General features: G+C 49.3%; 1 protein-coding gene across 1 annotated transcript; it reads left to right on the top strand.

Moving 5' to 3' along the window:
- The first annotated feature begins 12,672 nt into the window (after positions 1-12,672).
- LOC144481607 (claudin-15-like) lies at positions 12,673-59,471 on the top strand. Its single transcript, XM_078200745.1, has 5 exons — positions 12,673-13,207; positions 45,171-45,335; positions 46,672-46,753; positions 50,637-50,744; positions 59,079-59,471. Exons 1-5 carry the CDS (start codon positions 12,994-12,996, stop codon positions 59,188-59,190), a joined length of 681 nt encoding a protein of 226 aa, XP_078056871.1. The 5' UTR covers positions 12,673-12,993; the 3' UTR covers positions 59,191-59,471.
- Positions 59,472-72,089: the final 12,618 nt, after the last annotated feature.

The following is a 72,089-nucleotide window of genomic DNA, read 5'->3' as shown; positions in this document are numbered from 1 at the left end:
AATGCGGATTCGATGGGCTGAATGGTCTCCTTCTGCACTGTAGGGATTCTATAATTCGATATGTAATGTGTCCCATAATAGACAAATGAATAAGGTGAGAGAATGTGGAGTTGGGGACTGAAAGACGTGCTGGTTAGGGTGCATTGGCCATGCTAAATTCTCCCTCCGTGTACCCGAACAGGCGCCGGAGTGTGGCGACTAGGGGATTTTCACAGTAACATCATTGCAGTGTTAATGTAAGCCGACTTGTGACAATAATAAATAAATAAATAAACTGGACTTACGTCCAGAGGAGTTGAGATCTGGTGGTGAGGCAGGGCTGGTAATTGTGAGTGCATTTTCCCTCCATCGTAAGGTCAGAAACGGAGATGTTCTCTGACAACTGCACAATGTTCATGGCCACTCGTGACTCCTCAGAGTTCAGGTCCAAATGCAGCACGACCCAGACACTATCCAGTCTTGGACTGACCACACATGTGCCAGGCAATGACCATCTCCAACAAGAGAGAATCTCACCATTACTCCTTGACAATCAGGGTAGCACAGTGGTTAGCACTGCTGCCTCACAGCTCCAGGGACCCGGGTTCGATTCCCGGCTTGGGTCACTGTCTGTGCGGAGTCTGCACGCTCTCCCCGTGTCTGCGTGGGTTTCCTCCGGGTGCTCCGGTTTCCTCCCACAGTCCGAAAGACGTGCTGGTTAGGGTGCATTGGCCGTGCTAAATTCTCCCTCAGTGTACCTGAACAGGTGCCAGAGTGTGGCAACTAGGGGATTTTCACAGTAACTTCATTGCAGTGTTAATGTAAGCCTACATGTGACACTAATACTTAAACTTAAAAACTTAAACATTCAATGGCATTACTATCGCTGAATCCTCAAAAAATCAACATCCTGTGGGGTTATCATTGACCAGAAACTGTACTGGACCAGCCGCTATAAACACAGCGGCTCCCAGAGCAGGTCACAGGCTGGGAATTCTGTGGCAAGTAACTCACCTCCTGACTCCCCAAAGCCTATCCACCATCTACAAGGCACAAGTCAGGAGTGTGTTGGAATACTCCCCACTTGCCTGGATGGGTGCAGCTCCAACAACACTTACTACCCCTTCCACAAACACTCACTCCCTCCACAACCAATGCACAGTGGCAGTCTTGTGTTCTGCAGTGTAATTACTCATCGTAGCCCTCCAGTGTCTATTCAACAGGGCAAAAGGTAACAAAGGACAGCAAAGAAAAAAGGACAACAAAGACCAAAGAAAAGTACAGCGCAGGGATAATCCCTTCGGCCCTCCAAGCCTGTGCCGATCATGATGCCCTAACTAAACTACAGAAAAAACCTTCTGCCCTTACACGGTCCGTATCCCTCTATTCCCTCCCCATTCATGGACCCATCCAGATGCCTCTTAAATGTTGCAAATGTTCCTGCTCCCACCGCCTCCTCTGGCAGCGCGTTCCAGGCACCCACCACTCTCTGCGTGAAAAACTTTCCCCGCACATCTCCCTTAAACTTTCCCCCTCTCACCTTGAACCTGTGCCCCCCCTTGTAATTGACACTTCCACCCTGGGGAAAAAGCCTCTGACTATCCACCCTGTCTGTGCCTCTCGTCATTTTGTAGACCCCTATCGGGTCTCCCCTCAGCCTCCGTCTTTCCAGTGAAAACAATCCTAGTTAATCCAACCTCTCCTCATAGCCGACACCCTCGAGACCAGGCAACATCCTGGTGAACCTTCCTTGCACTCTCTCCAAAGCTTCCACGTCCTTCTGGTAGTGTGACGACCAGAACTGCACGAAGTATTCCAAATACTACCTAATCAAGGTTTTATATAGCTGCAACATGATTTCCCAACTCTTGTACTCAACGCCCCGGCTGATGAAGGCAATCATGCCATGTGCTGCCTTAATCACCTTGGCCACCCGTGTTGCCACTTTTAGGGAACTATGGACCTGCACGTCCAGATCCCACTGTATGTTAATGTTCCTAAGGGTTTTACAATTTACAGTATAATTCACACCTAAATTTGATCCTCCAAAATGCAACACCTCTCATTTGTCCAGATTAAAATCCATCCGTCATTTCTGTGCCCAAGTCTCCAACCATCTATATCCTGTTTTATCCTCTGACAATCCTGGGCACTATCAGCAACTCCACCAATCTTCGTGTTATCCGCAAACTTACTAATCAGACTCCCCACATTTTCCTCCAGATCACTTATATATACTACAAACAACAGAGGTCCCAGCGCTGATCCCCGCGGAACACCACTAGCTACAGATCTCCATTCTGAAAAACACCTTTCCACCGCTACTCTCTGTCTTCTATAACTCAGATGTGGAGATGCCGGCGTTGGACTGGGGTGAACACAGTAAGAAGTCTCACAACACCAGGTTAAAGTCCAACAGGTTTATTTGGTAGCAAATACCATAAGCTTTCGGAGCGCTGCTCCTTTGTCAGATGGAGTGGAAATTCCACTCCATCTGACGAAGGAGCAGCGCTCCGAAAGCTTATGGTATTTGCTACCAAATAAACCTGTTGGACTTTACCCTGGTGTTGTGAGACTTCTTATTCTATAACCAAGCCAGTTCTGTACCCATCGAGCCAGCTCATACCAGATCCCATGTGAATTTAGGTTTTGTACCAGTCTGCCATGTGGAACCTTGTCAAACGCCTCACTAAACTTCATATCAACTACATCCACAGCCCTTCCCTCATCAATTCTTTGTCACCTCTTCAAAAAACTGAGTCAAGTTGGCGAGACATGACCTTCCCCGTACAAAACCATGCTGCCTGTCACTAACTAGTCCATTTTCCTCCAAATGTGCATCTATCCTGTCCCTCAGTATCCTCTCCAAAAGCTTCCCAACACTGACGTCAGACTCACTGGCCTGTAATTTGTTGGATTATCCCTGCTTCGTTTCATAGAATCCTAGAATCCTACAGTGCAGAAAGAGGCCATTCGGCTCATCGAGTCTGCACCGACCACAATCCCACCCAGGACCCAACCCCATAACCCCATGCATTTACCCTAGCTAGTCCCCCTGACACTAAGGGGTAATTTAGCATGGCCAATCCACCTAACCTGCACATCTTTGGACTGTGGGAGGAAACTGGAGCACCCGGAGGAAACCCACGCAGACACGGGGAGAACGTGCAAACTCCGCACAGACAGTGACCCGAGCCGGGAATCGAACCCGGGTCCCTGGCGCTGTGAGGCAGCAGTGATTTGGTTTGATTTGATTTATTATTGTCACATGTATTAACATACAGTGAAAAGTATTGTTTCTTGCGCGCTATACAGACAAAGCATACCGTTCATAGAGAAGGAAACGAGAGAGTGCAGAATGTAGTGTTACAGTCATAGCTAGGGTGTAGAGAAAGATCAACTTAATGCAAGGTAAGTCTATTCAAAAGTCTAACAGCAGCAGGGAAGAAGCTGTTCTTGAGTCGGTTGGAACGTGACATCAGACTTTTGTATCTTTTTCCCGAAGGAAGAAGGTGGAAGAGAGAATGTCCGGGCTGCGTGGGGTCCTTGATTATGCTGGCTGCTTTGCTGAGGCAGCGGGAAGTGTAGACAGAGTCAACGGATGGGAGGCTGCTAACCGCTGTGCCACCGTGCCACCCTTTCTCAAATGAGGGAACAACATTGGCTGTTCTCCAGTCCCCTGGGACCTCGCCTGTGGTCAAAGAGGATGTGAAGATATCTGTTAAGGCCCCAGCTATTTCTTCTCTTGCCTCCGCAGTAACCTGCGAAGGATCCCATCCGGCCCAATCTTAACCAAAGAGCTACCAAAGGCCTGATGGACTGAATGGCCTCTTTTCACATGGGCTGTATTATTTAAATGATTCCATGAAAACACTTCAGAACTGCGAACCTCACACTGCAATTTTTTTAAGCCCTTTTCTCTCAGTACCTGTGGAACACTGATTGGTAAGTATGCGGACGACACAAAGGTTGGTGGATTTGCGGATAGCGATGAGGACCATCAGAGGATACAGCAGGATATAGATCGGTTGGAGACTTGGGCGGAGAGATGGCAGATGGAGTTTAATCTGGATAAATGTGAGGTAATGCATTTTGGAAGGTCTAATACAGATAGGAAATATACAGTAAATGGCAGAACCCTTAAGAGTATTGATAGGCAGAGGGATCTGGGTGTACAGGTACACAGGTCACTGAAAGTAGCAATGAAGGTGCAGAAGGTAGTCAAGAAGGCATACGGCATTCTTGCCTTCATCGGCCGGGGCATTGGGTTCAAAAATTGGCAAGTCATGTTGCAGCTTTATAGAACCTTAGTTAGGCCGCACTTGGAATATAGTGTTCAATTCTGGTCGTCACACTACCAGGGCGGCACGGTAGCACAGTGGTTAGCACTGCTGCTTCACAGCTCCAGGGACCTGGGTTCGATTCCCGGCTCGGGTCACTGTCTGTGTGGAGTTTGCACATTCTCCTCGTGTCTGCGTGGGTTTCCTCCGGGTGCTCCGGTTTCCTCCCACAGTCCAAAGATGTGCGGGTTAGGCTGATTGGCCATGCTAAAAATTGTCCCTTAGTGTCCTGGGATGCGTAGATTAGAGGGATTAGCGGGTAAATATGTAGGGATATGGGGGTAGGGCCTGGGTGGGATTGTGGTCGGTGCAGACTCGATGGGCCGAATGGCCTCTTTCTGTACTGTAGGGTTTCTATGATTCCAGAAGGATGTGGAGGCTTTGGAGAGGGGACAGAAAAGATTTACCAGGATGCTGCCTGGTATGGAGGGCATTAGCTATGAGGAGAGGTTGGAGAAACTTGGTTTGTTCTCACTGGAGCGACGGAGGTTGAGGGGGCGACCTGATAGAAGTCTACAAGATTATGAGAGGCATGGACAGAGCGGATAGTCAGAAGCTTTTTCCCAGGGTGGAAGAATCAATTACTCGGGGACACAGGTTTAAGGTGCGAGGGGCAAGGTTTAAAGGAGATGTACGAGGCAGATTTTTTACACAGAGGGTGGTGGGTGCCTGGAACTTGTTGCCGGGGGAGGGAGTGGAAGCGGATACAGTAGTGAGTTTTAAGGGGCATCTTGACAAATACATGAATAGGATGGGAATAGAGGGATATGGTCCCCGGAAGGGTAGGGGGTTTTAGTTCAGTCGGGCAGCATGGTCGGTGCAGGCTTGTGGGGCCGAAGGGCCTGTTCCTGTGCTGTAATTTTCTTTGTTCTTTGTTCTATCATGGGCTTTATAATTTCCACAATCTCCTATCACGAGGAATGAAGCAATGCAAATGAGAGAACATCAACTCTGATTCGAGAATCCATCCGATCACACTGACCCAAACTGAAAGGAAATTGGAACCAGCTGTTTCACCCCTCTGGGGGTGGGGGGGGGGCGGTTGCTGGTGGGGGTGGTTAGGGGAGGATTCTGCCCCTCTTCCCTCTGGCAGCCCATTTACCAACTTTATGCTGCATTTCTGCCACTCTCATCGCCCACCCCCACATCCCCCGGATCCAGGGACAGGTTGGTGATTTCCCAGTGATGGAACATCGAGAGCAACAGAAAGCTGCAGAATCAGAGATACAGGAGCAATGGAGGGAAATAGAGGGTTAGGCAGAGAGAGAGACACACAGACAGCGACAGACAGAGATAGAGAGTGAGGCAGAGAGAGAGAGAGACGGAGAGACACACACACACATACAGCGACAGACAAGATAGAGAGTGAGGCAGAGAGAGAGAGGGAGGGAGAGACACACACAGACAGCGACAGACAAGATAGAGAGTGAGGCAGAGAGAGAGAGACGGAGAGACACACACACAGACAGCGACAGACAGAGATAGAGAGTTAGGCAGAGAGAGAGAGAGACGGAGAGACACACACACAGAGACAGTGACAGACAGAGATAGAGAGTTAGGCAGAGAGAGAGAGACGGAGAGACACACACACAGAGACAGCGACAGACAGAGATAGAGAGTTAGGCAGTGAGAGAGAGATGGAGAGACACACACAGACAGCGACAGACAGAGATAGAGAGTTAGGCAGTGAGAGAGAGATGGAGAGACACACACAGACAGCGACAGACAGAGATAGAGAGTTAGGCAGAGAGAGAGAGAGACACACACAGACAGAGACAGCGACAGACAGGGATAGAGAGTTAGGCAGTGAGAGAGAGAGACACACACACAGAGACAGCGACAGCAACAGACAGACGACCAGAGAGAGAGAGTGATACAGATGCCGAGAGGGAGAGACGGAAAGGGAGAGAAAGACAAGAGAGAGGCAGAGAAAGAGAGAGACTAAGAGAAAGAGAGAGAGAGAGAGAGAGAGAGGGACAGATAGAGACAGAGAGAGAAAGACAGAGGGGGTGAATCACAGAATCAGAATCGCAGAATACTACAGTGCAGAAGAGGCCCTTCAGCCCATCGAGTCTGTACCGATGCATGAAATGCCCTGACCTTCCCACCCAATCCCACTTGCCAGCACTTGGCCCATAGCCCTGAATGTTATGATGTGCCAAGTGCTCATCCAGGTCCTTTTTAAAGGATGTGAGGCAACTCGCCTCCACCACCCTCCCAGACAGCGCATTCCAAACCCTCACCACCCTCTGGGTAAAAACGATTTTCCTCAAATCCCCCCTAAACCTCCCACCCTTCACTTTTAACTTGTGTCCCCTCGTAACTGACCCTTCAACTAAGGGGAACAGCTGCTCCCTGTCCATGCCTCTCATAACCTTGAACACCTCAATCAGGTCGCCCCTCAGTCTTCTCTGCTCCAGAGAAAACACAGTAAGAAGTCTCACAACACCAGGTTAAAATCCAACAGGTTTATTTGGTAGCAAAAGCCACTAGCTTTCGGAGCGCTGCCCCTTCGTCAGGTGGAGTGGGAGTTCTGATCACAAACAGGGCACAGAGACACAAACTCAATTTACAGAATGACGATTGGAATGCGAGTTTTTACAGCTAATCAAGTCTTAAAGGTACAGACAATGTGAGTGGAGAGAGGGTTAAGCACAGATTAAAGAGATGTGCATTGTCTCTGCTCCAGAGAAAACAGCCCAAGCCTATCCAACCTCTCTTCATAACTGAAATGTTCCATCCCAGGCAGCATCCTGGTGAATCTCCTCTGGACCTCCTCCAGTGCGTTCAAGTCCTTCCTGTAATGTGGCGACCAGAACTGCACACAGTGCTCCAGCTGTGGCCTCACTAAAGTTCTATACAACTCCATCATGACCTCCCTGCTTTGGTAATCTACACCCCGATTGATAAAGGCGAGTGTGCCATATGCCTTTTTCACCACCCTATTAGCCTGTCTTTCCGCCTTCAGAGATCAATGGACAAACACGCCAAGGTCCCTTTATTCTTCGGAACTTCCCAGTGTCAGACCTTTCAGAGTATACTTCCCTGTCAAATTACTCCTTCCAAAGTGCATCACCTCACACTTTTCAGGGTTAAATTCCATCTGCCACTTATCCCATTTAACCATCTCGTCTCAATCCTCGTCTAACCCAAGACACTCAACCTCAACCGGCCAATCTTTGTGTCATCAGCAAACTTATTGATCCTACCCACCCATTGTCATCGATGTCATTTATATAAATGACGAACAATAGGGGGCCCAGCACGGATCCATGTGGTCTGCCACTGGTCACTGGTCACTGGCCTCCAGTCACTAAAGCACCCATCTGGCTCCAGCCTCTGTCTCCTACTGCAAGGCCATTTATGAATCCACCTTGTCAGATCACTCTGTATCCCACCTGCATTAACCTTCTTAATAAGTCTCCCATGTGGGACTTTGTCAAAGGCTTTGCTGAAATCCATGTAAACTGCATCCACCGCACTTCCCTCATCCACACACCTGGTTACATGCTCAAAACATTCAATCAAATTTGTTAGGGGGTGGGAGTGAGGGGGTGAGGCATTGGGAGTGAGCGGGGTGGGAGTGAGGGGAGTGAGGCAGTGAGGGGGGTCAGGGGGGGTGAGGGGGTGAAGGGGGTGAGAGGTGTGAGGGGGGTGAGGAAGTGAGGGGAGTGAGGGAGCGTGGGAGTGAGGAGGAGGGAGTGAGGAGTTGAGGGAGTGAGAGAGTGAGGGGGGAGGGGGAAGTGAGGTGGGTGAGTGGGAGGAGTGAGGGAGTGAGGGAGTGAGGGGGTGAGGGGGTAAGGGGGGTGAGGGGGAGGGAGTAAGGTGGGGGTGAGGAGGTGAAGGAGTGAAGGAGTGAGGGGGTGAGGGAGTGAGGGGGTAAGTGGGTAAAGTGAGGGGGTGAGGGGGGTGAGGAGGGTGATGGGGGTGATGGGGTGATGGGAGTGAGGGGGTTGAGGGGATTGAGGATGTGAGGGGAGTGAGGGGGTGAGGGGGTGAGGGGAGTGAGGGGTGTGTGGGGGGGGGTGAGGGGGTGAGGGGAGTCAGGGGGTGAGGAGTGAGGAGGGTGAGGGAGTGAAGTGGTTGAGGGTGTGAGGGGGGTGAGGGGGGCGAGGGGAGTGGGGAAAGTGAGGGGGGTGAGGGGAGTGAGGGGGGTGAGGGGAGTGAGGGGAGTGAGGGGAGTGAGGGGGTGAGGGGGGTGAGGGGAATGAAGGGGGTGAGCGAGTGGGAGGGGTGAGGGGGTGAGGGGAGCGAGGGGGTGAGAGTGATTGAGGTGAGGGTGGTGAGGGGGAGGGAGTGAGGGGTGTGTGGGGGTTGAAGTGGTGAGGGTGCGAGGTGGGGTGAGGAGGGTGAGGGAGTGAAGCAGGTGAAGGGCGGTAAGGGTGATGAAGGTGAGGGGGGTGAGGGGAGTGAGGGAGCGAGCGGGGTGAGGGGAAGGGACTGAGGGGAGGGTGTAGGGGAGTGTGGGAGGTGAGGGGGGGTGAGGGCAGTGAGGGGGTGAAGGGGAGTGAGGGGGTTGAGGGGGTGAGAGAGCTGAGGGGGTTGAGGTTGTGAGGGGAGTGAGGGGTGAGGGAGTGAGGCGGGTGAGGGGAGTGAGGGGAGTGAGGGGTGAGGGGAGTTAGGGGAGTGAGGGGTGAGGGGAGTGAGGGGGTTGACGGGGTGAGGGAGTTGAGGGGGGTTGAGGTTGTGAGGGGAGTGAGGGGAGAGGGAGTAAGGGGGGTGAGGGGAGTGAGGGGAGTGAGGGGTGAGGGGAGTTAGGGGAGTGAGGGGTGAGGGGAGTGAGGGGGCTGACGGGGTGAGGGAGTTGAGGGGGGTTGAGGTTGTGAGGGGAGTGAGGGGAGAGGGAGTGAGGGGGTGAAGGGAGTGAGGGGAGTGAGGGGTGAGGGGAGTGAGGGGAGTGAGGGGTGAGGGGAGTGAGGGGGTTGAGGGGGTGAGAGGGTTGAGGGGAGCGAGGAGAGTGAGGGGAGTGAGGGGGTGAGGTGGTGAGGGGGTGAGGGGGTGAGAGAATGAGGGGGGTGAGGGGGTGAGGAAGTGAGGGGTAAGGGGGTGAGGGAGGTGAGGGGAGCGAGGGGGTGAGGGAGTGAGGGGGGGTGGGGGAGTGATGGGGTGAGGGGAGTGAGGGGGTTGAGGGGTGTGGGGGAGTGAGCGGGTGACAGGGTGAGGGGGTGAGGGGAGTGAGGGGGTTCAGGAGGGTGAGGGAATGAGGGGAGTGTGGGGAGTGAGGTGGGTGAGGGGGTGAGAGGATTGAAGGGGGTCAGGGGGGTGAGGGGAATGTGGGGGATTGAAGGGATTGAGGGAGTGAGGGGAGTGAGGGATTGAGTGGGTGAGGGGGGTGAGGGGGGTGAGGGGAGTGAGGAAAGTGAGGGAAGTGAGGGAAGTGAGGGCATGAGGGTGTGAGGGGGTGATGGGGTGAAGGGAGTGAGGGGGTTGAGAGGGTTGAGGATGTGAGGGGAGTGAAGGGGTGTGTGGGGGGGTGAGGGGGTGAGGGGAGTCAGGGGGTGAGGAGTGAGGAGGGTGAGGGAGTGAGGGGGGTGAGTGAGGTGAGGGGAGTAAGGGGGGTGGGGGTGAGGCGGGTGAGGGAGTGAGGGGAGTGAGGGGAGTGAGGGGGTGAGGGGGGTGAGGGGAGTGAAGGGGGTGAGCGAGTGGGAGGGGTGAGGGGGTGAGGGGAGCGAGGGGGTGAGAGTGATTGAGGTGAGGGTGGTGAGGGGGGAGTGAGGTGTGTGTGGGGGTTGAAGTGGTGAGGGTGTGAGGTGGGGTGAGGAGGGTGAGGGAGTGAACCGGGTGAAGGGGGGTGAGGGTGATGAAGGTGAGGGGGGTGAGGGGAGTGAGGGAGCGAGCGGGGTGAGGGGAAGGGACTAAGGGGAGGGTATAGTGGAGTGTGGGTGGGTGAGGGGGGTGAGGGCAATGAGGGGATGAAGGGGAGTGAGGGGGTTGAGGGGGTGAGGGAGTTGAGGGGGGTTGAGGGTGTGAGGGGAGTGAAGGGTGACGGAGTGAGGGGGGTGAGAGGAGTGAGGGGAGTGAGGGGGTTGAGGGGGTGAGAGGGTTGAGGAGAGTTGGGAGAGTGAGGGGAGTGGGGGGGTGAGGGAGGTGAAGTGAGTGAGGGGGTTGAGAGGGTGAGGGGAATGAGGGGAGTGGGGGGAGTGAGGGGGGTGAGGGAGGTGAGAGTTTAAGGGGGTTAAGGAGGGTGAGGGGAGTGAGGGGGTTGAGGGGAGTGAGGGGGTGAGGGGGTGAGGGAGGTGAGGGCAGTGAGGGGGTTGAGAGGGTGAGGGGAGTGAGGGGAGGTGGGGGCAATGAGGGGAGTGAGGGGGGTGAGGGCTTGAGGGGAGTGAAGGGGGTGAGGGGGTGAGGGGTGTGAGAGGTTTGAGGGAGTGAGAGAGAGAGAGAGGGGTGAGGAGTGTGTGGGGAGTGAGGGGAGTGGGGGGGGCTGAGGGGAGTGAGGGGTGTGAGGGGGTGAGGGGGGTGAGGGGGTGAGGGGAATGGGGGGGTGAGGGGGTGTGGGGGGTGAGGGAGTGAGGGGGGTGAGGGTTGTGAGTGGGGTGGGGGGGCTGAGGCAGTGAGGGGGATGAGGGGGGTGTAGGGGGTGAGCGAGTGGGAGGGGTGCGGGGTTGAGGGGAGCGAGGGGTTGAGAGTGATTGAGGTGAGGGCGGTGAGGGGGAGGGAGTGAGGGGTGTGTGGGGGGTAAGGGGGATGAGGAGGGTGAGGGGAGTGAGTGGGGTGAGAGAGTGAGGGGGTTGAGGGGAGTGAGGGGGGTGAGGGTGGTGAAGGGGGTGTGGGGTGAGGGGTGTGAGGGGCGTGAGGGGGTGAGGTCATGAGGGTGTGAGGGGTGAATAAGGTGAGGGGAGTGAGGGGGTTGAGGGGAGTGAGGGGGGTGAGGGGATGAGGGTGTTGAGGGGAGTGAGGGAGTGAGGGTGGTGAGGGGAGTGAGGGGGTTGAAGGGTGAGGGCGGTGAGGGAGTGAAGGGGTTGAGGGGAGTGAGGGGGGTGAGGGGAGTGTGGGGAATGAGGGTGGTGAGGGGGGTGAGGGGAGTGAGGGGAGTGAGGGGGGTGAGGGGGGTGAGGGGGTGAGGGGAGTGTGGGGAATGAGGGTGGTGAGGGGAGTGAGGGGAGTGAGGGGAGTGAGGGGGGTGAGAGGGGTGAGGGGGGTGAGGGGGTGAGGGGAGTGTGGGGAATGAGGGTGGTGAGGGGGGTGAGGGGGGTGAGGGGAGTGAGGGGAGTGAGGGGGGTGAGGGGGGTGAGGGGGTGAGGGGAGTTAGGGGAGTGAGGAGGTTGAGGGGGGTGAGGGAGTGAGGGGAGTTAGGGGGTGCGGTGGGTGAGGGTGGTAAGGGAGTGAGAGGTGTGAGGGGGCTGAGGGAGTGAGGGGGTGATGGAGGGAGGGGGGTGGAGGGAGTGAGGGCATGGGGGGAAGTGAGGGAGTGAGAGAGTGAGTGGGTGAGGGGGGTGAGGGGGTTGAGGGGGTGAGGGGAGTGTGGGGAGTGAGGCGGGAGTGAGGAGGGTGAGGGAGTAAGGGGAGTGAGGGGGTGAGTGACTGAGGTGAGGGGGTGCGGGCTGTGGGGGAAGTGAGGGAGTGGGGTGAGGGAGTGAGTGGAGGGTGTAGGGGAGTGAGGGGGGTGAGGGGGCTGAGGGTGATGGAGATGAGGGGGTGAGGGGAGTGTGGGGAGTGAGGGATGAGGGTGTGAGGGGGGTAAGGGTGTGAGAGACTGAGGGAGTGAGGGGGGTGAGGGAGTGAGTGTGTGAGGGTGTGAGGGAGTGAGGGGGGAGGGTGTGAGGGTGTGAGGGAGTGAGGGGGGAGGGTGTGAGGGAGTGAGGGGGTGAGGGTTGTGAGGGAGTGAGGGGGGTGAGGGTGTGAGAGACTGAGGGAGTGAGGGGGGTGAGCGGGCTGAGGGTGATGGAGATGAGGGGGGTGAGGGGAGTGTGGGGGGTGAGGGAGTGAGGGTGTGAGGGTGTGAGGGAGTGAGGGGGGGTGAGGGGGTGAGGGAGTGAGGGATGAGGGTGTGAGGGGGTGAGGGGGTGAGGGATGAGGGTGTGAGGGACTGAGGGTGTGACGGAGTTAGGGGGGTGAGGGGTGAGGGTGTGAGGGGGTGAGGGGGTGAGGGATGAGGGTGTGAGGGTGTGAGGGGGTGAGGGGGTGAGGGATGAGGGTGTGAGGGGGTGAGGGGGTGAGGGATGACGGTGTGAGGGACTGAGGGTGTGAGGGGAGTGAGAGGTTTCCTGTCTCGGGGATTTTTGCTGGATTTTGGGGGCTGGAACATTTGAATTCTGACGTCAGTGTTTATCAGCTTTCCCCGCAGAGCCGACAGAGAGACAGTTAACCCGAGATAGCAAACCCAGGATAATTAATCCAGGATAGCTAATCCAGTTCATCTGAGTCAGCAAACCCAGGACAGCAAAACCAAGACAGCTCAACCGAATTAACAAACTCAGGACTGGAAACCGAGGACAGCAAACCCAGGACAGCAAACCCAGGACAGCAAACCCAGGACAACAAACCCAGGATAACGAACCCAGGATAACGAACCCAGGATAACTCAATCGAATTAACAAACCCAGGACAACGAACCCAGGACAACAAACCCAGGATAACAAACCCGGGACAGTCAGTAGCCCGGGGCAGTCAGTAGCCCGGGGCAGTTACTAAGGCAAGTGTGTCCTGCGCTGTTGCAGTGTGAGTGGCTCCAATGTCTGCCGTGGATTCTCTGGGCTTCCTGCTGGGACTGGCAGGGTGGATTCTGATCGGGATCTGTCTGGGGGTTGATCAATGGAGAGTGTCCACCCTGGATGGCAGTGTCATCACCACTTCCACTATCTACGAGAACCTGTGGAAAACCTGCGCTAGCGACTCAACTGGAGTGTACAACTGCAGGAACTTTCAGAGTCTATTCGGCCTCTCAGGTACTGTCCCAGGGCGGGGAGTGGGAGAATGAGACAGACTGACAGGGAGAGAGAGACAGAGAGAAAGAGAGGCAGGGAGACAGAGGGAGACAGAAAAAGGCAGCGGGGAGAGAGAGAGAGAGACAGAGAGACAGAGAGGGAGAAAGAGAGAAAGATGCAGAGAGAGAGAGAGAGACAGAGAAATAGAGAGACAGAGAGAGAGACAGAGAGAGACAGAGAAATAGAGAGACAGAGAGAGAGGCAGAGAGACAGAGAAATAGAGACAGAAACAGAGAGACAGAGACAGAGAAATAGAGAGACAGAGAGAGAGAGAAAGAGAGAGAGAGAAAGAGAGACAGAGAGAGAGACAGAGAGAGAGAGCGACAGAGAGAGACAAAGAGACAGAGACAGACAGAGAGAGCCAGAGAGAGAGAGATAGAGAGAGAGACAGAGAAAGAGAGAGACAGAGAGAGACAGAGAGATAGAGATAGAGAGAGAGAGACAGACAGAGAGACAGAAGAGAGACAGACGGAGAGAGAGAGAGAGAGAGAGAGAGAGAGAGAGACAGAGAGAGAGAGACACGAGAGAGAGACAGAGAGAGAGAGACAAGAGAGAGAGAGAGAAATGCAGAGAGACAGAGAAAGAGAGAGACAGAGAGAGAGCGAGACAGAGAGAGAGACAGACAGAGAGAGAGAGAGAGAGAGGTAGGGAGAGAGAGAGGAAGAGAGAGACAGACAGAGAGAGAGAGGCAGGGAGAGAAAGAGAGAAAGAGCGACAGAGAGAGAGAGACAGAGAAAGAGAGACAGAAAGAGAGAGACAGAGAAAGAGAGAGAAAACAGAGATGGAGAGAGAGAGAGAGGCAGACAGATTGGAAAGGGGGACAGAGTGAGGTAGGTGAAAGAGCTGTCAAGATTGTGATCGCTGGCAGTTTGCAGAGAGGGAGAGCCAATCCTAATGCCATAGAACCATAGAACCATAGAAAATTACAGCACAGAAACAGGCCTTTTGGCCCTTCTTGTCTGTGCCGAACCATTTTTTGCCTAGTCCTACTGACCTGCACTTGGACCATATCCCTCCACAACCCTCTCATCCATGAACCCGTCCAAGTTTTTCTTAAATGTTAAAAGTGACCCCGCATTTACCACTTTATCCGGCAGCTCATTCCACACTCCCACCACTCTCTGCGTGAAGAAGCCCCCCCTAATATTCCCTTTAAACTTTTCTCCTTTCACCCTTAACCCATGCCCTCTGGTTTTTTTCTCCCCTAGCCTCAGCGGAAAAAGCCTGCTTGCATTCACTCTACCTATACCCATCAAAATCTTATACACCTCTATCAAATCTCCCCTCAATCTTCTACGCTGCAGGGAATAAAGTCCCAACCTATTCAGTCTCTCTGTAACTCAGCTTCTCAAGTCCTGGCAACATCCTTGTGAACCTTCTCTCCACTCTTTCAACCTTATTTACATCCTTCCTGTAACTAGGTGACCAAAACTGTACACAATACTCCAAATTCGGCCTCACCAATGCCTTATATAACCTTACCATAACACTCCAACTTTTATACTCGATACTCCGATTTATAAAGGCCAATGTACCAAAGGCACTCATTACAACCCTATCCACCTGTGACGTCACTTTTAGGGAATTCTGTACCTGTATTCCCAGATCCCTCTGTTCAACTGCACTCTTCAGAGTCCTACCATTTACCCTGTACGTTCTACTTTGGTTTGTCCTTCCAATGTGCAATATCTTACACTTGTCTGCGTTAAATTCCATTTGCCAGTTTTCAGCCCATTTTTCTAGTTGGTCCAAATCCCTCTGCAAACTTTGAAAACGTTCCTCACTGTCCACTACACCTCCAATCTTTGTATCATCAGCAAACTTGCTGATCCAATTTACCACATTATCATCCAGATCATTGATATAGATGACAAAAAACAATGGACCCAACACCGATCCCTGCGGCACACCACTAGTCACAGGCCTCCACTCAGAGAAGCAATCCTCCACAACCACTCTCTGGCTTCTTCCATTGAGCCAGTGTCTAATCCAATTTACTACCTCCCCATGTATACCTAGCGACTGAACCTTCCTAACTAACCTCCCATGAGGGACCTTGTCAAAGGCCTTGCTGAAATCCAGGTAGACAACATCCACCGCCTTCCCTTCATCCACTTTCCTGGTAACTTCCTCGAAAAACTCTAATAGATTGGTCAAACATGACCTACCACGCACAAAGCCATGTTGACTCTCTCTAATAAGTCCCTGTCTATCCAAATATTTGTAGATCCTATCCCTTATCACACCTTCCAATAACTTGCCCACCACCGACATCAAACTTACTGGCCTATAATTTCCCGGATTTCTTTTGGAACCTTTTTTAAACAACGGAACAACATGAGCCACCCTCCAATCATCCGGCACCTCCCCCATGAATACTGACATTTTAAATATGCCTGCCAGGGCCCCTGCAAGTTCAACACTAGCTTACCTCAAGGTCTGTGGGAATACCCTGTCCGGTCCTGGGGATTTATCCACTCTGATTTGCCTCAAGACAGCGAGCACCTCCTCCCCTTTAACCTGCAAACGTTCCATGACCTCCCTACCTGTTTGCCCTATTTCCGTAGACTCCATGGCCGTTTCCTCAGTAAATACGGATGCAAAAAAACCATTTAGTATCTCCCCCATCTCTTTTGGTTCCATACACAGTCTACCACTCTGGTCTTCAAGAGGACCAATTTTATCCCTCACTATCCTTTTGCTCCTAACATACCTATAGAAGCTCTTTGTATTTTCCTTCACTCTGTCTGCCAAAGCAACCTCATGCCTTCTTTTAGCCCTCCTGATTTCCCTCTTAAATAGCTTCTTGCACTTTTTATACTCCTCGAGCATCTGATGTGTTCCTTGCTGCCTGTACATTTCATACAACTCTCTCTTCCTCTTAATCAGTGTTACAATCTCCTTCGAGAACCAAGGTTCCTTATTCCTATTTACTTTGCCTTTAATCCTGACAGGAACATACAAACTCTGCACTCTCAAAATTTCTCCTTTGAAGGCCTCCCACTTTCCATTTACATCCTTACCAGAGAACAGCCTGTGCCAATCCACACTTCCCAGATCCCTTCTCATTTCATCAAATTTGGCCTTTTTCCAGTTCAGAACTTCAACCCGAGGACCAGATCTATCCTTATCCATGATCAGGTTGAAACTAATGGCATTATGATCACTGGATCCAAAGTGTTCCCTCACACTCACATCCATCACCTGCCCTAACTCATTTCCCAATAGGAGATCCAATATCGCATCCTCTCTAGTTGGCACCTCTATGTACTGATGTAGAAAATTCTCCTGAACACATTTTACAAACTCTACCCCATCTAAACCTTTAACAGTATGCGAGTCCCAATCTATATGTGGAAAATTAAACCCCCCTACTATCACAACTTTGTGTTTCTTGCAGTTGTCAGCTATCTCTCCGCTGATTTGCTCCTCCAATTCTCGCTGACTATTGGGTGGTCTATAATACAAGCCCATTAATGTGGTCATACCTTTCCTGTTTCTCAGCTCCACCCATAGGGCCTCTGTAGACAAGCTCCCTAATCTATCCTGCCTGAGTACCGCTGTAACATTTTCCCTGACCAACAATGCCACCCCCCCACCTTTTATCCCTCTGCCTCTATCCCGCCTGAAACATTGGAACCCTGGAACATTGAGCTGCCAGTCCTGCCCCTCCTGTAGCCAAGTTTCACTCATGGCTATAATGTCATATTTCCATGTGTCTACAGCCAATAGCCAGGCTGGAGTGAGGGGAAAGGACTGGGGTATGTCTGAGGCAGTGTTGGCTGTTTGCAGGGAGGTACATGGGCTGTTACTGCACTGGGTGTTTGGAGCTGCGAGTTTGGGACCACCTCCCTCGTGTTAGCTGCAAACTTTAACCACTGCTGACACCTCCAAGGTCAGAGGCGCTCCCACCTGATAGGCTGTGATGTCAGAGAAATGTCAACCCCACCAATGGATGTCCAGCGAGCTAATACCCAACACTCGAAAGTGCGACCAACTTCCATTAGCCTTACTGACCCAGTCCAACAACATTCCTTAAGAGAAAACAACTTACTCCAAACAACTAACTCCAAACTCCAGGGCCGCACGGTGGCACAGTGGTTAGCACTGCTGCCTCACAGCGCCAGGGACCCGGGTTCGATTCCCAGCCTGGCCACCTTCTTCACTCACCTGATGAAGGGGCAATGCTCCAAAAGCTTGTGCTACCAAATAAAGCTGTTGGACTTTAACCTGGTGTTGTGAGAATACTGACTGTGCGGAGTTTGCACATTCTCCCCGTGTCTGCATGGGTTTCCTCCGGGTGCTCCAATTTCCTCCCACAGTCCAAAGATGTGCGGGTTCGGTGGATTGGCCGTGCTAAATTGCCCCTTAGTGTCTTAGGGGGACTAGCCAGGGTAAATGCATGGGGTTAGGGGGGCTTGGGTAGGATTGTGGTTGGTGCAGACTCGATGGGCTGAATGGCCTCCTTCTGCACTGTTGGATTCTATGATTCTAAATAAGCCTTCCCCATATGTGGAAACAGGCCAGGCTTCTGACAGCACAAATCTACTGTTCAACTCAGTCTAGGCATCTGGGGTCACCTGTAACTCCCCCCCCCCCATCAATCCCATAATATTCCCATTATCCCACTCACTCCCCATGCCCCCTATCAATCCCATAATATTCCCATCCCCACTCACTCCCCACAGCCCCCTATCAGTCCCATAGTATTCCCATTATCCCTTTCACTCCCCACAGCCCCCGATCAATCCCATAATATTCCCATTATCCCACACACTCCCCACAGCCCCCGATCAATCCCATGGTATTCCCATTATCCCATTCACTCCCCGCAGCCCCCTATCAAACCCATAATATTCCCATCCCCACTCACTCCCCACAGCCCCCTATCAATCCCATGGTATTCCCATTATCCCACTCACTCCCCACAGCCCCCTATCAATCCCATAGTATTCCCATTATCCCACTCACTCCCCACAGCCCCCTATCAATCCCAGAATATTCCCATTATCCCACTCACTCCCCAAAGCCCCCATCAATCCCATAATATTCCCATTATCCCACTCGCTCCCCACAGCCCCCTATCAATCCCAGAATATTCCCATTCCCCACTCACTCCCCACAGCCCCCTATCAATCCCATAATGATTCCATTAACCCACTCATTGTCCACACTCCACAATCAATTTCAAATGAACCCGTGTAACTGCCCCGTTCTTACCCCATGCCCGCTGTGAGCAATGTGGAAATATCTTTGTCTGTGAGGAGGACAGTGATAGATTATTGCTGCCGCTACTTGCGGGGAGTTTGGGTGTTGTAACGTTACTGGCCGGACTCCCTGGCCCATGTACTGTGCACGGGGTACCCTGCCAGCCTATCTCATTGAAATTTATAATTGGGTCTCTGGATTACTCGTCCAGTGACCATCTCACAGTGTGGCCACTTGCCCCCTATTTATAACAACAAGAGGGTCAGGGTGATAGGAACAGATTGCAAAGTGGAGTGGAGGCACAATCAGACCGGCCAGCATCTTGTTGAAGCAGGCTCGAGGGGCCGAGTGGCCTCCTACCCTTCTAACCCCCCTGTCACCACCCTGGTGAATCTTCACCGCACGGTGGCACAGCGGATTAGCACTGCTGCCTCACAGCGCCGGGAATCCGGGTTCGATTCCCGGCTTGGGTCACTGCCTGTGCGGACGGTTCTCCCTGTGTCTGCGTGGGTTTCCTCCGGGTGCTCCGGTTTCCTCCGTGCTGGTTCGGGTGCATTGACCCGAACAGGTGCCAGAGTGTGGCGACGAGGGGAATTTCACAGTAACTTCATTGCAGTGTTAATGTAAGCCTTACTTGTGACTAATAAATGAACTTTAAAAACTTCACAGGGTACAGTTTACAAAACAGCTCGGGCCGTGAATGAGCCGATTGTGTGTGCAAATCTATCATGATTCATTTACTCCAGCACACCATGCCCCTATTTTTAAACCCCAAATAGTGTTAACCATTGTATCTGCCCCCTGTATACCCATTCCATTAACCTGTATCTGCCCCCTGTATACCCATTCCATTAACCTGTATCTGCCCACGTATGCCCGTTCCATTAACCTGTATCTGTCCCCTCTCTGCCCGTTCCATTAACCTGTATCTGCCCCCTCTCTGCCCATTCCATTAACCTGTATCTGCCCCCTCTCTGCCCGTTCCATTAACCTGTATCTGCCCCCTCTCTGCCCATTCCATTAACCTGTATCTGCCCCCTCTCTGCCCGTTCCATTAACCTGTATCTGCCCACGTATGCCCATTCCATTAACCTGTATCTGCCCCCTCTCTGCCCGTTCCATTAACCTGTATCTGCCCCCTCTCTGCCCATTCCATTAACCTGTATCTGTCCCCTCTCTGCCTGTTCCATTAACCTGTATCTGCCCCCTCTCTGCCTGTTCCATTCGCCTACCCACCAACTTTTCCCTAAAAGCCCTGAATATACATGTATTCCTCTTGTCAATTTGGTCCTGTAACATTGAGGTCTAAATTGGACCAGTCATGTTGTGGCTGGTGTTTGCTTTAGTCAGGGTACCATGAGGTATAACTGGAGTCAGTGACTGGAAACTGTTGGATATAACTGGGCTCAGTAACTCACCCCCCAATCCTTCCCCCCTCAGAAGGCTGTGGAGGCCGGGTCATTGAGTGTCTTTAAGACAGAGATAGATAGGTTCTTGATTAATAAGGGGGTCAGGGGTTATGGGGAAAAGGCAGGAGAACGGGGATGAGGAAAATATCAGCCATGATTGAATGGTGGAGCAGACTCGATGGGCCGAGTGGCCTAATTCTGCTGCTATGTCCTTTAGCCTTATGGTCTTATGACTCCCCAGAGCCTGTCCACCATCTCAACAAGGCATGAGTCAGGAGTGTGATGGAATACTCCCCACTTGCCTGGATGGGAGCAACCCCAACAACACTCAAGAAGCTCGACACCATCCAGGACAAAGCAGTCCTGGTTGATTGGCATCTCATCCACCACCACTTTTATCCTCCATTCCTGCAACCACTGGCCTACATTTAGCAGCCGTGTGTACCATCTCCAAGACGCACTGCAGCAACTCACCCAAGCTCCTTCAACAGCACCTTCCAAACCTGTTACCTCTACTATCTAGAAGGACAAGGGCAATGTGCCTGCTGTGTCTATGGAAATACCACCCACAGCTTCCCCTCCAAGCCACTCACCATCCTGAATTAGAAATATATCAGCCATTGCTTCACAGTCACTCGGTCAAAATGTTGGAGCTCCCTCCCTAACAGCACTGTGGGTGTACCACAACCACATGGGACTTCAGTGGGTTCAAGAAGGCAGCTCACCCCCACCTTCTCAAGGGGCAATTAGGGATGGGCAATAAATGCTGGCCTAGCCAGTGAGGCTTGGATGTGAGATATTCCATTACAACCCCTCTCTTATCAGTCCCGTGTGTGCTGCAGTAGGACTTTATGTGTGAACTTTGAATGCAGATAGAACAGAGATTAGATTAGAAAACACTTCAGACAGCCCACCAATAACAAACCCAATGTCCAGGTCAAGTGCATGTTATATTTAGGGATTTATCCGTTTGCCATCGGAAACGCTAAAGCCGGGTCAAAGGGCCACAATCCTGGAGTAATTTAAACCCTGCCCGCAATCTCAGAGCTTCCTGAGGTAGCGCTGGCCAGCCCAGTAAGAACAGTAAGAAGTCTCACAACACCAGGTTAAAGTCCAACAGGTTTATTTGGTAGCACAAGCCACAGGCTTTCAGAGCGCTGCTCCTTCATCAGGAGAGTCTCCACATCACAGCTCAGTAAGAATAATTCAATCCTTGCAGTGCAGGAAGAGGGCATTCAGCCTGTCAGGTCTGCACTGACTCTCCGAACGAACATCCCATCCAGGCCCGTCCCAAGCACTATCCCCGTAACCCTGCACATTTAGAATGGCCAACCCATCTACCCTGTATATCATTGGACACTAAGGAACAATTTAGCATGGCCAATCCACCTAACCTGCACATTTTGGACAGCAAGTGGCAATTTAGCATGGCCAATCCACCTAACCTAGACATCTTTGGAAACTAAGGGACAGTTTAGCATGGCCAATCTACCTAACCTACAATCTTTGGACACTAAAGTGCAATTTAGCATGGCCAATCCATCTAACCTGCATATCTTTAGACACTAATGGACAATTTAGCATAGCCAATCCACTGAACCTATGCATCTTTGGACACTAAAGGACAATTTAGCATGGCCAATCCACCTAACCTGCACATCTTTAGACACGAAGGGGCAATTTAGCATAGCCAATCCACCTAACCCGCACATCTTTGGACACTAAGGGGTAATTTAGCATGGCCAATCTACCTAACCTACAATTTTTGGACACTAAGGGGCAATTTATCTGGCCAATCGCCCTAACCTGCACATCTTTGCACACTAAGGGACAATTTAGCATGGCCAATCCACCTAACCTGCACACCTTTGGACACTAAGGGGCAATTTAGCATGGCCAATCCATCTAACCGGCATATCTTTGGACACAAAGGGACAATTTAGCATGGCCAATCCACCTAACCTATGCATCTTTGGACACGAAGGGACAATTTGGCATGGACAATCCACCTAACCTGCATGTCTTTTGAAAATAAGGGGCAATTTAGCATGGCCAATCCACCTAACCTGCACATCTTTGGACACGAAGGAGCAATTTAGCATGGCCAATCCACCTAACCTACACATCTTTGGAAACTAAGGGACAGTTTAGCATGGCCAATCTACCTAACCTACAATCTTTGGACACTAAAGTGCAATTTAGCATGGCCAATCCATCTAACCTGCATATCTTTAGACACTAATGGACAATTTAGCATAGCCAATCCACTGAACCTATGCATCTTTGGACACTAAAGGACAATTTAGCATGGCCAATCCACCTAACCTGCACATCTTTAGACACGAAGGGGCAATTTAGCATAGCCAATCCACCTAACCCGCACATCTTTGGACACTAAGGAGCAATTTAGCATGGCCAATCTACCTAACCTACAATTTTTGGACACTAAGGGGCAATTTATCTGGCCAATCGCCCTAACCTGCACATCTTTGCACACTAAGGGACAATTTAGCATGGCCAATCCACCTAACCTGCACACCTTTGGACACTAAGGGGCAATTTAGCATGGCCAATCCATCTAACCGGCATATCTTTGGACACAAAGGGACAATTTAGCATGGCCAATCCACCTAACCTATGCATCTTTGGACACGAAGGGACAATTTGGCATGGACAATCCACCTAACCTGCATGTCTTTTGAAAATAAGGGGCAATTTAGCATGGCCAATCCACCTAACCTGCACATCTTTGGACACGAAGGAGCAATTTAGCATGGCCAATCCACCTAACCTACACATCTTTGGAAACTAAGGAACAGTTTAGCATGGCCAATCCACCTAACCTGCACATTTTGGACACCAAGTGGCAATTTAGCATGGCCAATCCACCTAACCTGCACATCTTTGGACATTTAGGGACAATTTAGCATGGCCAATCCCCCTAACCAACAATCTTTGGACACAAAGCTGCAATTTAGCATGGCCAATCCACCAAACCAGCACATCTTTGGATTGTGGGAGGAAACCGGAACACCTGGAGGAAGTTTTGAACAGTAAAGGAATTAAGGGTTATGGTGAGTGGGCGGGTAAGTGTAACTGAGTCCTCGAAAAGATCAGCCATGATCTTATTGAATGGCGGAAGGGCCTGATCCTACTCCTGGTTCTTATGTTCTTATGAAACCCATGCAGACGCGGGGACAACACACAGACAGTTACCCGAGGCTAGAATTGAACCCGGATCCCTGGCACTGTGAGGCAGCAGTGCTAACCACTGTGCCACCATGACGCTCTTCCCCATTTCATCGCTCCACCATCGGTGGTCATGCCTTCAGTTGCTTGGGTCGAAGCTGTGACATCCCCTCCCTAACCCTCTCTGCCTCACTATCTCAGCTTCCTGTTTTGAGGCACCTCTTTCACCAAGCTCTCGTTCCTAGTGTCCTCGTGTCTTCTCCTGTTATCTAATTATGTTTGATAAACGCTCTCGTAAAGTGTCCTTCCATTTCCGAGTCTGCGAACGTGCGATCTCAGTGTTGCTCCAATAGCTAATTGCTGATGTTGCCAATGATGTCCAGCTCTGGTGGCTTGCCTGGGAGTTTGCTCCATATTGGATTGAAATCCTATGTCCCATAGAAATTGCCAGACAGAAGAACAATCACCCACTGATAATGCCATCTACTTTATCATCCCTCGTAATAAAGTCTGATCATATCATGCCATAAAGAGCCACAGCATGACTGTATCAGATCTTGAGACATGCTGTACTGTTCGAGTACAATGCAATCTTCCATTAATCGTGAGGAAATTGAAGGTTCAATGAAGGTTTTGTTCAAAGAGCTTTAGCATTGCCTGGATCACAGCTCAGGCCACTGATGGGCAACCTAGGCTAGTGAGTGGGCCGCATGACTGGCCCCCCTTCATCTCACTGGGCCGCAAGATTGAAATCGGGCTTGTGCACGGACCATGACCTCAAGAATAAGATTAAATATATTTAATGCACGCCAAATAGTTCATAGAATCATGGAATCCCTACAGTGCAGAAGGAGGTTATTTGGCCCATTGAGCCTGCACTGACAATGCTCCCGCCCAGGCCCTATCCCTATAACCCCACGTATTTATCCTAGCTCATCCCCCTGACACCAAGGGGCAATTTGGCATGGCCAATCCACCTAACCTGCACATCTTTGGACACTAAGGGACAATTTAGCATGGCCAATCCACCTAACCTGCACATCTTTGGACACTAAGGGACAATTTAGCATGGCCAATCCACCTAACCTGCACATCTTTGGACACTAAGGGACAATTTAGCATGGCCAATCCACCTAACCTGCACATCTTTGGACACTAAGGGACAATCTAGCATGGCCAATCCACCTAACCTGCACATCTTGGGACACTAAGGGACAATTTGGCATGGCCAATCCACCTAACCTGCACATCTTTGGACACTAAGGGACAATTTAACATGGCCTATCCACCTAACCTGCACATCTTGGGACACTAAGGGACAATTTAGCATGGCCTATCCACCTAACCTGCACATCTTGGGACACTAAGGGGCAATTTAGCATGGCTAATCCACCTAACCTGCACATCTTCGGACACTAAGGGGCAACTTTGCACGACCAATCCACCTAACCTGCACATCTTTGGACTGTGGGAGGAAATTGGAGCACCCGGAGGAAACCCACGCAGACACGGGTAGAATGTGCAGACTCCACACAGACAGTGACCCGAGCCGAGAATCGAACCTGGGTCCCTGGCGCTGTGAGGCAGCAGCGCTAACCACTGTGCCCGTTCAGTATCCAGCTGCATCCCCAGATCCCTTAATAATCCTCTTCACTTCAAGCAGCAGCCTTAGCTATTCTCAACTCCTGACTTGATTTCTGTTCCAAGTCAATATTCCACGGCATCCCACTTACCTCTCATCGGGAATGCAGTGTCTCCCGTTGTCCCTCCATAAATTCAACCCACACTCCGTCCCCTCTCCAACAATACTCAGGAAGCTCGGCACCATCCAGGACAAAGCAGTCCCGCTTTATTGCTACATCATTCAGCACCTTCAACATCCACTCCTTCCGCCACCAACACTTAGCAGCAGCCGTGTGTACCATCTACAAGATGCACTTCAGCAATTCACCAAGGCTCCTTAGACAGCACCTTCCAAACCCGCTAACTTTACCATCTAGAAGGACAAGGGCAGTAGACACATGGGAACACCGCCACCTGCAGGTTTCCCCCCCCGAGCCACTCACCATCCTGACTTGGAAATATATCGGCCGTTCCTTCACTGTCGCTGGGTCAAAATCCTGGAATTCCCTCCCTAACAGCACTGTGGGTGTACCTACACCACACGGGACTGCAGCGGCTCAAGATGGCGGCTCGCCATCACCTTCTCAAGGGGCAATTAGGGATGGGCAATAAATGCTGGACCTAGCCGATAATGCCCACATCCCCGCCATCCATCTCTCTCCCTGGCAACTGTCTGACGCTGAAGCGAACCCATCACTAACGTGACATAATATTCGAGCCTGAGACGAGCCTTCATCCACCTATTCTCGCACCGTCACTAAGATCCTTATTTCCGTGACCATAACATCGCCCGACTCCACCCCCGTCTCAGTTCTCGAACCTTCACTCATGTCCTTTGTGTCCCTGACTATTCACGACGGGCTCCCCTCCAGCCTTCTGCATGCTAGAAGGGTAGGAAGGATAACCCCGGGTAATTATAGGCCGGTGAGCTTGACGTCCGTGGTGGGGAAGTTGTTGGAGAAGATTCTTAGAGATAGGATGTATGCGCATTTAGAAAGGAATAAACTCATTAACGATAGTCAACATGGTTTTGTGAGAGGGAGGTCATGCCTCACTAACCTGGTGGTGTTTTTTGAAGAAGTGACCAAAATGGTTGACGAAGGAAGGGCCGTGGATGTTGTCTATATGGACTTTAGTAAAGCGTTTGACAAAGTCCCTCATGGTAGGCTAGTGAAAAAGGTTGGATCCCATGGGATAAAGGGGGAGGTGGCTAGATGGGTGGAGAACTGGCTTGGTCATAGAAACACAGTAAGAAGTTTAACAACACCAGGTTAAAGTCCAACAGGTTTATTTGGTAGCAAAAGACAATACACATCTTTTTAGCCTGTCTTGATGCTCTCTCCACTCCCATTGTTTTGTTTCTTAAAGACTGGATTAGTTGTAAGTATTCGCATTCCAACCATTATTCATGTAAATTGAGTCTGTGTCTTATAAGTTCTGTTTGTGAACAGAATTCCCACTCACCTGAAGAAGGGGCTCAGAGCCTCGAAAGCTTGTGTGGCTTTTGCTACCAAATAAACCTGTTGGACTTTAACCTGGTGTTGTTAAACTTCTTACTGTGTTTACCCCAGTCCAACGCCGGCATCTCCACATCTTGGTCATAGAAGACAGAGGGTGGTAGTGGAAGGGTCTTTTTCCGGCTGGAGGCCTGTGACTAGTGGTGTACCGCAGGGCTCTGTATTGGGACCTCTGCTGTTTGTGATTTATATAAATGATCTGGAAGAAGGAGTAACTGGGGTGATCAGTAAGTTTGCGGACGACACAAAACTGGCAGGACTTGCAGATAGTGAGGAACATTGTCAGAGGCTACAGAAGGATATAGATAGGCTGGAAATTTGGGCAAGGAAATGGCAGATGGAGTTCAATCCTGATAAATGCGAAGTGATGCATTTTGGTGGGAATAATGTAGGGAGGAGCTACACGATAAATGGAAGAACCATAAAGGGTGTAGAGACGCAGAGGGACCTGGGTGTGCAAGTCCACAGATCTTTGAAGGTGACGTCACAGGTGGAGAAGGTGGTGAAGAAGGCATATGGCATGCTTGCCTTTATAGGACGGGGCATAGAGTATAAGAGTTGGGGTCTGATGTTGCAGATGTATAGAACGTTGGTTTGGCCGCATTTGGAATACTGCGTCCAGTTCTGGTCGCCACACTACCAGAAGGACGTGGAGGCTTTGGAGAGAGTACAGAGGAGGTTTAACAGGATGTTGCCTGGTATGGAGGGGCTTGGTTATGAGGAGAGATTGGGGAAACTGGGGTTGTTCTCCTTGGAAAGACGGAGGATGAGGGGAGACCTAATAGAGGTGTATAAAATTATGAAAGGCATAGATAGGGTGAACGGTGGGAAGCTTTTCCCCGGGTCGGTGGTGACGTTCACGAGGGGTCATAGGTTCAAGGTGAAGGGGGGGAGGTTTAACACAGATATCAGAAGGACATATTTCACACAGAGGGTCGTGGGGGCCTGGAATGTGTTGCCGGGCAAGGTGGTGGAGGCGGACACACTGGGAACGTTTAAGACTTATCTAGACAGCTATATGAACGGAGTGGGAATGGAGGGATACAAAAGAGTGGTCTAGTTTGGACCAGGGAGCGGCGCGGGCTAATTGTTCCTTGTTTCTCGTTTCAAGGCTTCATTCTATGATCATCTTGCTGGTGCCAGTACAGAGCGAGACTGCGGATAGTTGGGAACCTGTCTCGGGGGCAGGGAATTCATATGGTGTTCGTGGAAGTGGAAATGACTAGGGTTGGGAAGCATTTTCCGATCGGGGCCATTGTGATCTCCTGGACTCGTTTCGATCGCCTCAGGGGGTCGGAGAGGAATTTCCCAGATTTTTTTTCCCCATATTGGCCCTGGGGTTTTTCACTCTGGGTTTTCGCCTCTCCCTGGAGATCACATGGTCTGGAATGGGGGGGTGGGGGTGAGTTAATAGGTTGTAATGAACAAAGCATCGTAGCTGTGAGGGACAGCTCGGTGGATAGGATATTGGTATGTAGATAGGCTGGAAAATTGGGCGGGGATCCTGGATTCAGGATTCAATCCTGGACCGGGGAGCGGCGCGGGCTTGGAGGGCCGAAGGGCCTGTTCCTGTGCTGTATTGTTCTTTGTTCTTTGTTTGCTTCCGAGCCCCCCTTATCTTGAAATTGGCCAAAACTCAGCTTCCCCTGACCCTGTTCACATTCCATTCCTCCATCGACCCTGTGCTAGCTCAGCCGCGGTAACTCCCTGTTAAGCCAGTGTCTTAATTTCAAGATCCCCCCAGGATTCTATCCCTCAGCATCAGTGTAACCTTCCCCCACCTTTTGATTTGATTTGATTTGATTTATTATTGTCACATGTATTGACATGCAGTGAAAAGTATTGTTTCTTGCACGCTGTACAGACAAAGCATACCGTTCATAGAGAAGGAAACGAGAGAGTGCAGAATGTAGTGTTATAGTCATAGAACGAGAGTAAAGTCAAAGATAGGATTAGAAGGTATGCTGGGCACAGCTTGCAAGAAGTCGCCTCGCTCCCCCGCCATCTTGGGCCTAACTCTAGCCTCTAGAGTATCCCCGATTCTTATCGCTCTGCCATTGGCGGCCGTGCCTGGGGCATTGAAGTTCTGAAATTCTCTCCCTAAACCTCTCCACCTCTCTCTCTCCCTCTCCCCCAACTTTTGTGATGTTCCTTGAAACCATTCACTTTAACCAAGCTTTTGGCCAACAAGTGTCTTGGTCCCACATTTTGTTTTGTAGTTCTCCTGGGAAGGGCCCTGGGAGCCTGGGTTATGTTGAGGATGCCACATAAATGCAGGTTGTTATCCCGACCACCCGCCAGTTCTGTTAACGATGCCAGCGTTGGCGCAAACACATCTTGCGCCTTTTACAGGTCTAAAATTTCAATTGGAAGCAGACTTCTGCCAAGTCTGGATGCGGGCTCTGAATATTGGGGTTTGAGGTTGGAGGGTTTAGAGGATTCTGAGGCAGTGTGGTTCCCTTCCAGGGTTTGCGACTAAGACAGCAACCATCGTGGGCGGCATGGTGGCACAGTGGGATAGCACAGTGGCACAGCGGTTAGCAATGCTGCCTCATAGCGCCACGGATCTGGGTTCGATTCCAGCCTTGGGTCACTATCTGTGTGGAGATTGCATGTTCTCTCCGTGTCTGCGTGGGTTTTCTCCGGGTGCTCCAGTTTCCTCCCACAGTCCAAAAATGTGTGGGTTAGGTGGATTGGCAAAGAACAAAGAACAGGCAACAGAGAAAAGTTCAGCACAGGAACAGGCCCTTCGGCCCTCCAAGCCTGCGCCGTCCATGCTGCCCTTACAAAAAAAACCTTCTGCCCTTACTGGGTCCGTATCCCTCTATTCCCTCCCTATTCATGGACCCATCCAGATGCCTCTTAAATGTTGCTCATGTTCCTGGTTCTACCACCTCCTCTGGCAGCGCGTTCCAGGCACCCACCACTCTCTGCGTGAAAAACCTCCCCCGCACATCTCCCTTAAACTTTCCCCCTCTCACCTTGAACCTGTGACCCCTTGTAATTGACACTTCCACCTTGGGGAAAACCTCTCTGACTATCCACCCTGTCTGTGCCTCTGATACTTTTGTGGACGCCTATCTGGTCTCCCATCAGCCCCCGTCTTTCCAGTGAAAACAATCTTAGTTTATCCAACCTCTCCTCATAGCCAACCCCCTCGAGACCAGGCAACATCCTGGTGAACCTTCCTTGCACTCTCTCCAAAGCTTCCCCTCCTTCTGGTAGTGCGGTGACCAGAACTGCACGCAATATTCCAAATGCGGCCTAACCAAGGTTTTATATAGCTGCAACATGATTTTCCAATCCAGTCTTCAGTGCCCTGGCTGATGAAGGCAAGCATGCCATCTACGTACTTAATCACCTTGGCCACCTGTGTTACCACTTTGAGGGAACTGTGGACCTGCCCAGATCCCTCTGTATGTTAATGTTCCGAAGGGTTCTGCTATTTACAGTATAATTCCGAAGTTTGATTGTCCAAAATGCATCACCTCACTTTTGTCCGAATTAAACTCCACCTGCCATTTCCGTGCCCAAGTCTCCAAACTTTGCTAAGGCAAAGGAGGATCCAAAGAGCTTCTGCGAATACATAAAGGGCAAAAGAATAACTGGGGAGAGAGTAGGGCCTCTTAAGTATCAAGAAGGTCATCTAAGTGCAGATCCACAAGAGATGGATGAAATCCTAAATGAATATTTCTTATCAGTATTTAGGGAACTTGGGGAAATAAAAAGTGATGTCTTGAGGAGTGTACATATAACAGAGAAGGAGGTGCTGGAAGTCTTAAAGCGCATCAAGGTAGATAAATCCCTGGGAATTGATTAAATGTATCCCAGGATGTTGTGAGAGGCTAGGGAGGAAATTGCAGGTCCCCTAGTGGAGATATTTGTGTCATCAACAGCCACAGGTGAGGTGCTTGAAGATTGGAGGGTGGCAAATGTTGTGCCTTTGTTTAAGAAGGGCTGCAGGGAAAAGCCTGGGAACTACAGGCCGGTGAGACTCATATCTGTGGTGGGTAATTTATTGGAAGGTATTCTGAGAGACAGGATCTACAGGCATTTAGAGACGCAGGGACTGATTAGCGACAGTCAGCATGGCTTTGTAAGTGGAAAATCATGTCTCACAAATTTGATTGAGTTTTTTGAAGGGGTAACCAAGAAGGTAGATGAGGGCAGTGCAGTTGATATTGTCTACATGGACTTCAGCAAGGCCTTTGATAAGGTACCGCATGGTAGGTTGTTGCATAAAGTCAAATCTCACCTGATCCAGGGTGAGGTAGCCAAATGGATACAAAATTGGCTTGACGACAGAAGAGAGAGTGTGGTTGTAGAGAATTGTTTTTCAAACTGGAGGCCTGTGACCAGCGGTGTGCCCCAAGGATTGGTGCTGGGTCCACTGTTATTTGTCATTTATATTAATGATTTGGATGAGAATATAGGAGGCACGGTTAGTAAGTTTGCAGATGACACCAAGATTGGTGGCATAATGGACGGTGAAGAAGGTTAACATGGATTGCAATTGGATTTTGATCAATTGGGCCAGTGGGCTGATGAATGGCAGATGGAGTTTAATTTAGATAAATGCGAGGTGATGCATTTTGGTAGATTGAACCAGGGCAGGACTTACTCAGTTGATGGTAGGGCGTTGGGGAGAGTTATTGGACAAAGAGATCTAGGGGTACAGCTTCATAGCTCCTTCAAATTGGAGTCACAGGTGGACAGAGTGGTGAAGAAGGCATTCAGCATGCTTGGTTTCATTGGTCAGAACATTGAATACAGGAGTTGGGACTTCTTGTTGAAGTTGTACAAGACATTGGTAAGGCCACACTTGGAATACTGGTCACTCTATTATAGAAAGAGCGCAGAAAATATTTACTAGGATGCTACCGGGACTTGATGGTTTGAGTAATAAGGAGAGGCTGGATAGACTGGGACTTTTTTCTCTGGAGTGTAGAAGGCTTAAGGGTGATGTTATAGAGGTCTATAAAATAATGAGGGGCACAGATCAGCTAGATAGTCAATATCTTTTCCCAAAGGTAGGGGAGTCTAAAACGAGAGGGCATAGGTTTAAGGTGAGAGGGGAGAGATACAAAAGTGTCCAGAGGGGCACTTTTTTCACACAGAGGGTGGTGAGTGTCTGGAACGAGCTGCCAGAGGTAGTAGTAGAGGCGGGTACAATTTTGTGCTTTAAAAAGCATTTAGATAGTTACATGGGTACGATGGGTATAGAGGGATATGGGACTAGCTTAAGGGTTTTAAAAAAAAGGTAGCATGGACAAGTTGGGCTGAAGGGCCTGTTTCCATGCTGTAAATGTCTAAAACCCTGTGACTCTATCTATATCCTGTTGCATCCTCTGACAATCCTGGGCACTATCAGCAACTCCGCCAATCCTCGTATTATCCGCAAACTTACTAATCAGACCCTGCTCATTTTCCTCCAGATCACTTATATATACGACAAACAACAGAGGTCCCAGCACTGATCCCCGCGGAACACCACTAGCTACAGGTCTCCATTCTAAAAAACACCCTTCCACCGCTACTCTCTGTCTTCTATAACCAAGCCAGTTCTTTATCTATCTAGCCAGCCCACCCCGAATCCCATGTGATTTTAGTTTTTGTACCAGTCTGCCATGTGGAACCTTGTCAAACGCCTTACTAAAGTCCATATAAACTACAGCCCTTCCCTCATCAATTATCCTTGTCACCTCTTCAAAATATTCAGTCAAGTTGGTGAGACATGACCTTCCCCATACAAAACCTTGCGGCCTGTTACTACCTAGTCCATTTTCCTCCAAATGTGCATATATCCTGTCCCTCAGTATCCTCTCCAAAAGTTTCCCCACTACTGACGTCAGACTCACTGGCCTATACTTTGCTGGATTATCCCTGCTTCCTTTCTCAAAGAAGGGAACAACATTGACCATTCTCCAGTCCTCTGGAACCTCGCCTGTTGTGAAGATATCTGTTAAGGCCCCAGCTCTTTCTCCCCTTGCCTCCTGCAGGATAGATCCTGGGACAGATCCCATCCAGCCCGGGCACTTGTCCATCTTAATGCAATTTAGGATACTCAACACTTCCTCCTTTTGATATATTGATGTTCTCAAGAACATTCACACACCTATCTCTGACCTCAACATCCGTCATGTCCTTCTCCTTGGTGAATACCGATACAAAGTACTCATTAACAATTTCACCTACTTCCTGTGGCTCCACGCATAACTTCCCTCCATTGTCCTTGAGTGGGCCTACTCTTCCTCTTGCCACCCTCTTGCTCCTAATATATGCATAAAAAGCCATGGGATTTTCCTTGACCCTGTTTGCGAAAGACATTTATGGTTCCTTTTAACCCTCCTAATTCCACGTTTAGGTTCCTTCCTACTTTCCTCTTGGGCTTTGTCAGTTTTTAGATGCATAGACCTATTGTATATTCCTTTTTCCTTTGACTAAGCTTAAACCTTTCCTTGTCATCGACGGTTCAGGCGCTGGGGCGGCACGGTGGCGCAGTGGTTGGCACTCCTGCCTCACACCACCAGGGACCCGGGTTCGATTCCGGCCTGGGGTCTCCGTCTGTGTGGAGGTTGCACATTCTCCCCGTGTCTGCGTGGGTTTCCTCCGGGTGCTCCGGTTTCCTCCTGCAGTCCAAAGATGTGCAGGTTGGGTTGATTGGCCATGGTAAATTGACCCTTAGTGTCAGGGGAATTAGCAGGGTAAATACTTGGGGTTATGGGAATAGGGTCTGGGTGGGATTGTGGTCGGTACAGACTCAATGCACCAAGTGGCTTCCTTCTGCACTGTAGAGATTATATGATTCCCGAATCCTGCCATTACTGTCCTTCATTTTTGCGGGGATATGCCTGAATCAACAGGCCTTTAAAAGCATCCCACATGCTAAACATGGATTTACCCTCAAATAGCCGCTCTGAATCCATATGCCTCAGTTCCTGTCTAATTTGGATGTAGAATCATAGAAATAGAATCATAGAAGTCCTACAGTACAGAAAGAGGCCATTCGGCCCATCGAGTCTGCACCGACCACAATCCCACCCAGCCCCTACCCCCATATCCACCCAGTAATCCCTCTAACCTACACATCTCAGGACACTAAGGGCAATTTTCAGCATGGCCAATCAACCTAACCCGCACATCTTTGGACGATGGGAGGAAACCGGAGCACCCGGAGGAAGCCCACGCAGACACGAGGAGAATGTGCAAACTCCACACAGACAGTGACCCAAGCCGGGAATCGAACCCAGGTCCCTGGAGCTGTGAAGCAGCAGTGCTAACCACTGTGCTACCATGCCGCCCCGTAGTTGGCCCTCATCCAATTAAGCACCCTTACCTGAGGGCCACTCTTGTCCTTATCCATGACTACCCGAAATCTTATGGAATTATGGTCGCTAAGCCCAAAATGCTCCCCCACTGAATCATCGATCACCTGACCTGGCTCATTCCCCAACACCAAGTCTAGTCTGGCCCCCTCCCTGGTTGGATTGTCAACATGTTGCATCAAAAAGCCCCTCTGGGCACACAACAATTTCCTCTCCATCCGAACCTTGGCTGTCAGGGATTCCCAGTCAATATGGGGGAAGTTAAAGTCACCCATCACACCCACCCTGCTTTTTTCACACCTTTTCAGTATCTGACTACACAACTGTCTCCTGCGGGCTATTAGGAGGTCTATAGTTCACTCCCAACATTGTGATCTCACCCTTCCTATTCCTGAGCTCCACGCATAATGCCTCACTGCAAGATCCCTCCAATGTCTCCTCCCTCAACATAGCTGTGATCTGCTCCCTAATCAGCAATGTAACCCCCCCAACCAAAGAACAAAGAAAATTACAGCACAGGAACAGGCCCTTCGGCCCTCCAAGCCTGCACCAACCATGCTGCCTGACTGAACTAAAACCCTCTACCCTTCCGGGGACCATATCCCTCTATTCCCATCCTGTTCATGTATTTGTCAAGACACTCCTTAAAAGTCACTATCGTATCTGCTTCCACTACCTCCCCCGGCAGCAAGTTCCAGGCACCCACCACCCTCTGTGTACAAAACCTGCCTCGTACATCTCCTTTAAACCTTGCCCCTCGCACCTTAAACCTGTGCTCCCTAGTAATTGACTCTTCCACCCTGGGAAAAAGCTTCTGACTATCCACTCTGTCCATGCCCCTCATAATCTAGTAGATTTCTATCAGGTCGCCCCCCAACCTCCGTCGTTCCAGTGAGAACAAACCAAGTTTCTCCAACCTCTCCTCATAGTTAACACCCTCCATACCAGGCAACATCCTGGTAAATCTTTTCTGTACCCTCTCCAAAGCCTCCACATCCTTCTGGTAGTGTGGCGACCAGAATTGAACACTATATTCCAAGTGCGGCCTAACTAAAGTTCTATAAAGCTGCAACATGACTTGCCAATTTTTAAACTCAATACCCTGGCCGATGAAGGCAAGCATGCCGCCTGCCTTCTTGACTACCTTCTCCACCTGCATTGCCACTTTCAGTGACCTGTGTACCTGTACACCCAGATCCCTTTGCCTATCAATACTCTTAAGGGTTCTGCCATTTACTGTATATTTCCTGTCTGTATTAGAACTTCCAAAATGCATTACCTCACATTTGTCCGGATTAAACTCCATCTGCCATCTCTCCGCTCAAGTCTCCAACTGATCTATATCCCTCTGATGATCCTCATCGCTATCCGCAAATCCACCCCTTTTGTTTCCCCTTCTGTCCCATCTAAAACAACGATATCCTGGAATGTTGAGTTTCCAATCCTGTCCCTCCTTTAACCATGTCTCCGTAATTGCAATAACATCATAAATCCATCCAGTAATCCGGTGTCTCAGTTCATCTGTCTCACCTGTTATGCTTCTTGCATTGAAGCAAACACACTCCAGACCGACCCACTGCCTACTCTTACTCTGTGCTATATTTATAAGAACAAAAGAATATAAGAACTAGGAGCAGGAGTAGGCCATCTGGCCCCTCGAGCCTGCTCCGCCATTCAATAAGATCGTGGCTGATCTTTTCGTGGACTCAGCTCCACTTACCCGCCCGCTCACCATAACCCTTAATTCCTTTACTGTTCAAAAGTTTATCTATCCTCGCCTTAAAAACATTCAATGAGGTAGCCTCAACTGCTTCACTGGGCAGGGATTTCCACAGATTCACAACCCTTTGTGTGAAGAAGTTCCTCCTCAACTCAGTCCTAAATCTGCTTCCCCTTATTTTGAGGCTATGCCCCCTAGTTCTAGTTTCACCCGTCAGTGGAAACAACTTCCCTGCTTCTATCTTATCTATTCCCTTCATAATCTTATATGTTTCTATAAGATCTTCCCTCATTCTTCTGAATTCCAATGAGTACTCAGTCTACTCAGTCTCTCCTCACAAGCCAACCCTCTCAACTCCGGAATCAACCTAGTGAATCTCCTCTGCATCCCCTCCAGTGCCAGTATATCCTTTCTCAAGTAAGGAGACCAAAACTGTACACAGTACTCCAGGTGTGGCCTCACCAGCTCCTTATACAGCTGCAACATAACCTCGCTGTTTTCAAACTCCATTCCTCTAACAATGAAGGGCAAAATTTCATTTGCCTTCTTAATTACCTGCTGCATCTGCAAACCAACTCCCTGAGATTCCTGCACAAGGACACCCAGGTCCCTCTGCACAGCAGCATGCTGCAATTTTTTACCATTTAAATAATAGTCCATTTTGCTGTTATTCATACCAAAATGAATGACCTCACCTTTACCAACATTGTACTCCATCTGCCAGACCCTCGCCCACTCACTTAGACTATCTATATCCCTTTGCAGATTTTCAGCATCCTCTGCACACTTTGCTCTGCCACCCATTTTAGTGTCATCTGCGAATTTTGACACACTACACTTGGTCCCCAACTCCAAATCATCCATGTAAATCTCAGTCACACTTTTTTCCCCAGTCTCTACACTTATCGCCTGCCACACTCATTTAAACCCTTCCGAATAGCACGAGCAAACCTCCTGTCCAGGAAACTGGTGATGCTCCAGTTTAGGGACAACCCATCTTTCTTTTACCCACCTTCCCCTGAAGACATCCCAGTTATCCATATATCTAAAGCCCTTCCTCCTACATAAGCTCTATAGCCACATATTCAACTGTACTATCTGCCTGTCCAAGCCTCACCAGCATGTGGCATGGGGAGTAATCCTGAGACTACTACCCTGAGGTCCTGCGTTTTAGATGCTCATGGTAAATTGTCCCTTAGTGTCCAAAGATGTGCAGGTTAGGTGGATTGCCATGTTGAATTGCCCCTTAGTGTCCAAAGATGTGCAGGTTAGGTGGATTGGCCATGTCAAATTGTCCCTTAGTGTCCAAAGATGTGCAGGTTAGGTGGATTGGCCATGTCAAATTGTCCCTTAGTGTCCAAGGATGTGCAGGTTAGGTGGATTGGCCATGCTAAATTGTCCCTTAGTGTCCAAAGATGTGCAGGTTAGGTGGATTTGCCATGTCAAATTGTCCCTCAGTGTTCAAAGATGTGTAGGTTAGGTGGATTGGCCATACTAAATTGCCCCTTAATGTTCAATGATCTGCAAGTTTATTGGATTGCCATGTTAAATTGCCCCTTGTGTCCAAAGATGTATAGGTTAGGTGGATTAGTGGGGAAACTATTTGGGGTTATGGATATAGGGCAGGGGGATTGGCCTAAGTAAGGTACTCTGTCAGAGAGTCAGTGCAGACTCGATGGCTGAATGGCTTCCTTCCACAATGTAGGGATTCTATGATTCTGTGAAATCAGGCGAGATTGGCTCAGTGGGAGAATGAAGAGGTGCAATGGGGTACAGCGTACAGGACCACTTGTTCTTATGGAGGAAGTGCTCCACTTTGTTCCTTTTGTTCCCTTGTGTAACAGCTGCGTACAGAGTGGCCAAAAATAGTGGAGAAACAAGTGATTGGGAAAAATTTAAGAAACAACAAAGAGAGACTAAGAAAGCGATAAAGAAAGGAAGGATAGACTATGAAGCTAGGCTAGCAATTAATATAAAAAATGATAGTAAAAGTTTTTATAAATATATAAAAAGGAATAGAGTGGCTAGAGTGAATGTTGGACCCTTGGAGGACGAGAGGGGGGAGTTAATAGTGGGAAATGAGGATATGGCTGAGTCTTTAAATAAGTTTTTTGTGTCGGTCTTCACGGTGGAGGACACAAATAGTTTGCCAAATATTAACGATAGAGGGTTGGCAGCAGGAGAAATACTTAATACAATTAATGTTACCAGAGAGGCAGTGCGGGGTAGACTAATGGGACTGAAGGTGGACAAGTCCCCGGGTCCGGATGGAATGCATCCCAGGGTATTGAAAGAAATGTCAGAGGTAATAGTGGATGCGTTAGTGATTATTTATCAAAACTCGTTGCATTCTGGGGTAGTGCCGGTTGATTGGAAAACGGCTAATGTTACGCCGCTGTTTAAAAAAGGAAGGAGACAAAAGGCGGGTAACTATAGGCCGGTCAGCTTAACGTCTGTAGTAGGGAAAATGCTGGAATCCATTATTAAAGAGGAGATAGCAGGGCATCTGGATAGAAATGGTTCGATCAATCAGACGCAGCATGGATTCATGAGGGGAAAGTCGTGCTTGACGAACATGTTGGATTTTTATGAAGATGTGACTAGGGCGGTTGATGGAGGAGAACCGGTGGATGCGGTGTTTTTGGATTTCCAAAAGGCGTTTGATAAGGTGCCCCATAAAAGGCTGCTGAAGAAGATTAGGGCACACGGAGTTGGGGGGAGTGTGTTAAAGTGGATTGGGGACTGGCTATCCGACAGGAAGCAAAGAGTCGGAATAAATGGGTGTTTTTCCGGTTGGAGGAAGGTAACTAGTGCCGCAGGGATCGGTACTCGGGCCGCAACTGTTTACCATTTATATAGATGATCTGGAGGAGGGGACGGAGTATAGGGTAACGAAGTTTGCAGACGACACAAAGATAAGTGGAAAAGTGAATCGTGTGGAGGACGGAGAAGATCTGCAGAGAGATTTGGACAGGCTGAGTGAGTGGGCGAGGATATGGCAAATGGAGTACAACGTTGAGAAATGCGAGGTTATACACTTTGGAGGAAATAATAACAAATGGGATTCCTATCTCAATGGAAACAAATTAAAACATGCTACCGTGCAAAGGGACCTGGGGGTCCTTGTGCATGAGACGCAAAAGCCCAGTCTGCAGGTACAACAGGTGATCAAGAAGGCAAATGGGATGTTGGCCTATATTGCGAGGGGGATAGAATATAAAAGCAGGGATGTCTTGATGCACCTGTACAGGGCATTGGTGAGGCCGCAGCTGGAATACTGTGTGCAGTATTGGTCCCCTTATATGAGGAAGGATATATTGGCATTGGAGGGAGTGCAGAGAAGGTTCACCAGGTTGATACCGGAGATGAGGGGTTTGGATTATGAGGAGAGGCTGAGGAGATTGGGTTTGTACTCGTTGGAGTTTAGAAGGATGAGGGGGGATCTTATGGAGACTTATAAGATAATGCGGGGGCTGGATAGGGTGGAGGCGGAGAGATTCTTTCCACTTAGTAAGGAAGTTAAAACTAGAGGACACAGCCTCAAAATAAAGGGGGGTCGGTTTAAGACAGAGTTGAGGAGGAACTTCTTCTCCCAGAGGGTGGTGAATCTCTGGAATTCTCTGCCCACTGAGGTGGTGGAGGCTACCTCGCTGAATATGTTTAAAGCGCGGATGGATGGATTCCTGATCGGTAAGGGTATTAAGGGTTATGGGGATCAGGCGGGTAAGTGGTACTGATCCACGTCAGATCAGCCATGATCTTATTGAATGGCGGGGCAGGCTCGAGGGGCTAGATGGCCTACTCCTGCTCCTATTTCTTATGTTCTTATGTTCTTAAGTGGCAGATTGGCATGGCAAAGAGAATAAAGATAAACTGAAGCTCTCTTTTCCACAAAGCCCCCTGTTGTAATTGTGGAGAATAACTTGGAAACCTCGAAACGATTTACTCGGATGCTACCGGGAATTGATGGATTGAGTTATGAGAGGCTGAATAGACTGGGACGTTTTTCTCTGGAGCGTAGAAGGCTGAGGGGTGATCTTATAGAGGTCTATAAAATAATGAGGGGCACAGATCAGCTAGATAGACAATATCTTTTCCCAAAGGTAGGGGAGTCTAAAACTAGAGGGCATAGGTTTAAGGTGAGAGGGGAGAGATACAAAAATGTCCAGAGGGGCAATTATTTCACACAGAGGGTGGTGAGTGTCTGGAACGAGCTGGCAGAGGCAGTAGTAGAGGCGGGTACAATTTTGTCCTTTAAAAAGCATTTAGATAGTTACATGGGTACGATGGGTACAGAGGGATTTGGGCCAAATGCGGGCAATTGGGATTAGCTTAGGGGTTTAAAAAAAAGGGCGGCATGGACAAGTTGGGCCGAAGGGCCTGTTTCCATGCTGTAAACCTTGATGACTCTATGACTCATCGAAGAATTGTTGCGGAAGGAGGTCAGTAATGTGATTCCCGTCATTGGTTTGTTCAAATTAAACAAAAGCTTGTTACGGGCCTAGGATGACCATGAAACCATTGTTGACTGTTGGAAAAACCCATCTGGTTCACTCATGTCCTTTCGGGAAGGAAATCTGCTGTCCTTACCCGGTCTGGCCTACATGTGACTCCAGAGCCACAGCAATGTGGTTGACTCTCAGCTGCCCTTGGGCAACATGGGATGGGCAATAAATGCTGGCCCAGCCAGCGACACCCATGAACGAATAACAAAAAATTTCCTTCACTAAGTCCAACCATTTCTTTTCACTTTTAGACCCCCAAAATGACAAACCAAAGTTATCTTTGTCAAGATTTATGAGCATTTAGAGAGGTTTAGTATGCTCAAGAATACTCAGCATGGCTTTGTCAAAGGCAGATCGTGCCTTGCGAGCCTGGTGGAGTTCTTTGAAAATGTGACTAAACAGATTGACGAAGGAAAAGCGGTGGATGTGGTTTACATGGACTTCAGCAAAGCATTCAATAAGGTCCCCCATGCAAGACTTCTTGAGAAAGTGAGAGGGCATGGGATCCAAGGGGCTGTTGCCTTGTGGATTCAGATCTGGCTTGCCTGCAGAAGACAGAGAGTGGTTCTAGAAGGGTCTTTTTCTGAATGGAGGTCGGTCACCAGTGGATTGATAATTAAGTCCCTGATCTCTTTAAAGAGTTTATCTTTGTGGGTAAGAACCATAGAATCCTTACAGTGTAGAAGGAGGCCATTCAGCCCATCGAGCCTGCACCAACAACAATCCCACCCTGGCCCCACCTCCACACATTTATCCTTCTAATCCCCCCAACATCCCTTTAACACGAAGGAGCAATTTAGCATGGCCAATCAACCTGACCCACACATTTTTGGAGTGTGGGAGGAAACCGGAGCACCCGGAGGAAACCCACGCAGACACGGGGATAATGTGCAGACTCCGCACAGACAGTAACCCGAGGCTGGGATTGAACCCGTGTCCCTGGCGCTGTGAGGCAGCAGTGCTAACCACTGTGCCACCCTGCCACCCAAAGGTTCACTCACGTGTACCAGGAGGAGTAGGTAAAGAAGTTAAGATCTTAAGGGACGCAGGATCAAGTCAATCTTTAACGGTGAGAGATGAGGAGATACGCAGTTCAGAACAAGTATTGCCAGGAAAGGTGGTAAAAGTTGGAATTAATGATGGAAAGAATCTGTTCCATTATGTAAGGTAAGGTTAGAGAGTCCAGTGAAAAGTGGTGAGTATAGAAAAATGATCTCCTCCAGGGAACTGAGTTTATCCTGGGTAATGATATCGCTGGGTCACAGGTGGGAGTGATGCCTACTGTGCTTGAAAAGCCAGTGGAAAATCAATCAAGTAAGGTTTCGCAAGGAGCGTATCTTGGGATGTTTCCCGACTGTAGTAACAAGATCACAAAGCCACAGATTGAGACAGGGGAAGGAGAATTCAAAGAGTAAAGATACAGAGGTTGAGGTTCAGTTATCAGAAACAATCTTTGATCAGATCTCTAATTCCAGCTGTTACATTTGGAATTGGATTTTAGCCATTTTTAGCCAGTGTTTCACACTGTGTCGCTGGCAAAAGTAAATGCTGAGATATCGCTGTGACTATCTCTGTCTTCCTTGCCCCTTCAGGTAGAGTCAACGACAACTTGCTTGTCAAATCCAAAAGCATTGTTTCAACCAGGTTTTGTAATCACCTCAAGCGATTTCTTCCATACCCAGGAAATTGTTAGCCACTGAATGAGCCATTTTTCCACAAGACGCTCCCTATTTAAACTAACCGAAGGTAACATCTGGAGAAGAAAACACCAACACCTCAACAACCACTGTTTTAGATTGGCACAGTGGTTAGCACTGCTGCCTCACAGCGCCAGGGACCCGGGTTCGATTCCCTGCTTGGGTCATTGTGTGGAGTTTGCACGTTCTCCCTGTGTCTGCGTGGGTTTCCTCCCACATTCTGAAAGACGTGCTGGTTAAGGGAGCATTGGCCGTGCTAAATTCTCCCTCAGTGTTACCCGAACAGGCATCGGAGTGTGGCGACGAGGGGATTTTCACTGTGAACTTTATTCCAGTGCTAATGTAAGCCTACTTGTGACACTAATAAATAAACTTTACTTAAACTTATTCCAGGAAAAGAGCCCCCAACCTTTTTTTGGTTCCAGATCAGAAACCCCAGGGTATATTAGGAAGCCAGACTAGACTCCAACAATTTTCTATTTTGGCATTGATGTAAGGATAGGATATTTCACTCCAAGTGTAATTCTATTGACAAATTAGGAAGCTTTTTGTCAAAAAAAACTATTTATCAACACAGTTTGAATATAAGAAATGAATTAGTTTAACTTTTAACAATTAAATAATACTTAAACATGACAATATACAATTCTTAACTGCTAACCTATCACTATGAGTTACAATTCAAGCTCTATTCCTCTTATAGACTTGAGCCCCTCTTTATTATTTGTTGGCAAAACATAGGCATTTTTGATTTGATTTGATTTATTCTTGTCACATGTATTAACGTACAGTGAAAAGTATTGTTTCTTGCGCCCTGTACAGACAAAACATACCCTTCATAGAGAAGGAGAGGAGAGGGTGCAGAATGTAGTGTTACAGTTATAGCTAGGGTGTAGAGAAAGATCAACTGAATGCAAGGTAAGTCCATTCAAAAGTTTGACAGCAGCAGGGAAGAAACTGTTCAGCCCTGGAGCTTTCAGAAAGAGAGAAACGGAGAGTCACTTCTTTCTTCCAACAGCATAAGGCAGCTACTGCTCTTTATTTTAAAGAAAGGAAACAAATCTCTCTTTCCCTGCAAGCTGAGCTCCCCCCATTAACCACTGTTCCTGTCAACCAACCTAATCAAAAACTCATACGACTCTGCATACCTAGTCTTAAAACCCAGGAGAGCCTAAAATGAAGTGGAGCCAATGGTCTAATGGTATTATGGCTAGAGTATTAATCCAGAAACTCAGCTAATGTTCTGGGGACCCGGGTTCGAATCCCGCCACGGCAGATGGTGGAATTTAAAGTCAATAAAAAAAATCTGGAATTAAGAGTCTACTGATTATCCATTGTCGGAAAAACCCATCTGGTTCACTTTCGGGAAGGAAATCTGCCGTCCTTACCCGGTCTGGCCTACATGTGACTCCAGAACCACAGCAATGTGGTTGACTCTCAGCTGCCCTCAAAGGGCAACTAGGGATGGGCAATAAATGCTGGTCCAGCCAGCGACGCCCATGTCCCACGGATGAATAAAACAAATAAAGAAAGGGTCTGTTAACTCCACAAAGTAGCACATTCCCAGTTAAAATCAGTGATTATCCTTCACTCTCAGCTCCTGAGATGTCTGTTTCCCCAGCTAAATTGACCAGTGTAATGAAACAATGTCTCTTAAAGCAGCCCTGCCTTACACGTAAAATACATCGAAATACCAGAGTATCATCATACTGGATATCTGTGTGTTAATGTGATTGGACACTGGATATCTGAGTGTTAATGTGATTGGACACTGGATATCTGTGTGTTAATGTGATTGGACACTGGATATCTGTGTGTTAATGTGATTGGACGCTGGGTATCTGTGTGTTAATGTGATTGGACGCTGGGTATCTGAGTGTTAATGTGATTGGACGCTGGGTATCTGTGTGTTAATGTGATTGGACGCTGGGTATCTGTGTGTTAATGTGATTGGACGCTGGGTATCTGTGCGTTAATGTGATTGGACACTGGATATCTGTGTGTTAATGTGATTGGACACTGGATATCTGTGTGTTAATGTGATTGGACGCTGGTTATCTGTGTGTTACTGTGATTGGACACTGGATATCTGTGTGTTACTGTGATTGGACACTGGATATCTGAGTGTTAATTTAATTGGACACTGGATATCTGTGTGTTAATTTGATTGGATACTGGATATCTGTGTGTTAATTTAATTTGACTGAGTTTTTTGAAGAGGTAACCAAGAAGGTAGATGAGGGCAGTGCAGTTGATGTTGTCTACATGGAGTTGAACAAGGCCTTTGACAAGGTACCGCATGGCAGGTTGTTGCATAAGGTTAAATCTCACGGGATCCAGCGTGGGCTAGCTAAATGGATACAAAATTAGCTTCTTGATAGAAGTCAGAGGGCGGTTGTAGAGAGTTGTTTTTCAAACTGGAGACCAGCGGTGTGCCTCAAGGATCGGTGCTGGGTCCACTGTGATTTGTCATTTATATTAATGATTTGGATGAGAATATAGGGGGCACGGTTAGTAAGTTTGCAGATGACACCAAGATTGGTGGCATAGTGGACAGTGAAGAAAGTTATCTCCAATTGAAATGGGAGCTTGATCAATTGGGCCAGTGGGCTGACGAATGGCAGATGGAGTTTAATTTAGACAAATGCGAGGTGATGCATTTTGCTAGATTGAATTAGGGCAGGACTTAGTCAGTTAATGTGATTGGACACTGGATATCTGTGTATTAATGTGATTGGACGCTGGATATCTGTGTATTAATGTGATTGGACGCTGGATATCTGTGTGTTAATGTGATTGGACGCTGGGTATCTGTGTGTTAATGTGATTGGACACTGGGTATCTGTGTGTTAATGTGATTGGACGCTGGGTATCTGTGCGTTAATGTGATTGGACGCTGGGTATCTGTGTGTTAATGTGATTGGACACTGGATATCTGTGTATTAATGTGATTGGACGCTGGGTATCTGTGCGTTAATGTGATTGGACGCTGGGTATCTGTGCGTTAATGTGATTGGACGCTGGGTATCTGTGTGTTAATGTGATTGGACACTGGATATCTGTGTGTTAATGTGATTGGACACTGGGTATCTGTGTGTTAATGTGATTGGACACTGGGTATCTGTGTATTAATGTGATTGGACGCTGGGTATCTGTGTATTAATGTGATTGGACACTGGATGTCTGTGTGTTAATGTGATTGGACACTGGATATCTGTGTGTTAATGTGATTGGACGCTGGGTATCTGTGTGTTAATGTGATTGGACACTGGGTATCTGTGTGTTAATGTGATTGGACACTGGGTATCTGTGTGTTAATGTGATTGGACGCTGGATATCTGAGTGTTAAGGTGATTGGACACTGGATATCTGAGTGTTAAGGTGATTGGACACTGGATATCTGAGTGTTAAGGTGATTGGACACTGGATATCTGAGTGTTAAGGTGATTGGACGCTGGGTATCTGAGTGTTAAGGTGATTGGACGCTGGGTATCTGTGTGTTAAAGTGATTGGACACTGGATATCTGAGTGTTAATGTGATTGGACACTGGATATCTGAGTGTTAATGTGATTGGACACTGGATATCTGTGTGTTAAGGTGATTGGATCACCATGTGGTGATCTGTAGGTCAGTTGGGAGGCTTTTGGGGATTGGCTGCTATTGATTTTCTTGATGACGCTGCGATGACTTGACCCCTGGATGCTCAGACTGATCTCTGTCTTGTCTTCAGACTATGTCCGTGCCTCCCAGGCCCTGATGATTATCTCCATCCTGATGGGGTTTTTTGCTGCAATTATCACTTTGTTTGGACTGAAATGCACCTTATTGGGGAACACTGACCCCATCGTCAAGGCGAAGATTGCCACGGCTGGAGGAGCTCTGTTTATTGTGGCGGGTGAGTGGCCAGCTGGAGGGAATCACTGGGGATTCCTCCATTGTGTTGCGGTGATATTGGGGAGTGTGCACTGACCTCTCACTGATCGGGGAGAGGGGGGGGGGGTGGGGTGGGAGGTGGGACGGGGATGTGACGTGTAGTGGGTGAACTGGCGGGGGGAACATACACTGGGATGGATGGCGGGCCTGAGTGGTGAGGGGGAGACAGTGATGGGGGGGCGCATGAGGGAGGGAGAGCCAGCTGTGAGGTAAGGTTGGCAAAGTGAGTTGGGGGTGTGAGTTGGGAGAGTTTGACATGGTGTGAGTTGGCGAGTGTGAGTTGGTGAGTGTCAGTTGGTGAGTGTGAGTTGGTGAGTGTCAGTTGGTGAGTGTCAGTTGGCGAGTGTTGGTTGGCGGTTGTGACTTGGTGAGTGTGAGTTGGCGAGTGTGAGTTGCTGAGTGTGAGTTGGCGTGGTTGAGTTGGTGACTGTGAGTTGGCGAGTGTGAGTTGGTGAGTGTGAGTTGGCCAGTGTGAGTTGGCGAGTGTGAGTTGGCGAGTGTGAGTTGGCGACTGTGAGTTGGTGAGTGTGAGTTGGCGAGTGTGAGTTGGTGAGTGTGAGTTGGCGAGTGTCGGTTGGCGGTTGTGAGTTGGTGAGTGTGAGTTGGCGGTTGTGAGTTGGTGAGTGTGAGTTGGTGAGTGTGAGTTGGTGAGTGTGAGTTGGTAAGTGTGAGTTGGCGAGAGTCGGTTGGCGGTTGTGAGTTGGTGAGTGTGAGTTGGTGAGTGTGAGTTGGCAGTTGTGAGTTAGCGAGTGTGAGTTGGTGAGTGTGAGTTGGCGACTGTAGGTTGGCGAGTGTGAGTTGGCGAGTGTGGGGTGGCGAGTATGAGTTGGCGAGTGTGAGTTGGTGAGTGTGAGTTGGCGACTGTGAGTTGGCGAGTGTGAGTTGGTGAGTGTGAGTTGGCGAGTGTGAGTTGGCGAGTGTGAGTTGGCGGTTGTGAGTTGGCGACTGTGAGTTGGTGAGTGTGAGTTGGCGAGTGTGAGTTGGCGAGTGTGAGTTGGTGAGTGTGAGTTGGCGAGTGTGAGTTGGCGGTTGTGAGTTGATGAGTGTGAGTTGGCGAGTGTGAGCTGGCGAGTGTGAGTTGGCGGGTGTGAGTTGGCGATTGTTAGTTGGTGACTGTGAGTTGGTGAGAGTGAGTTGGCGAGTGTGAGTTGGCGAGTGTGAGTTGGCGTGTTTGAGTTGGCGAGTGTGAGTTGGCGAGAGTGAGTTGGCGAGTGTGAGTTGGTGAGTGTGAGTTGGCGAGTGTGAACCCTCTCTGCGGTACATGTCATGTGTTTGATGGTTCTGTGTTTCTCCAACAGCTTTGTGTGCCATGGTTCCTGTTTCCTGGTATGCATACAATGTGACGGTGCAGTTCTATGATCCAATCTACCCTGGAACTAAGTAAGTTACAGCTTGCTGTGAGAAGGGCTTTATCAGGGAGAACACAGGTACACTCTGACAATCCTCCTGATCAGAATCATCCAAGCATAACATGCTGTCTTTGAGAGACAGGAGATCTGACTGTGGCACAATATTCAGTTTAAGTGTCAGTTTAACAGGAGTGTGTGGGAGTGACAGTGTGGACACACAGTTTAACAGGAGTGTGTGGGAGTGACAGTGTGGACACACAGTTTAACAGGAGTGTGTGTGAGTGTCAGTGTGGACACACAGTTTAACAGGAGTGTGTGTGAGTGTCAGTGTGGACACACAGTTTAACAGGAGTGTGTGTGAGTGTCAGTGTGGACACACAGTTTAACAGAAGTGTGTGTGAGTGTCAGTGTGGACACACAGTTTAACAGGAGTGTGTGTGAGTGTCAGTGTGGACACACAGTTTAACAGGAGTGTGTGTGAGTGTCAGTGTGGACACACAGTTTAACAGGAGTGTGTGTGAGTGTCAGTGTGGACACACAGTTTAACAGGAGTGTGTGTGAGTGTCAGTGTGGACACACAGTTTAACAGGAGTGTGTGTGAGTGACAGTGTGGACACACAGTTTAACAGGAGTGTGTGGGAGTGACAGTGTGGACACAGAGTTTAACAGGAGTGTGTGTGAGTGACAGTGTGGACACACAGTTTAACAGGAGTGTGTGTGAGTGTCAGTGTGGACACACAGTTTAACAGGAGTGTGTGTGAGTGACAGTGTGGACACACAGTTTAACAGGAGTGTGTGTGAGTGACAGTGTGGACACACAGTTTAACAGGAGTGTGTGGGAGTGACAGTGTGGACACAGAGTTTAACAGGAGTGTGTGTGAGTGACAGTGTGGACACACAGTTTAACAGGAGTGTGTGTGAGTGTCAGTGTGGACACACAGTTTAACAGGAGTGTGTGTGAGTGACAGTGTGGACACACAGTTTAACAGGAGTGTGTGTGAGTGTCAGTGTGGACACACAGTTTAACAGGAGTGTGTGTGAGTGTCAGTGTGGACACACAGTTTAACAGGAGTGTGTGTGAGTGTCAGTGTGGACACACAGTTTAACAGGAGTGTGTGTGAGTGTCAGTGTGGGGACACAGTTTAACAGGAGTGTGCGTGAGTGACAGTGTGGACACACAGTTTAACAGGAGTGTGTGTGAGTGACAGTGTGGACACACAGTTTCACTGAAGTGTGTGTGAGTGACAGTGTGGACACACAGTTTAACAGGAGTGTGTGTGAGTGTCAGTGTGGACACACAGTTTAACAGGAGTGTGTGTGAGTGACAGTGTGGGGACAGTTTAACAGGAGTGTGTGTGTGTGACAGTGTGGACACACAGTTTAACAGGAGTGTGTGTGAGTGTCAGTGTGGACACACAGTTTAACAGGAGTGTGTGTGAGTGACAGTGTGGACACAGAGTTTAACAGGAGTGTGTGTGAGTGACAGTGTGGACACACAGTTTAACAGGAGTGTGTGTGAGTGACAGTGTGGACACAGAGTTTAACAGGAGTGTGTGTGAGTGTCAGTGTGGGGACACAGTTTAACAGGAGTGTGCGTGAGTGACAGTGTGGACACACAGTTTAACAGGAGTGTGTGTGAGTGACAGTGTGGACACACAGTTTCACTGAAGTGTGTGTGAGTGACAGTGTGGACACACAGTTTAACAGGAGTGTGTGTGAGTGTCAGTGTAGACACACAGTTTAACAGGAGTGTGTGTGAGTGACAGTGTGGACACACAGTTTAACAGGAGTGTGTGTGAGTGTCAGTGTGGACACACAGTTTAACAGGAGTGTGTGTGAGTGACAGTGTGGACACACAGTTTAACAGGAGTGTGTGTGAGTGACAGTGTGGACACACAGTTTAACAGGAGTGTGTGTGAGTGACAGTGTGGGGACACAGTTTAACAGGAGTGTGTGTGAGTGACAGTGTGGACACACAGTTTAACAGGAGTGTGTGTGAGTGACAGTGTGGGGACACAGTTTAACAGGAGTGTGTGTGAGTGACAGTGTGGACACACAGTTTAACAGGAGTGTGTGTGAGTGTCAGTGTGGGGACACAGTTTAACAGGAGTGTGTGTGAGTGAAAGTGTGGACACAGTATGTGTGACGGTGTTGTGGGTGTTGGGGGTGTTGTGGCTGTTGTGGGTGTTGTGGGTGTTGGGGGTGTTGTGGGTGTTGGGGGTGTTGGGTGTTTTTGTGGGTGCTGTGGGTGTTGGGGTTATTGTGGGTGATGGGGGTGTTGAGGCTGTTGTGGGTGTTGGGAGTGTTGGGGGTGTTGTGGGTGTTGGGGGTGTTGGGGGTGTTGTGGGTGTTGGGGGTGTTGGGGGTGTTGTGGGTGTTGGGGGTGTTGTGGGTGTTGTGAGTGTTGCGGGTGTTGGGGGTGTTGGGGGTGTTGGGGGTATTGTTACAGTTGTGGGTGTTGTGGGTGTTGGGGGTGTTGGGGGTGTTGTGGGTGTTGTGGGTGCTGGGGGTGTTGGGGGTGTTGTGGGTGTTGTGGGTGTTGTGGGTGTTGTGGGTGCTGGGGGTGTTGGGGGTGTTGTGGGTGTTGGGGGTGTTGGGGGTGTTGGGGGTGTTGCGGGTGTTGGGGTGTTCGGACGGTTGGGGGTGTTGTTCGTGTTGGGGGTGTTGTGGGTGTTGGGGGTGTTGTGGGTGTTGGGGGTGTTGTGGGTGTTTAGGGTGTTGGGGGTGTTGGGACAGTTGGGGGTGTTGGGGATGTTGGGGGTGTTGGGGGTGTTTTTGGGGGTTTTATGGTTTTTGTGGGTGTTGTGGGTGTTGTGGGTGTTGGGGTTATTGTGGGTGATGGGGGTGTTGAGGCTGTTGGGGGTGGTTTGGGTGTTGGGTGTTTTTGGGGGTTTTGTGGTTGTTGGGTGTGTTGTAGGTTTTGGGAATGTTGGGGGTTTATGAGTGTTGGGAGAGTTGGGGATGTTGGGGTGCAGACGGTTTGGGTGCAGACGGTGTGGGTGCAGACGGTGTGGGTGTAGACGGTTTGGGTGTAGACGGTGTGGATGTAGACGGTGTGGGTGCAGACGGTGTGGGTGTAGACGGTGTGGGTGCAGACGGTGTGGGTGCAGACGGTGTGGGTGCAGACGGTTTGGGTGTAGACGGTGTGGGTGTAGCCGGTGTGGGTGTAGACGGTGTGGGTGTAGCCGGTGTGGGTGTAGACGGTGTGGGTGTAGACGGTGTGGGTGCAGACGGTGTGGGTGCAGACGGTGTGGGTGTAGACGGTGTGGGTGCAGACGGTGTGGGTGTAGCCGGTGTGGGTGCAGACGGTGTGGGTGTAGACGGTGTGGGTGCAGACGGTGTGGGTGTAGACAGTGTGGGTGCAGACGGTATGGGTGTAGACGGTGTGGGCGCAGACGGTGTGGGTGCAGACGGTGTGGGTGCAGACGGTGTGGGTGTAGACGGTGTGGGCGCAGACGGTGTGGGTGCAGACGGTGTGGGTGTAGACGGTGTGGGTGCAGACGGTGTGGGTGTAGACGGTGTGGGTGGAGACGGTGTGGGTGCAGACGGTGTGGGTGTAGACGGTGTGAGTGTAGACGGTGTGGGTGTAGACGGTGTGGGTGGAGACGGTGTGGGTGCAGACGGTGTGGGTGTAGACGGTGTGGGTGTAGACGGTGTGGGTGCAGACGGTGTGGGTGTAGACGGTGTGGGTGTAGACGGTGTGGGTGTAGACGGTGTGGGTGTAGACGGTGTGGGTGTAGACGGTGTGGTTGATGTTCTGCTGCTGTTTGCGTTCACATTGACCCTGAATTGCCAGTGCTGGTTACTGTGTTAATCTTGTTAGTAATCTGGTTACTATGGTAATCTGGTTACTATGGTAATCTGGTTGGTAATCTGGTTACTATGGTAATCTGTCTCTCTCTCTCTGCTTCCAGGTATGAACTTGGTCCTGGCCTCTACATTGGTTGGGCTGGTGGATCTCTGGAGCTGATTGGTGGGATCTGCCTTTGCCTCACTTGTAAAACAGCCACCGGAGCCACAGGGTGAGTTTGCCGAGCCGAAACCCGCACTTTTCCAGTGGCAGGACTGGCATTCAGCGGACTCCATTCCCCTGCTCGCCACACACAACCCCCTCCCATCCTGCCCCACCGTCCCTCCCTTACCCCCCCACTCCCCTCACCTTGAACACCCCTTACTGCTCACTGTGCCCCCCCCCACATCCCCACCCCTGACACCCCCCCGTCTCCACCCCAGATGCCCCCGTCTCCACCCAGAGCCCCTCCCGTCTCCACCCAGACCCCCCCCCCCGTCTCCACCCAGAGCCCCTCCCGTCTCCACCCAGACCCCCCCCCGTCTCCACCCAGAGCCCCTCCCGTCTCCACCCAGACCCCCCCATCTCCACCCAGACCCCCCCCCCATCTCCACCCCAGACCCCCCTCTGTCTCCACCCCAGACCCCCCTCTGTCCCCACCCAGCCACCCCCCCCATCTCCACCCCAGACCCCCCTCTGTCCCCACCCCAGATCACCCCCTCACCCCACCTCAGATCACCCCCTCACCCCACCCCAGATCACCCCTTCTGTCCCCACCCCAGATCACCCCTTCTATCCCCACCCCAGATCACCCCCTCTGTCCCCACCCGTGATACCCCCCTCACCCCATTTTGGACACCAATCTCACAGCGCAATGTGACTACTCTCTTTCAGAGGATGTTTACCAGGATGTTGCCTGGTATGGAGGGGCTTAGTTATGAGGAGAGATTGGGTAAACTGGGGTTGTTCTCGCTGGAAAGACGGAGGATGAGGGGTGACCTAATAGAGGTGTATAAAATTATGAAAGGCATAGATAGGGTGAACAGTGGGAAGCTTTTTCCCAGGTCGGTGGTGACATTCACGATCGGTCATAGGTTCAAGGTTAGCGGGGGGAGGTTTAACACAGATATCAGAAGGACGTATTTTACACAGAGGGTGGTGGGGGCCTGGAATGCGCTGCCGGGCAAGGTGGTGGAGGCGGACACACTGGGAACGTTTAAGACTTATCTAGATAGCCACATGAACGGAGTGGGTATGGAGGGGTACAAAAGAATGGTCTAGTTTGGACCAGGGAGCGGCGCGGGCTTGGAGGGCCGAAGGGCCTGTTCCTGTGCTGTATTGTTCTTTGTTCTTTCCTCGCAAGGACCTTCTCCCGCCACCCCCCCACCCCCACACCTCCCCACTGCGACCACTGATATCCCTGCCACTTTGTGGGCACTGACCATTGCCCAATCTGCCTTCTGCCCCAAACCCTTTCATGGGCATTGACTGCTTGCTGGGTATTTACCCCCACCCGACACTGAACCCTCTTCCGAGACACTGTGCGCCCCACATCCCTGGGCATCGACATAGAAACTAGAAGCAGGAGTAGGCCATTTGGCCCTTCCTGGCGGGGAGGTTTGCTAAGGCTACTGGGGAGAGTTTAAACTAGTATGGTTGGGGGGTGGGAATCAAATTGAAGTGACTGGGAGAGAGGAGGTTAGCTCACAAATAGAGAAAGCTTGTCGACAGTGTGAGAGGGAGGATAGGCAGGTGATAGAGAAGGGGAGCGCTCAGACCGAAGGTTTGAGATGTGTCTGTTTTAACGCAAGGAGTGTTGTGAACAAAATGGATGAGCTTAGAGCGTGGATCACTCCTTGGAAATATGATGTGGTGGCCATTACAGAGACTTGGATGACTCAGGGACAGGACTGGTTACTTCAAGTGCCGGGTTTCAGATGTTTCAGAAGGGACAGGGAGGGAGGCAAAAGAGGTGGGGGAGTGGCACTGTTGATCAGAGATAGTGTCACGGCTGCAGAAAAGATGGACACCATGGAGGGATCGTCTATGGAGTCTCTGTGGGTGGAGGTTAGGAACAGGAAGGGGTCAATAACTTGACTGGGTGTTTTCCATAGGCCGCCCAATAGTAACAGGGATGTTGAGGACCAGATAGGGAAACAGATCCTGGACAGGTGTAATAATAATAGAGTTGTTGTGATGGGAGATTTTAATTTCCCAAATATTGATTGGAATCTCCCTAGAGTAAGGGGTGTAGATGGGGAGGAGCTTGTTAGGTGTGTTCAGGAGGGTTTCTTGACACAGTATGTGGATAAGCCTACAAGAGGAGAGCTGTACTTGATTTGGTATTGGGAAATAAACCTGGTCAGGTGTCAGATCTCTCAGTGGGAGAGCATTTTGGAGATAGTGATCATAATTCTATCTCCTTTACAATAGCATTGGAGAGAGATAGGATCAGACAAGTTAGAAAAGTATTTAATTGGAGTAAGGGGAATTATGACGCTAACAGGCAGGAAATTGGAGGCTTAAATTGGAAAGAGGTTTTCTCAGGGAAATGTACGGAAGAAATGTGGCAAATTTTCAGGGAATATTTGTCTGGAGTTCTGCATAGCAACGTTCCAATGAGACAGGGAAGTTATGGTGGGTTACAGGAACCGTGGTATACAAAGGCTGTAATGAATCTAGTCAAGAAGAAAAGAAAAGCTTACAAAAGGTTCAGGGAGCTAGGTAATGTTAGAGATCCAGAAGGATAGGAAGAATAGGAAGGATCTTAAGAAGGAAATTAGGAGAGCCAGAAGGGGTCATGAGAAGGCCTTGGCAGGCAGGATTAAGGAAAACCCCAAGGCATTCTACAAGTATGTGAAGAGCAAGAGGATAGGACATGAAAGAATAGGACCTATCAAGTGTGACGGTGGGAAAGTTTGTATGGAACTGGAAGAAATAGCAGAGGTACTTAATGAATATTTTACTTCAGTATTCACTATGGAAAAGGATCTTGATGGTTGTAGTGCAGACTTGCAGCGGACTGAAAAGCTTGAGCATGTAGATATTAAGAAAGAGGATGTGTTGGAGCTTTTGAAAAGCATCAAGTTAGATAAATCGCCGGGACTGGATGAGATGTACCCCAGGCTACTGTGGGAGGCGAGGGAGGAGATTGCTGAGCCTCTGGCGATGATCTTTGCATCATCAATGGAGACGGGAGAGATTCCGGAGGATTGGAGGATTGCAGATGTTGTTCCTTTATTCAAGAAAGGGAGTAGAGATAGCCCTGGAAATTATAGACCAGTGAGTCTAACCTCAGTGGTTGGTAAGTTGATGGAGACGATCCTGAGAGGCAGGATTTATGAACATTTGGAGAGGTATAATATGATTAAGAATAGTCAGCATGGCTTTGTCAAAGGCAGATCATGCCTTACAAGCCTGATTGAATTTTTTGAGGATGTGACTAAACACATTGACGAAGGAAGAGCAGTAGATGCAGGATATATGGACTTCAGCAAGGCATTTGATAAGGTGCCCCATGCAAGGCTTATTGAGAAAGTGAGGGGGCATGGGATCCAAGGGGACATTGCTTTGTGGATCCAGAACTGGCTTGCCCACAGAAGGCAAAGAGTGGTTATAGATGGGTCATATTCTGCATGGAGGTCGGTCACCAGTGGAGTGCCCCAGGGATCTGTTCTGGGATCCTTACTCTTTGTAATTTTTATAAATGACCTGAATGAAGAAGTGGAGGGATGGGTTGGTAAGTTTGCTGATGACACAAAGGTTGGAGGTGTTGTAGTGTCGAGGGATGTCAGAAGTTGCAGCGAGCCATTGATAGGATGCAAGACTGGGCGGAGAAGTGGCAGATGGAGTTCAACCCAGGTAAGTGAGAGGTGGTTCATTTTGGCAGGTCAAATAGGATTATAATATTAATGGTAGGACTCTTGGCAGAGTGGAAGATCAGAAGGATCTTGGGGTCCGAGTTCATAGGACGCTCAAAGCAGCTGTGCAGGTTGAGGCTGTGGTTAAGAAGGCGTATGGTGTACTGGCCTTCATCAATCGAGGAATTGAGTTTAGGAGTCGTGAGATAATGTTGCAGCTATATAGGACCCTGGTCAGACCCCACTTGGAGTACTGTGCTCAGTTCTGGTCGCCTCATTACAGGAAGGATGTGGATGCCCTAGAAAGGGTGCAGAGGAGATTTACAAGGATGTTGCCTGGGTTGAGGAGCATGCCTTATGAGGATAGGTTGAGTGAGCTCAGCCTTTTCTCCTTGGAGAGACGAAGGATGAGGGGTGACCTGATAGAGGTGTATAAGATGTTGAGAGGTATTGATCGAGTGGACAGTCAGAGGCTTTTTCCCAGGGCTGAAATGGTTGCCACACGAGGACACAGATTTAAGGTGCTGGGGTGTAGGTACAGAGGAGATGTCAGGGGTAAGTTTTTCACTCAGAGAGTGGTGGGCGCGTGGAATGGGCTGCCAGCAACGGTGGTGGAGGTAGATTCGATAGGGTCTTTTAAGAGACTTTTAGATAAGTACATGGAACTTAGTAAGATAGAGGGTTATAGGTAAGCCTCGTAATCGCTAAGGTAGGGACATGTTCGGCACAACTTTGTGGGCTGAAGGGCCTGTATTGTGCTGTAGTTTTTCTATGTTCTATGAGATCTGCCACTTAACTACCCATTTGACAATTCCATCTATATCTTCTTGTAGCCCAAGACACTCCGCCTCATTGTTCACCAGCCGTCCGATCTTTGTGTCACCTGCAAACTTACTAATCTTACGACAATGTCATCAATGTAATTTAGATAAATAATAAATAATTGGGGGCCCAACACAGATCCCTGTGGTACGCCATTGGACACTGGCTTCCAGTCACTAAAACATCCTTCTGTCATCACCCTCTGTCTCCTATAACTGACTGAATTTTGAATCCACTTTATCAAATTACCCTGTATCCCATGTGCATTTACTTTCTTTTCAAGTCTCCCGTGTGGGACCTTGTCAAAGGCTTTGCTGAAATCCATATAAACTACATTGACTGCACTATTCTCATCTACACACCAAGTCACCTCCTCAAACAATTCAATCGAATTTGTTAGGCATGACCTCCCTCTGACGAAGCCATGTTGATGATCTCTGATCAAGCTTTGCCTCTCCAAGTGGAGATAGATGCTCTCCTTCAGAAGTTTCTCTAATAGTTTCCCTATCACTGACGTGAGACTCACTGGTCTGTGGTTCCCTGGTTTATCTCTGCACTTCTTAAATAGCAGAACCACATTCGCTGTTCTCTAATCATCTGGCACCTCCCCCGTGGCCAGGGTGGAATTGAAAATTTGGGTCAGAGCCCCTGCAATCTCCTCCCTTGCCTCCCACAGCAGCCTAGGCCACAATTCATCTGGACCTGGAGATTTATCCGCTTCTAAGGCTGCCAACACCTCCAATACCTTGTCCTTCCCTATGTCAATTTGCTCAGGAACCTCACAGTCTCTCTCCCTGAACTCCATACCAGCGTCTTCATTCTCTTGGGTAAAGTCGGATGTGAAGTATTCATTCAACACTCTACCAATGTCCTCTGACTGCACCGACAGATTGCCCCCTGCGTCCCTACTGGGCCCTACTCTTTCCCTGGTTATCCACTTATAGAATATCTTGGGATTTTCCCTACTTTTATCAGCCAGAGCTTTCTCATATCCCCTCTTTGCATTCCTAATTGGTTTTCTTCAGCTCCACCCTACACGTTCTATACCTCACTAATGTCTCCACTGAGTTAGTTGCCTTGTACTTTTTAAAAGCCTTTCTTTTCTTTCTCATTGTATCCTGAATATCTCAGTCATCCATTGTTCTCTGGGCTTGTTATTCCCATCACCAGAGAGGGAACATGCTGGGCTTGCACCCTTCACATTGCCACGTTGAATGCCCCCCACAGCTCTCCTGTAGATTTTCCCTTTAGTAGCTGTTCCCAGTCTACCTTGGCCAGATCCTGTCTTATTTTACGAAAATCCGCCCTCTGCAAATCCAAAACTTTTCTTTTGCAGTTTGTCGATTTCCTTGTCCATAAAAAGCTTAAGCTGTATCATTTTACCCAGAGGGTGGTGATGGTCTGGAATGCACTGCCTGGGAGGGTGGTGGAGGCGGGATGCCTCACATCCTTTAAAAAGTACCTGGTTGAGCACTTGGCAACTCATAACTTCCAGGGCTATGGGCCAAGTGCTGGTAGATGGGATCAGTTAGGAGTTCAGGTGTTTCTAATATGTCAGTGTGCACTCGATGGGCCGAAGGGCCTCTTCTGCGCTGTATGATACTGAGATTCTATGCTTCACTGGTTTTGTAAGAGGGAGGTCGTGCCTTACAAATTTGGTGGAGTTTTTTGAGGAAGTGACAAAAACGGTTGACGAAGGAAGGGCCGTGGATGTCGTCTATATGGATTTCAGTAAGGCATTTGACAAAGTCCCACATGGCAGGTTGGTTAAGAAGGTTAAGGGTCATGGGATACAAGGGGAAGTGGCTAGATGGGTGGAGAACTGGCTTGGCCATAGGAGACAGAGGGTAGTGATCGAAGGGTCTTTTTCCGGCTGGAGGTCTGTGACCAGTGGTGTTCCGCAGGGCTCTGTACTGGGACCTCTGCTATTTGTGATATATATAAATGATTTGGAAGAAGGTGTAACTGGTGTAATCAGCAAGTTTGCGGATGACACGAAGATGGCTGGAATTGCGGATAGCGAAGAGCATTGTCGGGCAATACAGCAGGATATAGATAGGCTGGAAAATTGGGCGGAGAGGTGGCAGATGGAGTTTAATCCGGATAAATGCGAAGTGATGCATTTTGGAAGAAATAATGTAGGGAGGAGTTATACAATAAATGGCAGAGTCATCAGGAGTATAGAAACCCAGAGGGACCTAGGTGTGCAAGTCCACAAATCCTTGAAGGTGGCAACACAGGTGGAGAAGGTGGTGAAGAAGGCATATGGTATGCTTTCCTTTATAGGACAGGGTATAGAGTATAAAAGCTGGAGTCTGATGATGCAGCTGTATAGAACGCTGGTTAGGCCACATTTGGAGTACTGCGTCCAGTTCTGGTCGCCGCACTACCAGAAGGACGTGGAGGCATTGGAGAGAGTGCAGAGAAGGTTTACCAGGATGTTGCCTGGTATGGAGGGTCTTAGCTATGAGGAGAGATTGGGTAGACTGGGGTTGTTCTCCTTGGAAAGACGGAGAATGAGGGGAGATCTAATAGAGGTATACAAGATTATGAAGGGTATAGATAGGGTGAACAGTGGGAAGCTTTTTCCCAGGTCGGAGGTGAAGATCACGAGGGGTCACGGGCTCAAGCTGAGAGGGGCGAAGTATAACTCAGACATCAGAGGGACGTTTTTTACACAGAGAGTGGTGGGGGCCTGGAATGCGCTGCCAAGTAGGGTGGTGGAGGCAGGCACGCTGACATCGTTTAAGACTTACCTGGATAGTCAGATGAGCAGCCTGGGAATGGAGGGATACAAACGATTGGTCTAGTTGGACCAAGGAGCGGCACAGGCTTGGAGGGCCGAAGGGCCTGTTTCCTGTGCTGTACTGTTCTTTGTTCTTTGTTCTTTGTAATCCCTCGACACTGGCCATTCCCCAGATACTGACCATTCCCGGGACCCAGACCATTCTGGATTCATGACCAATCCCCAGACACTGACCAATCCCTCAAGGGTGACCCCAAACACTGACATTCCGCCAGACCCTGTCCATTCCCCAGACACAGACCATTCCCCAGACACTGTCTATTATCCCAGACACTGACCATTCCCCAGACACTGACCATTCCCCAGAAGCTGATCAATCCCCAGACACTGACCAATCCCCAGACACTGTCCATTCCCCAGACACAGACCATTCCCCAGACACTGTCTATTATCCCAGACACTGACCATTCCCCAGACACTGACCATTTCTCAGACACTGTCCATTCCCCAGACACTGTCCATTCCCCAGACACAGACCATTCCCCAGACACTGTCCATTCCCCAGACACAGACCATTCCCCAGACACTGTCCATTCCTCAGACACTGACCATTACCCAGACACTGACCATTACCGAGTCACTGACCATTCCCCAGACACTGACCATTACCGAGTCACTGACCATTCACCAGACACTCACCATTCCCCAGACACTGTCCATTTCTCAGACACTGTCCATTTCTCAGACACTGACCATTCCCCAGACGCTGACCACTCCCCAGACACTGTCCATGTCTCAGACACTGACCATTCCCCAGACACTGTCCATTCCCCAGACACTGTCCATTCCTCAGACACTGACCATTCCCTCAGCACTGACTGTTCCTTCAGCACTGACCATTCCCCAGACACTGACCATTCCCCAGTCACTGACCACTCCCCAGACACTGTCCATTCCTCAGACACTGACCATTCCCCAGACTCTGGCCTCTGTCTGGACGCTGCCCATTCCCTGAAACCTCTCCAACTGCCCAGAGAAATATCAGTGATGTGAAACCCTGTTTCGCTGATGCTGTGGCAGCGGAGCCCATGTTTCCGACAGCGGGCGGCGTTGCTGACTCTTTCTTCTCTGTTTGCAGGAGCTACTCATACAGATACAGGGCAGCCAGATCAACGCCGGGGGGAGTGTCCAGGAAAATAAACTCAGAGGTGGACAACACCAGTAACTACGGGAAGAACGCTTACGTCTGACACCGAGCAGTGTCTTTGCATCTACATTTGTCTGGCGCCTGGACGGAGTCGAGTACAGCAAATGGCACGGCGGTGCAGCATTCAACCCAAGGATGGATGTGAATGTACCCGGTGTCAGCGACATGGACACCTCTTCATCCTAAGTGCTGCACCCAATTCTTGTTACTATTCTCTACATTTTGTTAAATCTGATCACTGGCAATGATTTGTACAAATATTGATAAATCATCTCTTCCTGTCGGGGCAGATTGGGTAGAAATAAAAATGTCATTGGATAAATCATCCTGATCTGGATGTTTCATTCATCATCGTTCTAGAACATAGAACATTACAGCGCAGTACAGGCCTTTCGGCCCTCGATGTTGCGCCGACCAGTGGAACCAATCTAAAGCCCCTCTAATCTACACTATTCCAATATCATCCACATGTTTATCCAATAACCATTTGAATGCTTTTAATGTTAACGAGTCCACTACTGCTGCAGGCAGGGCATTCCACGCCCTTACGACTCTCTGAGTAAAGAACCTACCTCTAACATCTGTCCGATATCTATCACCCCTCAATTTAAAGCTATGTCCCCTCGTGCTAGCCATCACCATCCGAGGAAAAAGGCTCTCACTATCCACCCTATCTAATCCTCTGATCATCTTGTATGCCTCTATTAAGTCACCTCTTAACCTTCTTCTCTCTGACGAAAACAACCTCAAGCCCCTCAGCCTTTCCTCATACGATTTTCCCACCATACCAGGCAACATCCTGGTAAATCTCCTCTGCACCCTTTCCAATGCTTCCACATCTTTCCTCTAATGCGGCGACCAGAACTGTACGCAATACTCCAAATGCGGCCGCACCAGAGTTTTGTACAGTTGCAGCATGACCTCATGGCTCCGAAACTCAATCCCTCTACCAATAAAAGCTAACACACCGTACGCCTTCTTAACAACCCTATCAACCTGGGTGCCAACTTTCAGGGATCTATGCACATGGACACCCAGATCCCTCTGTTCATCCACGCTATCAAGTATCTTACCATTTGCTCAGTACTCTGTATTCCTGTTACTCCTTCCAAAGTGAATCACCTCACACTTTTCCGCATTAAACTCCATTTGCCACCTCTCAGCCCAGCTCTGCAGCTTATCTATGTCCCTCTGTAACCTGCCACTTCCCTCCGCACTGTCTACAACTCCACCGACTTTAGTGTCATCCGCAAATTTACTAACCCATCCTTCCACGCCCTCATCCAGGTCATTAATAAAAATGACAAACAGCAGTTTCTTAGGATCCCTACAGCACAGAAAGAGGCCATTCGACCCATCGAGTCTGCACCGACCACAATCCCACCCAGGCCCTACCCCCATATCCCTACATATTTACCCACTAACCCCTCTAACTTACGCATCCCAGGACACTAAGGGCAATTTTAGCATGGCCAATCAACCTAACCCGCACATCTTTGGACTGTGGGAGGAAACCGGAGCACCCGGAGGAAACCCACGCAGACACGAGGAGAATGTGCAAACTCCACACAGACAGTGACCCAAGCCGGGAATCGAACCCAGGTCCCTGGAGCTGTGAAGCAGTAGTGCTAACCACTGTGCTACCGTGCCGCCCAAAACAGATCCTTGTGGTACACCACTAGTAACTGAACTCCAGGATGAATATTTCCCATCAACCACCACCGAAGAAAGCAACTAAACCAATCGTGAGAATGGACCGAACAGTTCTGGACAGATCCCAACATAGACTAGCAGGGAATCCACTGAATCAGGGAGTTGCTATAGGGAAAGAATCTGTACCTCCTCTCGCAGTGAGCAACTCGCCATCACCCCACCTTCTTCGTTCCATTAGAGCTCCTTCAGAGGCCGTGGGTTTGGAAGGCGCTGTCAAAGGAGCCGCCGGGAGATGGGATCTCCCTCTAGCCCAGGGAAAGCCATAGGGTGGCGGGACCTGCTCCCTGGTGGACACAGCACCAACTGTCAGCAGTGGATGCCCCCACACCACCTCTCCCTCACTCATCTTCCTCACTGGCCCACTGAAGGGAGGCCCGTACAAATTTTTATTCATTCATTCGTGGGACATGGGCATCGCTGGCTGGCCAGCGTTTATTGCCCAACCATAGGTGACTGAGGGCATTGGAAAGCCAACCACATTGCTGTGGCTCTGCAGTCACATGTCGGCCAGACCAGGAAAGAAAGGCAGGTTTCCTTCCCTAAAGGACATTAGTGAACCACACGGGTTTTTCCAACAATGGACATGTTTTCATGGTCATCAGTAGATTCTTAGTTCCAGATGTTTAAAGTTTACTTATTAAGTTTTATTTATTAATTAGTCACAAGTAAGGCTTACATTAACACTGCAATGAAGTTACTGTGAAATTCCCCTAGTCGCCACACTCCGGCTCCTGTTCGGGTCAATGCACCCCTAACCAGCACGTCTTTCAGACGGTGGGAGGAAACCGGAGCACCCGGAGGAAACCCACGCAGACACGGGGAGAATGTGCAGACTCCACACAGACAGTGACACAATCCGGGAATCGAACCCAGGTCCCTGGCGCCGCGAGGCAGCAGTGCCACCGTGCCGCCCGTTTTGTATTTATTGAATTCACATTGCACTGTCTGCCGTGGCGGGATTCGAACTTCAGTTCCCAGAACATTAGTTGAGTTTCTGAATTAATGGTCCAGCGATAATACCACGAGGCCATTGCCTCCCCATTCTTAGTCTCCCCGGCACACGGCGCAAGCACCCTTTCCTCATTTTGCATCACATATTCTCGGAGGGCACTGAGACTGTCCCTTTCCAATTTCCTCCCGTTACACCAACATCTGGAATTTCTGTAGCATCCTGAATGGGCTCAAGCACCCCAGGTGTTTCATTGAAAGCATTATTGCAAGGAGCGATTAGGACACCATGGACTCAGAGAAGAGTTACAGCACAGAAATAGACCATTCAGCCCATTGTATCTGCACCGGAAGAAGATGAGAAGAAATAAAATGCTATCCACCCATTCTAATCCAACCAACCAGCACCCAGTCTGGGGCCTTGCAGGTCACCCCACCTCATGAACTCATCCAGGTACCTTTTGTTGAGGGTTTCCTGCCTTCACCACCAAACCAGGTAGGGAATTCCGGACACCCTCTGGGTGAAAGCGCTTTGACTGGTGCAACTGCGCTTCACAGTGACAGGATGGTTAGCACTGCTGCTTCACAAGGCCCGCACCCGGTTCGATTCCCACCTTGAGGGACTGTCTGTGTGGGTTTCCTCCGGGTGATCCGGTTTCCTCCCACGGTCCAAAGATGTGCAGGTTAGGTGGATTGGCCGTGCTAAATTTGCCCCTTAATTTCCAAAGGTGTGCAGCTTAGATGGATTGGCCATGCTAAAATGCCCCTTAGTGTCCAAAGATGTGTAGCTTGAGGTGGATTGGCCATGCTAAATTTCCCCTTAGTGTCCAAAGATGTGCAGGTTAGGGGGATTGACCATGTTAAATTGCCCCTTAGTGATGTGTAGGTTCAGTGAATGGTAAATGCGCTGGATGATTTTAAAATGCACATAGACTGGATTAGTCAAATTGGCATGGATAGCCATTGAGTGTGTTACAGATTGTTTCCTGGAGCAATATGTTGTGGACCCAACGAGGGGGCAGGCGATTCTGGTTTTGGGATTGTGTAATCAACAGGGATTAATGGATGAAATCATAATTAAGGATCCTCGAGGGAAGTGTGATCATTGTATGATAGAATTCAAAATTCGGCTTGAGGGACAGAAACTGAAGTCCCAGACTCACATTCTGGAGTCAAAGAAAGGTCATGACGTTAGCACGAGGACATACTTGGCCCTGGTGGATTGGGGCAGGAAGGCCACAGGGTAGGACAGTTGATGAGCACTTGCTGTTGTTTAAGGAGATATTCAATTCCTCCCCACTCAGGGAGATTCCACATAGGAAGAAAGATTGTAAGAGGGGAAAAGAATCCATGGTTCTGCAAGAAAGTTAAGGACAACATGGAGAAACAAACTATGGCATCCAAATTGCAAAGACCTGTGGCAGGATGGAAGATTGGGAAACTTTTAAACATCAACAAAGGATTAATAAAAAAGTAATAAAAAGAGCAAAGGTGAATTATGAAATAAAACTAGCGCAAAATATAAAAAAAAGGGTAGCACTTAAAATTCTTCTGAACTTTCTAGAGTTTAGAGGAATGAGAGGAGATCTAATTCATGTGTACAAAATGATAAGGGAGATTGACAAGGTAGACTTGAACAAAGAACAAAGAAAATTCCAGCACAGGAACAGGCCCTTCGGCCCTCCAAGCCTGCACCGACCATGCTGCCCAACTGAACTAAAACCCCCGACCCTTCCGGGGACCATATCCCTCTATTCCCATCCTATTCATGTACTTGTCAAGATGCCCCTTAAAAGTCACCATCGTATCCGCTTCCACTACCTCCCCCGGCAACGAGTTCCAGACACCCACTACTCTCTGTGTCAAATAATCTGCCTCGTACATCTCCTTTAAACCTTGTACATCACCTTAAACCTGTGCCCCCTAGTAATTGACTCTTCCATCCTGGGGAAAAAGCTTCTGACTATCCACTCTGTCCATGCCTCTCATCATCTTGCAGACTTCTATCAGGTCGCCCCTCAACCTCCGTCGCTCCAGTGAGAGCAAACCAAGTTTCTCCAACCTCTCCTCATAGCTAATGCCCTCTATACCAGGTAACATCCAGGTAAATCTTTTCTGTACCTTCTCCAAAGCCTCCACATCCTTCTGGTAGTGTGGCGACCAGAATTGAACACTATTTTGGAAGGTCTAATACACAGAACACTGAAAGTGGCAATGCAGGTGGAGAAGGTAGTCAAGAAGGCATACGGCATGCTTGCCTTCATCGGCCGGGGCATTGAGTTTAAAAATTGGCAAGTCATGTTGCAGCTTTATAGAACCTTAGTTAGGCCGCACTTGGAATATAGCGTTCAATTCTGGTGGGTGACTGGAACTCGTTGCCGGGGGAGGTGGTGGAAGTGGATATGGTAGTGACGTTTAAGGGGCATCTGGACAAATACATGAATAGGATGGGATTAGAGGGATATGGTCCCCGGGAGGGTAGGGGGTTTTAGTTCAGTCGGGCAACATGGTCAGTGCAGGCTTGCAGGGCCGAAGGGCCTGTTCCTGTACTGTAATTTTCTTTGTTCTTTGTTATATTCCAAGTGCCGCCGAACTAAGGTTCTATAAAGCTGCAACATGACTTGCCAATTTTCAAACTCAATGCCCCTGCCGATGAAGGCATGCATGCCGTATGCCTTCTTGACTACCTTCTCCACCTGCATTGCCACTTTCAGTGACCTGTGTACCTGTGCACCCAGATCCCTTTGCCGATCAATAGTCGTAAGGGTTACATGGAACATAGAACAGTACAACACAGTACAGGCCCTTCGGCCCACGATGTTGTGCTGAACTTTGTCCGAAACCAAGATCAAGCTATCCCACTCCCTATCATTCTGGTGTGCTCCATGTGCCTATCCAATAACCACTTGAAAGTTCCTAAAGTGTCCGACTCCACTATCTCAGCAGGCAGTCCATTCCACACCCCAACCACTCTCTGAGTAAAGAACCTACCTCGGAAATCCCTCCTATATCTCCCACCATGAACCTTATAGTTATGCCCCTAGTAACAGCTACATCCACCCGAGGAAATAGTCTCTGAACGTCCACTCTATCTATCCCCCTCATCATCTTATAAACCTCTATTAAGTCGCCTCTCAACCTCCCCCGCTCGAAAGAGAAAAGCCCTAGCTCCCTCAACCTTTCCTCATAAGACCTACCCTCCAAACCAGGCAGCGTCCTGGTAAATCTCCTCTGCACTCTCTCCAATGCTTCCACATCCTTTTTATAGTGAGGTGACCACAACTGCACACAATATTCCAAATGTGCTCTCACCAAGGTCCTGTACAGTTGCAGCATAACCACACGGCTCTTAAACTCAAACCCCCTGTTAATAAACGATAACACACTCTCGGCCTTCTTCACGGCTCTATCCACTTGAGTGGCAACCTTCAGAGATCTGTGAATATGAACCCCAAGGTCTCTCTGTTCCTCCACATTCCTCAGAATCCTGCCGTTGACCCTGTAATCTGCATTTAAATTTGTCCTACCAAAATGAATCACCTCGCACTTATCAGGGTTAAACTCCATCTGCCATTTTTCAGCCCAGCTCTGCATCCTATCAATGTCTCTTTGCAGCCTACAACAGCCCTCCACCTCATCCACGACTCCACCAATCTTGGTGTCATCAGCAAATTTACTGACCCACCCTTCAGCCCCCTCCTCCAAGTCATTGATAAAAATCACAAATAGCAGAGGACCAAGCACTGATCCCTGTGACACTGCCATTGGGTTCTGCCATTTACTGTATATTTCCTATCTGCATTAGACCTTCCAAAATGCATTACCTCACATTTGTCCAGAGAACGTTTCCTCCTGTAGGACAATATAGAGCGAGAGACCTGTGGAGACCAGATTATTGAGCAGATTAAAAAAGCAGAGAGGTCATGATGGAGTCGTATAGAGCTTTGGTCAGGCCACAGCTGGAGTACTGTGTGCAGCTCTGGTCGCCACACTACAGGAAGGATGTGATTACGCTTGAGAGGCTGCAGAGGAGATTCACCAGGATGTTGCCTGGGATGGAGCACTTAAATTATGAAGAGAGATTGGGTAGACTTGGGTAGTTTTCGTGGAGCAGAGAAGACAGAGGGGCGACCTGATCGAGATGTACAAGATTATGAGGGACATTTACAGAGTGGCTAAGGAACAGCTGTTCTCCTGAGCTGAAGTGCCCGTCACGAAGGGACACAGGTTCAAGGTGAGGGGCAGGAGGTTTAGGGGGGATTTGAGGAAAAGTATTTTTACCCAGAGGGTGGTGAGGGTCTGGAATGCGCTGCCAAAAGTACCTGGATGAGCACTTGGCACATCATCACATTCAGGGTTATGGGCCAAGTGCTGGCAAGTGGGATTTTAGGTGTTTCAAATGTGTGGGTGCAGACTCGGTGGGCCTCCTATGTGCAATATGATTCTATGATTATTGGAATATTTTATGGATTAAAAACCCGTAAGAACTGTCGTCATCAAAAGAGGGTTTAGCTCTGAGTCGACTGAAGCCAAACTCTTTTAGGGAAGCTGGGTGACTGCTTTGCAGAACACCTTGGCTCAGTCCGCAAGTGTGACCCCCCAACCTTCCTGCCACTTGCCAGTTCAACACAGCTCCTTGCCTTTGGTCCACCCTTGGCCTGCTGCAATGTTCCAGCGAAGCCCAGCACAATCTTCCAGTTGGGTTCATTGCAGCCCTGGAGACTTGATGTTGAGTTCGTCAACTTTCGATTGTAATTTTCCCCTCCATGATAGACCCTCAGGAGCAGAATTAGGACATTTGGCCCATCGAGTCTGCTCCACCGTTCAATCATGGCTGATACATTTCTAAACCCCATCCTCCTGCCTTTCCCGGTATCCCCTTGATCCCCTTCCCAAAAGCATGAACTCCCTCTGATGAAGCCATGCTGACTATCCCTGATCAAGCTTTGTCTCTCCAAATGGGGAAAGATACTGCCCTTCAGAAGTTTCTCCAATTGTTTCCCTACCATTGACGTGAGACTCACTGGTCTGGGAAAATCGTACACGACTTCCCCTCTTTGAGGGCGACAGCGACATGGAGTTTAGAAATCTTGGCTACAGCACACAGTGCCTTTGCCAAGATCTCACCGCCACACCCTACACTCTCACTTTAACTACTTTTTTCCATCGACCTTTTACTCTATTGTTTCAATAGCCCTTTAAAAGTTCCTCTTCCCAGAATAGGTTGACTTTTTTTAAAATTACTTTATGGCTGCTACATTTATAAAGTAAACTTACCAAATTTACGATCTCCTGATTATATATATTTCTTTTGAAATCTAACAGTAAGCTTTTAAATCACTTCGCTTATCTGCCTAATCCATTCAAGCTGTGTCCCGGACTCACCGTCCATTACCATTGTCACCACTACCAATGCAAGGGAACACACAACGAATAGTAAGAGGGGCCTTGGGGGGAGGCATGACCAAAGGTACCTGAAGGCAACAAGGCAGGTGGTCAAGAAGGTAAATGGGATCATTTGGATGGAATTTAACCCTGAAACATGTTAGGTGATAGACTTTGGAAGGAATAATTTGACAACCAAGTGTTTAATGAATGACTAGAAAGTTCGGTGGACCTTGGCATGTTTGCCCCCAGATCTCTGAAGGCAGAAGGGCATGTTCATCGGGTGGCCAAAAAGGCATATGGCAAACTTACCTTTATCAATCGAGGCACAGATTACAAAAGTAGGGAAGTCATGTAGAAGTTTGATAGAACTTTGGTGAGGCCACAGCTAGAATACTGTGTGCAGATCTGGTGGCTACATTATAGGAAGAATGTCTTTTCACTGAAGGGGGTGCAGAGAAGATTCACCAGAATGCTGCCTGGAGTCGAAGGGCTGAAGGGTCTCTTCTGCGCTGAATGATTCTATGAGTTGCCTGTATTAGCTGAAGCCGAGAATGTAAGAGCAGGGAGGGTCTGAGGGATCTGTATAAAATGCTGGTCAGGCCACCGCAAGAGTGTAGTTCTGGTCGTCTATATGGATTTCAGTAAGGCATTTGAAAAAGTCCCACATGGCAGGTTGGTTAAGAAGGTTAAGGCTCATGGGATACAAGGAGAAGTGGCTAGATGGGTGGAGAACTGGTTTGGCCATAGGAGACAGAGGGTAGCAGTCAAAGGGTCTTTTTTCGGCTGGAGGTCTGTGATCAGTGGTGTTCCGCAGGGCTTTGTACTGGGACCTCTGCTATTTGTGATATATATAAATGATTTGGAAGAAGGTGTAACTGGTGTCATCAGAAAGTTTGCAGATGACACGAAGATGGCTGGACTTGCGGATAGCGATGAGCATTGTCAGGCAATACAGCAGGATATTGATAGGCTGGAAAATTGGGCGGAGAGGTGGCAGATGGAATTTAATCCAGATAAATGCGAAGTGATGCATTTTGGAAGAAATAATGTAGAGAGGAGTTATACAATAAATGGCAGAGCCATCAGGAGTATAGAAACACAGAGGGACCTTGGTGTGTAAGTCCACAAATCCTTGAAGGTGGCAACACAGGTGGAGAAGGTGGTGAATAAGGCATATGGTATGCTTGCCTTTACAGGACAGGGTATAGAGTATAAAAGCTGGAGTCTGATGATGCAGCTGTATAGAGTGCTGGTTAGGCCACATTTGGAGTACTGCATCCAGTTCTGGTCGCCACACTACCAGAAGGACGTGGAGGCGTTAGAGAGAGTGCAGAGAAGGTTTACCAGGATGTTGCCTGGTATGGAGGGTCTTAGCTATGAGGAGAGATTGGGCAAACTTGGCTTGTTCTCCCTGGAAAGACGGAGAATGAGGGGAGATCTAATAGAGGTGTACAAGATTATGAAGGGGATAGATAGGGTGAACAGTGGGAAGCTCTTTCCCAGATCAGAAGTGACGATCACGAGGGGTCACGGGCGCAAGGTGAGAGGGGTGAAGTATAACTCATATATTAGAGGGATGTTTTTTACACAGAGGCTGGTGGGGCCTGGGATGCGCTGCCAAGTAGGGTGGTGGAGGCAGACACGCTGGCATCGTTTAAGACTTACCTGGATAGTCACATGAGCAGCCTGGGAATGGAGGGATACAAACAATTGGTCTCGTTGGACCAAGGAGCGGCACAGGCTTGGAGGGCCGAAGGGCCTGTTCTTTGTTCTCTTTGTTCTAACACTGCAGGAAGGAGTGATTGTACGAGAGGGGGCAAAGGAGATTCACCAGGATGTTGCCTGGGCTGGAGTGTTTCAGTTATGAAGAGAGGCTGGTTAGGCTGGGGTGGTTTTCCTTAGAGCAGAGAAGGGGACCTGATTGAGGTGTACAAAAATTATGAGGAACCTTGGTTGGGTAGATTGGAAGGAGCATTTCCCCTTAGCAGAGGGGCTAGAAGTTTGGAGGGGATTTGAGGAAAAAACCTTTCCATTCAGAGGGTGGTTGGAGTCTGGACTCACTGCCTAGAGTCAAAGAGGTTTACAGCATGGAAAAAGGCCCTTTGGCCCAACTTGTCCATGCTGTCCTTTTTTTTAAAACCCCTAAGCTAATCCCAATTGCCCGCATTTGGCCCACATCCCTCTAGACCCATCGTACCCATGTAACTGTCTAAATGCTTTTTAAAAGACAAAATTGTACCCGCCTCTACTATTACCTCTGGAAACTTGTTCCAGACACTCACCACCCTCTGTATGGAAAACTTGCCCCTCTGGACACTTTTGTATCTCTCCCCTCTTGCCTTAAACCTATGCCCTCTAGTTTTAGACTCCCCTACCTTTGGGAAAAGATATTGGCTATCTAACTGATCTATGCCCCTCATTATTTTATAGACCTCTATAAGGTCACCCCTCAGCCTTCTATGCTGAGAGAAAAAAGTCCCGGTCTATCCGGCCTCTCCTTATAACTCAAACCATCAAGTCCCGGTAGCATCCGAGTAAATCTTTTCTGCACTCTTTCTAGTTTAATAATATCCTTTCTATAATAGGGTGACCATAACTGTACACAGTATTCCAAGTGTGGCCTTACCAATGTCTTGTACAACTTCAACAAGACGTCCCAACTCCTGTATTCAATGTTCTGACCGATGAAACCAAGCATGCCAAATGCCTTCTTCACCACGCTGTCCACCTGTGACTCCACTTTCAAGGAGCTATGAACATGTACCCCTAGATCCCTTTGTTCTGTAACTCTCCCCAACACCCTACTATTAACTGCCTGAAAGGGTGTCATAGGCAGGAACCCTCACAACATTGAAGTATCATTTAGATGAATTGAAACAGTGGAGTATACAAGGGTATGGATCAAATGTTGGAAAATGGGATTCGAATTGATAGGTGTTTGATGGCTGGCACAGACATGATGGGCCAAAGGGCCTCACTCTGTGCTGTAAATTTCTACGACTATGAAATCTCTTTTATTCATGTATTGCTCCACGCTTCTATCTGTGTTCAGTTCAGTGAAAGCAGTCACCCACGTACTCACACAGATAAGCTTGCTTCCCAGTCATAGAATCATAGAATCCTACAGTGCAGAAGGAGGCCATTCGACCCATCAAGTCTGCACCAACCACAAACCCACCCAGGCCCTATCGCCATAACTCCATGCGCCCACCCTTGCTAGTCCTCCTGACATTAAGGGGCAATTTTAGCATGGCCAATCCATCGAACCCGCACATCTTTGGACTGTGGCAGGAAACCGGAGCACCCGGAGGAAACCCACGCAGACACGAGGAGAATGTGCAAACTCCACACAGACAGTGACCCAAGCCAGGAACTGAACCTAGGTCCCTGGCACTGTGAGGCAACAGTGCTAACCACTGTGCCACCAAGCCGCCCAATCGAGGACAATAATATTGCCCAAAACATTAAGAACTCTCATTTTCCTCATGGGGCATCGAACTTGCCATTCGTTCGGGCTGAATTTCTCCTGAAAGACAAGCAGATGTTTCTGGTTCCCAGGATCCCTGAAATGTGGGAAGTTCCAGGCATGATTCCCAGAGCTGGGGACTTGAGGATTAAACTGTTTCCAACACTGAGAATGGCAGGAAGGTAATTTTGTGACGATGTAATAGAATGAATTTCCATAGATGATTTGGATAATCAAGGGCCTCTGAGCTGGCCAATGCGGTCTGGAGTTGAAAGGTTAAATTTCACACGTGGTGGTGTTGGTGTTGGAGCCAGTCCTCAGAACAGCAACCCAAAGACTTGGAGAGAAACTGATTTCAATTTGATTTGATTTATTATTGCCACATGTATTAGTATCAGTGAAAAGTATTGTTTCTTGCGCGCTCTTGAGACAGAGCATACCGTTCATAGAGAAGGAAAGGAGAGGGTACAGAATGTAGTGTTACAGTCAGACCTACGATGTAGATAATGATCAACTTAATATAGGGTAGGTTAATTCAAAAGTCAGCAGTGAAGAAGCTGTTCTTGAGTCAATTGGTACGTGACTTCAGACTTTTGTATCTTTTTTCCCAAAGGGAGAAGGTAGAAGAGAGAATGTCCGGGGTGCGTGGGGTCCTTAATTATGCTGGCTGCTTTGCTGAGGCAGCGGGAAGTGTAGACAGAGTCAATGGATGGGAGGTTGGTTTGTGTGATGGACTGGGCTACATTCACGACCCTTTGTAGTTTCTTATGAACTTGGACAGGGCAGGTGCTATAGCACACTGAGATACAACCAGAAAGAATGCTTTGTATAGTGCATCTGTAAAGGTTGGTGAGAGTCGTAGCTGACATGCCGAATTTCCTTAGTCTTCTGAGAAAGGAGAGGCGTTGGTGGGGCTTTCTTAACTATAGTGTCAGCGCGGAGGGACCAGGACAGTTTGTTGGTGATCTGGAAACTTAGAAGCTTGAAGGTCTCGACCATTCCACTTCATCCCCATTGACATGGACAGGGGCATGTCCTCCACTCTGCTTCCTGATGTCGATGACTATCTCCTTTGTTTTACTGACATTGAGAGGGGGATTGTTGTCAGTGCACCAGTTCACCAGATTCTCTACCTGATCACTGCTTATCTTTCCTGCTCGCCCTCATTGAGCAAACCTACGGCCCATTTGGGTTCTGAGTGCGGCCCCCATCAGACATTTTGTTGACCGTTGCCCATGCACAGGGTGCAAAGTCCATTGATTTCTGTGTGTAGTTCTTTTTGGATTGGCCATACTAAATTGCCATTTAATGTCCAAAGATGTGTAGGTTAGGGGGATTGGCCATGCTAAATTGCCCCTTAGTGTCCAAAGCTGTGTAGGTTAGGGGGATTGGCCATGCTAAATTGCCCCTTAGTGTCCAAAGCTGTG

This window comes from Mustelus asterias, chromosome 31 (assembly GCF_964213995.1).
Source record: "Mustelus asterias chromosome 31, sMusAst1.hap1.1, whole genome shotgun sequence".
NCBI lineage: Eukaryota > Metazoa > Chordata > Chondrichthyes > Carcharhiniformes > Triakidae > Mustelus > Mustelus asterias.
This window is presented reverse-complemented; position numbering and strand designations above follow the sequence as displayed.

Bases quoted from the DNA above. Each gene is read 5' to 3' on its own strand.
- LOC144481607 (XM_078200745.1), top strand. From the start codon at position 12,994: ATGTCTGCCGTGGATTCTCTGGGCTTCCTGCTGGGACTGGCAGGGTGG. The intron at 45,336-46,671 runs GTGAGTGGCCAG...TTTCTCCAACAG, and splicing joins AGCTCTGTTTATTGTGGCGG to CTTTGTGTGCCATGGTTCCT. The intron at 46,754-50,636 runs GTAAGTTACAGC...CTCTGCTTCCAG, and splicing joins CCAATCTACCCTGGAACTAA to GTATGAACTTGGTCCTGGCC.